At 29.3% G+C, this 72,089-nt stretch overlaps 2 protein-coding genes across 7 annotated transcripts; one reads left to right on the forward strand and one right to left on the reverse strand.

Annotated features, from left to right (window-relative positions):
- The first annotated feature begins 25,323 nt into the window (after positions 1 to 25,323).
- Positions 25,324 to 32,562, forward strand: LOC114181850 (spastin-like). Of its 2 annotated transcripts, none has more exons than XM_028068457.1 (15): positions 25,324 to 25,877; positions 27,497 to 27,618; positions 27,713 to 27,801; positions 27,886 to 27,921; positions 28,053 to 28,146; positions 28,427 to 28,546; positions 28,995 to 29,059; positions 29,217 to 29,710; positions 29,788 to 29,860; positions 29,977 to 30,072; positions 30,399 to 30,964; positions 31,145 to 31,280; positions 31,368 to 31,436; positions 31,531 to 31,659; positions 31,985 to 32,562. In XM_028068457.1, the coding sequence occupies exons 1-15, from the start codon at positions 25,669 to 25,671 to the stop codon at positions 32,096 to 32,098; spliced, it is 2,412 nt and encodes an 803-aa protein (XP_027924258.1). In that variant the 5' UTR covers positions 25,324 to 25,668; the 3' UTR covers positions 32,099 to 32,562. The 2 variants fall into 2 exon arrangements, with proteins under 2 accessions (XP_027924258.1, XP_027924257.1); XM_028068456.1 differs by having other exon boundaries at positions 25,330 to 25,877; positions 29,977 to 30,114.
- A 1,162-nt stretch (positions 32,563 to 33,724) lies between these two features.
- Positions 33,725 to 39,336, reverse strand: LOC114181568 (receptor-like protein EIX1). 5 transcript variants are annotated; one of them, XM_028068053.1, is made up of 3 exons: positions 39,236 to 39,336; positions 35,640 to 39,110; positions 33,725 to 34,052 (listed from the first exon to the last, which is right to left on the reverse strand). In XM_028068053.1, exon 2 carries the CDS (start codon positions 39,087 to 39,089, stop codon positions 35,643 to 35,645), a length of 3,447 nt encoding a protein of 1,148 aa, XP_027923854.1. In that variant the 5' UTR covers positions 39,090 to 39,110; positions 39,236 to 39,336; the 3' UTR covers positions 33,725 to 34,052; positions 35,640 to 35,642. The 5 variants fall into 5 exon arrangements, with proteins under 5 accessions (XP_027923854.1, XP_027923855.1, XP_027923853.1 ...); XM_028068054.1 differs by lacking the exon at positions 39,236 to 39,336 and having other exon boundaries at positions 35,640 to 38,590; positions 38,729 to 39,225; XM_028068055.1 differs by lacking the exon at positions 39,236 to 39,336 and having other exon boundaries at positions 33,727 to 34,052; positions 35,640 to 36,025; positions 36,302 to 39,225.
- Between the last annotated feature and the right edge of the window lie 32,753 nt (positions 39,337 to 72,089).

Below are 72,089 nucleotides of genomic sequence, written 5' to 3' on the forward strand. Positions count from 1 at the left end.
TAGCAGCTTCTAGATTGTGATATTTAGAAGCCGAAAGTGATTCCTGAATTATCCAGAAGTCCTTTTTTTCATAATATAAATTGCATAATCTGAAAGTTAAAATTGACTTTTGAATTATACAATCTGAAAATCAAATAATTTTTGTATTATATAATTTGAAAGTTAATTTTTTCTTGATCCTCTCCAAGTTTTAAAATTTAATTTTGATTTTCCAATTACATAGTTTAAAAGTCATTTCTAGCTTTTGGAGGATTGTGCAATCCATTTTTTTTTATAAAAAATAACTTCCAAATTATATAATCTAAAAAGGATAAAATGGAAAATTTCTATAAGAGATGTAGAAAGAAATATATGGAGGTGCCGGAAGAAGCTGGTTCTCTGGGTTCATACGTAGGGCCGAGCCCATAATGGGACACAAACAGTTTTTATGTGTGTGTGATTTTATTTAGTGATTATGATTTTTTTTTATATGGTACTGTATGGATAAGGTGAGTTTTCCCTAAATAATTTGGAAAAAAAAATTAACAAATAAGTTTTGACAATTTTATTTTATAATGTGATGTAATATCTTTTAAGTTGCTTTTCATTTTTTTATTTTTTTATATTCCAAAATTACTTAAAATATGTTATTTCTGATAACATGTAATTTTAGTATTTTTGTTTTAAGGAGACATTTGGTATTCTATTTTAAAAAGTCTGTAATTTTAGATTGATCTTTAACTTATTATCTATATTTATTTGTTATATTGTAATTACCTATATTAATATTTTTTTATAATACCTTAAGTTAATATAGTAGGTTTAAGGTATCTAAAACCCTAAAAGTTTATAGGTAAAGTGCAATTTAAAAGAAGTGTGTGTGCCTAAAACAATGTGAAACACCACATATGGTTTTCCATTTTTAGGTTAATATTGGAGTTTTAAGCATTGGGTATGAGTCATGTTTGTGATGTTAGAATCCATTGATCCCTAATTCTTGGTGACAAGGAAGGCACATAGATGCATAGATTCAACATTTGCAACTGAAATTTATATTTTGGGAGAAAAGAAAGATTGAGCATCATGATTTGAGCTCACACTACTTAGCATACCCTTTTCACTGTTTCTGCAACTTTTCTCACAACTGTCACACTTCATCATCACTATTCTTACATATGAAGGATGTGATATATTCAGTTACATTCCTTTTTCTTTTTCTTTCTGTACCTTTTATTCTCAAAATGAATATTATCATTAAGTTCTTTAATATTTTCTTAATAAAATCTCTATTATTCACCACAACTTAAAACTATAAAATTGTAGAAAATCATTAATTAATAATTAATTTGAAAATAAAAATTAATTAAAGTTATATACTATTTTATAAAAGTTACTGATATCTAAAATAGTCTAGAATCTAAATTGATTTCTATCATTAGTTATGATTTTAAATATTTATTATTATTAAATTCTTATTTTAGTAGTAAATAGTTAAACTTTGGTATGAATATTAAAAGTTGAGTTAGACTCTGTTTCATAATTTTTTTATTAACAGTAGAGACTATTTTAGATATTAATAATTTTTAATTTATAAAATAGTGTTTAATTTATTCAATATAATTATTTTTTTGTCTTTAAATTAGTTGTTATTTAATGATTTTTTGTTATTTTTTATAAACAAGATTGATATGCATAATTTATAGAGTTATCTAAATACTTTCTCTAAATGATATTTTTAATTTGTATATAAATAAATTTTAGTTCATGAAATCTTTTCTTTAAGGTATACTTTCTTCAAACAATAAGAGTCTAGTTTCTGAAGAAAGTGTTAATTCAGAGAATCTCAAGTCTCTTTAGGTAGAAATTCATCAATTAAGAACTTTAAATTTTAGTTGATGTGTTTGAATTTGATACCGACATAAAATTCATGAAAATTGAAGCAAAAGGACATTGAGTATCTGGCCAACAAAAAGGACATAAAAAGTTAGAAAGAAAAGAGGCTGAATATCAATAATTAATTAACTTTGTGGGATTTGGTTGTTTACTTCCATTCCAAGGTAGTTTTCTTCAGCTTTGGGCGGTTTGTCCTTATCTATTCATTCCAAAACAAAAAACTTTGGTGGAACACTTAATGTCAGAGGAAAACAAACTTGTGTTTTCCCAGGTTATGTTCTATAATTACTTCAAACTTATAAAACATGGTTGCATTTGCAAAATATAGTGTTGAAAATTCTTGACAATTCTCTAAACAATGTAATTAACTAAGCTTTGCCCACATGATGCTAATTTTTTATCCATAACTAGAAGAAAAGAAGAAAATATTAGATTCTACACCAATGGGAATTACAAAAGAGACTTTTGAAAACACAAGATTTATGTGTCCACCTAACAATTTATATTCATTATCATAAATGTAGAAATTTGTATTGATTGATTAGATTGATCAGACTATTTAGTGAAAAATTTGAAGTAATTGAGTACACAATTAAGCAATGCACATTTCTAAACTTATACATATTACAAATGAAAGAAAATAAAAGTTCTATATATTTATATATAAAAAAGTTATATATATTACTATAATGGCCTATATAAGTTTATTTTAATTTATTTATAAAAATCTTATTTTTGTAGAAGTACTTTTAAAAAAGTTTTTCAAACCATCGTAACTTAAAGGGTTGAAACTAGGGTTACTTGATTATTCTTACAATTTACAAAAGGAACGTTTTAACTTATACATGAAGTAACTTCAGTTTATATAAAAGAAAAAAAAATAATGTTTCAAAAAGTATTTTCTCATTAATCTATTCAAAGATACCCTTAATAAACAAAGAAAGTGGTTTAAAGTACAGCCATCAGAAAAGGAGAAGACATATATTAAATGTTACTTAGTCTAAATCAAAACCAGAATTTAAATTAGGGTTCTTAGATGTTCAGTTGATGCACCGTGATGGCGTCTTATGAAAAAGACAAGGCAGAAGATTACTTTTGAGTGAATTTTGTGCACCAAAGTCTTTTCCATGGCGAAAAGGAAAAACAAAATTTGATTGGAGAATGATAGGCTCATAACTTTTGCAGCATGCAATAAACTACTTTAGGCCACAAATATGTCATTGCTTTTATTATAGCCAAAGTGTGAAGATGGCACTTTCTGACCTACTCATATTCTCACTTCGACTCTAAACACTTTTGTATATTCATAACTCTTTTTCTTAATGTATATTAGTTAACTTTATGTAATATCTTATTCTAAAAGTCGTGTTTACTGTGAATATCTCATTTAATTTTTAAAAAATTGTCATTAATAAAGTTAATAATGTTTCGTATTGAATAATCACTACTAAAAAAACTCATATCCTACCAATTTTTTGTTTTTAATTTCTTTTTAGAAAATACTTACAAATTATGTTATGAAGAAAAACTTACAAGAAATTATTACCAATTTTTTTTACAAAATATTTCATATAAAACACTTTTAACAGAAAAAATTTAAAAAAATACTTGCAAATTTTATAATTTTGTAGAAAATAATTATTTAGAAAGAAATTAACTGCAAATTAAATTTTTTAGAAAAAATGATAAAAATAAGTCTTGCAATTTTTTTTAATAAATTTGCAAAAAGAGAAAAATCTCATATAATATAAAAATTATAGAAGTGAATGGGGTGAAAAAAATATATAAGGTCTTATATTTAAAAATTATAATTTTATAATAATGATTATAATTGTAAATATTTTTCTTTTTAAAAAAAATTAAGTATGACCGTGAATTATGACATTTCAATTAGATTAACACCGTCCAATTCACGTGTTATCACATAAACCACATCTTGCAAAAAGAAAAGGACAAAATTGTGAGAAATCAAACTAAACTCATGTTTAAAAAATACAAAGCAAATCCCTACAAAAATACAAAACTATCTCAATATAGTGTGAAAATATATTGAGATAAATATGTGCTTAGTATAACGTTAAATATATAATTTCTTACAAAAAAAAAATCATTTCTAGTCTCATTTATTTTTTATAGTTAACATTAAAGTTCCTAGGAAACTAAATTCTGTGTTCCATTTTCTTGGTCATTTTTAGTTCTCCCAAGAGCTCATACTGATAGAGACATAGGAAAGAAATTAAAAAATAGACAACAAAAACTATAGTGATTAAAACAATAAATCTGAATTTTACAAGGATGATTATATACATATGTCATCTAATAACTAATAACCGTATTTAAAATTTTTTAATTTCGAGTCAACTATATGCTACACAATAAATTTGTCTAAAATACGTGGCAATAAAATTTTCATTTTCTACAAAACATGTAAACATAGATGAAGTGAAAACGAAAGCAATAGTTTGAATAAGAGAGTGCATAAGTTATAATATTGTATATAGATATAGATGATTGCGACTGAAGCGTTACTAAAAACTATTCCAATAATGTCAGTTGCCACAAATGCAAGTTGCAAATGAGAAAAACAAAAAATAATTGAGATGAAAAAGTGGCACCCACTTGCATATAAAGAGACCAATCTGGCTTTATTTGTTTTTTTCTCAAATTTTTCTTACTGCCAATTAGGTATGTTAGGTTTACACTCTCTTTGTCGGTTCTACTTTTGTGTAGTTTCATGCATCATAGGAGTTGGGTAAGATTTTCAGCACAAATGTAAATATAGTTTACACACAAAAGGAAAGGAACTCATCAATCACTTGCTGTTAATACTTTCGCAAACTTAGGTCCACACAATTTTTATGTACCAACACTACTTATTATTTTATTTAATGAAATCTACTTTATGTATAATAACTTATTTATGTACTTCTTTTTGTTTAAATATGCTGATAAACAATCTCGATAGACATGCTTCAAAAGAAAATTGTTTATTTATCAAGATGGACATTTTTTTTAAAGGTATGAAATGAAAAGTGTTAGGATTACATAGGACCATCATTGTTTTATCGAAAAGAACAAACACCAATGAGACCTGAATCCAATCACATAAGATATTGACATCATTCTCAATTTTATGGGTCTTTATTTTTATATAGTGCTTTATTTTCTTATTTTTAACCAATGTGAGACTTAGACTCATACTTGGATTCCTAACAAAAAAGTTTATCGGTGTATATTAATAAAAATAAATGATACAAAAGAAATTTTAGGATAAAAGTGTTGTGAAAAGATTGAAGATGGCTTATATATAATTAACCATGGCATTCCACTAATGTAACTGTTGAAGACTGTTTAGACTCAAATTAACTAGTTTATCAACACGTAATTATATTCTTCAAAGATATGAGAAGTACAAAGTGTTAAAAAAATAGAATGTCGTTCATTGTGAAAAGTCTATAAATTAAATTTTGAATCACGTTTCAATTAACCAATTAAAGAATTTTCCAACCTAGTTTGTTTAATTTGTTATAGAGCAATAACATTTGAAATAACTTTATAAATAAATTAATACTAGTTATTATTTTTGTATTAAACTTCACCTTGATGAGATCACAAATTTGAATATATTTATTATTTTTGTGTTTTGTTATTGCTTTAGTGTAGTTATTCTTATATGTGTAGATTCAGTTATATATGATGAATTTAAAACTCAATAAGTTATCCAAGTCATTAAAATTAAACACATACTTTTAAAAAGCTTAAAAAGTGTTATTACAACATATAAGAAATAGTGAAAAATATTCTAGATAATAACGTAAAATGTACTATTATTATAAACTGTTGAGTTAATATTTAAGATGTTACGTAAAATATAGTTTTATAAATATGTTGAGTTAATACATAAGATGTTTTTCATCAGTAAGGCGCTTTATTTTTCTCACTTTTTTCTTTCTTATCTTTCTTCCTTTCTTTATTTTTATTTTGCCATTTCTTTTTTTTCTCTATTATTTTTCATTGACTTTCCTCTAAATTCTTTTCTACAATTTGATTACCTCACAGTGACCAGAGAGTTAAGAATTATTTCTAATCAATTAAATTTTCAAACGAATTAATAGTTTCTATTTATTTTAAAGATTATTATTCTCTTACATTTCTTATGATTTTGTCATCAATTTTGGTAGGTTAGTTGGAAAAATTGATAATTTCAACTTGGTTAAGTTAATACTGAATTTTATTTATGTATGCATACTTTTCTCTAAGTCTCCATATTTTGAGTTTTTCTCCTTTTTGGACTGAAACTTTTTTTTGAGATAAAATATTATGGTTAAGGGAATCTATTTATATTTTTTTATATATACAATCTTTGGATAGATGATTTGGATGTAACGGTGATGTGTTCATAATATTTTTAGTTTTATGCAATGTTTATTGTTTCAAAATATTTTAGATATTTGAGTTTGAGATGACATCACCACAAAAATTATTGATTTTATTGACATAATTTTACCAACGAAAATAAATATGTCACTACATCAAATTTATCAACGGATTTTTAAATTTTAATTATTGACAAATTTAATTTCATCAATAAAGTTTGTCGGTGTCAATAATACAAATTTTCATGAGCAACGATTTTTTTTGTCAGTTAAATTCATCAGTAATTACACATCTTAAACTTCATTGGTAATTGAAAATTCATATTACCGACGTATTTGTACGTTGGTAAATCTTTTAGTAAAAAGAGTGGAAAAATTCTCGTCCAAATATGATGAGATAGATATGATAAATTTAAGTTGGTGGTGAAACAAAGAAGAGACAAAGAAGAAGAACAAGAGAAAGAAGACATATGAGAAGCAGTAGAAAGAGTAGGAGGTAGAGGAAGAGATGTCAAAGGCACAACGACAACATGGTGGTGGCAACACAGTGGTGGTGCGGCAACACCATGGTGTTGATGCGTTGAGAGTGGAAAAGCAAAAAGAGAAAAGAGAAGAAAGAAGAAAAAATGAGAGAAGGAACTAGAGAAGAAGGAGGAGGTGAAGAATGAGTCGCTAGTGGCACTGTTGGTAGCAACGAAAAGAAACGATGGTGACAGAGGCGACACTGACAACAAAGAAAGAGGTGAAGGGGAGGAGGTATTGTAAGAAGAAGAAAAAATGAAAAGATAAAAACAACAAGGAGGGAGGAAGAAGAAAATTAACTAGATCGCAATATTTACCAACAAATTTACCGATATTCCGTTAGTAATTACCGATGAATTTTTGCATGAAGTTACCGACAAAGATAGAAAAATGCATGATATGTTTGGAAAGTTAAGGCTTTACCTTTTGCTCGGACTTTCACATGAAGAGAGTGATACAAAATAGAGTACCCATGAAAAATTTGTACAACAAGAAAATCGAGATAACATGTATATTTTGTATGATATGTGGAGTAAAAGGAAGTCCATCGATCATTTATTTTTCAATTACAGGATAATCTAGCGCATATAGAACATGTGTGTTAAGTGGTTTGGGGTCAATCAAAAGACTAATAATCACTTTAATAAGTTTAGACTCTTGATACTTAATAGGGAAGGAAATAAAGCTTTGTGTTGAACGTGGATGACCATTATATGGAAAATATGAGGCATAGGAATAAAAATATTTTTAGGAATGAAAGAGTTGATATGGAGGAGATATTCTCAGGTACACAATTAAAGGTTTGTGAATAGATGATGGATAAAGAGCCCAACTCGTACTCGGATTAGTGGCTTAACTCAATAATAACTTGTTTAACATCTAAAATGGGATAATTTTGGGATATAATTGGGAAAGATATAACAAATGATGAACAATGGATGTCATATAATGGGAGCAACAGTACCTATGTGAATTTCATGTTTTGTTTAGCTAGTCTTGTGATAACAATGTTTGTAAAAACATATTACGTACGTTGATGGTGTCGGTGGCTTTAACCTATAATGCAGGAAAATACAGTAATGTTCTTTAGGCACCCTATATTTAAAGAGATGGTGATCTAAAGAGGAACATAACTTCAGGACGTGAATTACATTCTAACTTATATGCACACTTGGTTGAAGATAAGAAGGAATGTGTTTGAAAAAAAAAAAAAAAAATCTCTATAACAAAGGTTAATATTGCAATCTCAACTTCAATGTATATGTTAGATAAAATGTGAACAGTTAATGTATTAGTCAATCCCAATCTATAGACAGTAATGTTCTCTTTTTAATTTAAATTTATTCTTTGTTGATAAAAAAAATGCATAAAAGGATACATAAAACCTACTTAAATATTCTTTATCGATAGAAAAAAAAAAACTTAAACAAGAGAATTATCTTTTGCACAAACGAATGACACATAATGATAAACTATTTGACAATTAGGACAAGCCTGAATAAAGTGGGACAATGCTCGTTCCTATTGTTGTCACAACCGTGACCTAAAGATTCAAAAGTTTCTCGTCCACTATTGTTCAAACAAATGTTGGCAAACAAACTTCTTTGCTTTGATATCACGGAACAAAACATTCTTTCCCCATTACTACTTTGTTATGATGCAGTTAATTTATTGAAGCATTTGTGCGTGCATATATAATTCTTCTCATAATTCTTTTTCTTCTTCAAACTTTTTCTTTCTTCATTTTTAAAATATTTTCTTGGATGGGTGGGTGGTGGGGGTCTATGCATGCCCTAACGCTACAATCGAGGATTCTGTTGGGTCCATATTGTAAAGGCATGCAAATGGCTCTAAAGTTGTGACTTTTGGACTTCCTCAAACATCCTACAGGTACAAGATGATGAAGAAAGTTCTTACAAATGTGAGCAGTGAGAGCTCTTATCAAGTTATCAAAAGGCCATGCAATACTTCAATTTAGATCTCTTATTTATACAATTTAGGTTTCAAACATAAAATTCACCGATGGAAGTAAACTTACTTTACAAGCAGGTTTTGCGGGGTTGAGTTAAATTTAAAGTTTACTTTTTAATATGATATCAAAGCCATAGGTTAAAGTTTATCATAGTGAAATTTGATGTTTTTTGGGTATATTGTTCCACTCATTATCATACTACCCATTAATGTCTAGTTTTACGTTCAAGATGCATTATTTCGGCACGATGGGATGTGTTGAAAGTCTCACATCGACTAAAAATAAAGTTAATTTAGAGTATATAAGTGGATGTAAATCTTACTTTACATTTTAGTTTTATAGAGTTGAGTTAAACGTAAAATCCATTTCTTAATATTTTTTATCAAACAAAATAAAATAAAATTAAAGAACATTTAAGAAGTGTTCCAACCTTATAAAAAAAGAAAATAACTTTACGTATTGATGCAGTATCTTAGCATCAAGGCTCCAAAAATCCAAAACCCAACCAAAAGAATTAGTCATCAGTCATTACTATGTTGTGATTTTCTTCTAATAACTCTCTCCTGCATCAAGGCTCCATACTAAAACAAGTTTGCACCTATTTTTCTTTGCATATTTTCATTCAGTGGTATAATAATTAAATACTAAATATAAAACTATGATCGATAGATATCGTTATCATCTTAAAATTGAAGTATAAACTTAACTCAATCTTACGATCATGTTAGACATTTTTTTTTTCTCGGTTAAACCTAAATATATTTTTGAAGATTCCTAGGGTATCCTTGCCATCTTGTTTTGTCCTTTAGTTCCTTTTTCCAACTCAGCATCACATGCTTTGGTGTCAATATTTTTTGTTAACGTTTTGATTTGTGGGTTACACGCAATGCCACTACTGTTTTTCATTGAATGCTATACACTTTCTTTACCCTGGAAAGCTCGCATCACTCCAAAAGCTTCTTTTCGAAAAGAAAAATGAAAGAAGTTGGGAAAGTAGAAACACAAAGACAACATTAGTGGTTGTAGTCAAGAGCCATGGTATATTCTAAACCCACGACACTCACCTTTTTCTAATTAGGCCCTCTTCATCGGACATTCGTCGGATTTAATTTTCATGGTGCTGTGCTTTTTAATGTCAAACATATTATCAATTTTTCATTCTGTTTCTTACTAGTTCCATCCGCTTTGCAAATTGTTTAAAATCAGTAACACAGTGGTTGTTATTCTTAATATGTATGAAACTCTTAAACTCTAAATTCTAAATTTGAGATGAAAAATTCACACCAATGAGGTATACTATAAAAAATGCTATTCATATATGAGACTTTAATTCAAAAACTTAAAACTCAATATTTTGTAAGGGGTTTTTTCTTATGTCATTAAATTTTCTTATTTCTACTCATCCTAGAACTTTCAACTCTTACTTAAATTTTAACAAAGTATCACAATTTCTATAGAAAATAACAACTTACATTATATATGTTTTTTCATATTAAATGTCACACTATATAGAAAATAATATTAAATACGATGTTGCGTGTTTTTCTTGCATCTGTGCAAATTAAAAGCTAAGAAACATTTTCCTTTTTCTTTCTCTTTCTCTGCATGACAATGAAAGTATTACTTCACTTCAAGCACAAGGAGTGCCTTGTATATATTGTACATAATTAAATAAATAAATAAAACATTGAAAGCTTCTTTGAAGATGGGTGTTTGATCACAATGTATGTTTATCGTCGTATGGAAAATATTGTTATATATATTTAATTCATATAAAAATAAGACAAATTTAAGAGGAAAATTAGAGAAAATAAAAGAAGAAAGGATGAAGATTAAATTTTCAAAAGATATATGAGAGAACATATTTATGTAAATAACATTATCATTAAGCTATACAATTGTCACATTAATCAAGATCTTGTCATAGTGACCCATATAATTGTTACACCAATGTTACTGATTTCACTTTGGAGTCACGATCGTGCTTCAGTCTTAGGTCTTGTATGAATCTATCTTTATTAGTGGGTTGTAATAGGAATTATAAAATTAATTAATGCAACTTGCAATAGCATGGAGCTTATATATACCAAGTTTCTGGGACCATTAATTATACACTAAAGGAAAAAAACAATATATATATATATATATATATATATATATATATATATATATATGACGTGGAAAGCATATCAATCTTATGACAAAAATGCAAAAAGAAGATCATACATAAATAGTCATTAACTTAATGACTACATGACACTGTAGACATGCACATAATTAAGAATATGCAGGATCTTCAAATTTTAAAAAAGTATATGTTATCTTTTAATTATCCTATGTGTATAAATGAGATTCCCGATGGAAAGTGCACATGAATGAAACTTTATATGCAAAGAGAGAGATTGGTGTAGTGATGATAGTTTCCTTTCCTTTAAGGGAAAATTGATTGTGGATGATATAGACTAAATAGGGTTTACACATAAACCGGAAGATTCAATTACTGATTATTAGATAACAAAGTCTCTGTGTAACTTATTTTTCCCTAACTTTTGTCATTTCATCTTCCTTTTGACTCATATAAATGAAAAAGCACTTTATATATATATAATCACTTTGTTTCTGTTTTACTTCACAGTCCTTTGCTGTTTCGCTAAGTAAAGCTTTGATGGTCAAAAGGGAGGGTGGAAAAGCAAAAAGGAGAAGTGGAATTGAAAAACCGATTAATAAAGATAAAAAGATTAAAGAATGTTTCAGAATTGAATGCAACAATTTTGATAGGTGAACCAATATGTGCACTTTCCATATGCTGAAAGTGATGATCTCAAAGGAGTAAATAGATACCAAATTACCAATGTTATGTAATTCTACCATTATTAGCTGCACTTTAGCCAATCATATTGAGACACATACCAAGATAAACATTAACATTTGAAAGACATAAGAATGATTTAATGAATTTAATAGTAAAAATGGAAGAAAATAAGGGTTCAATTAAAAAAAAAGTTGAAAGAGATGAAAACTCTCTCCTTAATACTCAGTAGACGCAGAAAGAAGTGTGTTTGTTTTAATTTATTTACGGAAAAAATGTAAGGATAGAAATGTGATCATGTATACTTTTTGTTCTCTTTCAATTACGTGAAGAAAGAAAAAAAAAGTCACGAAAAACTTATCAAATTATACATTTATCCTTTTAATTTACACATAATATTATAATATGATAAATTATACGATAAATAACATAACAAAATGTTATATAATATGCCGTAATTATACTAGTGATTATAAAATAATAATAGTGATAATTAAAAAAGTTCATAATAAATAATGTGTTATACAGATCTATTGTACTTTTTATACGTATTTGTTTTAGGTGTATTGAGATACTACACTAGTGCAGAATTGGATTTCTACCTCGCCTTATAGGCCTCGGTTGGCCAGGAACCGAAGCCTATAATGGCGCGGTGGCAATTTTGCAATTATTGGCAACTTTTATGCCTCGGTTCCCCTACAACCCGAAGCCAAAACCAGTGATAGGCCTCGGTTGTAAAAAACCCGAAGCCAAAAGCCCTGTTAGGCCTCGGTTAAGAAGGCCCGAAGCCAAAAAGGATGCCCAAAATTTCAAAAAAGCCATTCTCGTTTTGACTTATAGGCCTCGGTTGTAAAAAACCCGAGGCCAAAAGCCCTGTTAGGCCTCGGGTGGTGGGGACCCGAGGCAAAAGAGGGTATATGCCTCGGTTCTAAATTGAACCGAGGCCATAGTGTTTAATTAGGGCTCAAAACTGCAGCCCATTTCTTCCTCGCGCGCGCAGCTCCTCCATTTCTCTCCTCCATTTCTCTCTGCAGGAGCAAAACCAGCGGCAGCAACAACCAGAACAGCCGTCGCGGAGCTGCGCGAGGTAGACGGACCCAAACCCGCCGTCGCCGATTTTCCGCTTGGGGTCGAAGTTGTGGGTAGCAGCAGCGAGGTCGTCGTAGGAGAAGACCGGGGGCAGTAGACTGGCAGAGCGGTGGAGGCGGAGGAAGAGCGTGGTGGGGTCTTGCTGCGTGGCGGCGGAGGAGGCCTTTGATCTGGCGGAGCGGAGGATGGCGGTGGCTACTGAGGCAGGGGGAGTCTGAGTACTGAGGGGAGTGGTGGGTGGATCTGCAGTCAGGGAGAAGGTGGGAGGGAGATTTGATGAGGTGGCACTGGGAGGGGCAGTGGGAGCAGTTGGGGAGGGAAGGCGGCGAGCAGGGGCGGAGGAAGGAGAGGCGGGAGCACGTGGCGGCTGAGACACGAAAGGGGGTGGCAGAGAGGTTGATGGGGCGGGTAGGAATGAAGGAGAAGGAGGGACAGTTAGGGTGGGGCGTGAGAGAGAGAGAGGGTTTCGAATTTTTTTTAAAAAAAAAAAAAAAGCAGCTCATATGGCCTCGGGTGGCACAGAAAACCGAGGCCAAAAGGTGGGCTCTATGGCCTCGGGTTCGTCTGAACCGAGGCAGAAGGGCACTCTATGGCTTCGGGCCTTAACCGAGGCCAAAAGCTGTGCTCTTTTGGCCTCGCCCCAATATGCTTCGGTTCGCGAACCGGTGCAGAATATGATAAACAACCGCTGCCAAAGGCCCTTCCTGCACTGGTGCTACCATGTTATCAATATCGTACTGCCTTGTTTTCTGTTTAATTATTTGTTTCCTATTTTATTTTATTTTCCTTAAATATTTTCATCATATTATTAATTTCCTTGTGGTTTGATCATAAAACTTAGCTTTTCGGTAACTATTCAAACTTGTGTATATACTTATAAATGAAATAAACAATTGTGTAATGATAAAAAAGAAAATCCTTTCATCTTATTACACTATCAAAACATCATTAATATCGCGAGAAAATCAAATTTTGTATAATTTGATTAACATTTATCATAAAAATAAAATGTTCTTTTCTATATCTATCACTACTAAAAAAACTCATATTTCCTGCCAATTTTGTTTTGAATTTTTTTTTTGTAGAAAATACTTATAAATTTTGTTATGAAAAAAAAATTGTAGGAAATTGCTGGTAATTTTTTGCAAAATATTTTGTATAAAACACTTTTTGCAACAAATTTTATAGAAAATATTTGCGAATTTTATAATTTTGCATGAAATAAATACCCACGAAAGAATTACCTGTCAATTAAAATTCTTAGAAAAAATAGCAGGAAAAAGTCTTTTCTTGCAAATTTTTTTAACAAATTCGTAAGAAAATTCTCATGTAATATTAAAATTTGTAGTAGTGTATCTATCTATATCTTTATATATATATATATATATATATATATATATATATATATATATATATATATATATTTGTTAATGTTTTCTTAAGATTTTGGTTGATTACTAAAATGATTACTCACTTCTATGAAAACTTTGCTTGGAATAATTTTTGTTAACATATTAATTAGAACTATCAAGACCCTTTAGGTTATAAATGCATGGTTTATGGTTTTTGGATTTAGGGAGATAATGAAGCAGTTTTGAAAAGGATAACAAGTGAAGGGGCATGAAATTTATGCATTCTAAATAAAAAGATTAAGATACTTAAAAGAGGATGTAAAGATTTGGGATAAAGAGGTTTTGGGGAACATGAAACTTTAAAAACAAAAGTTGATTGAGAAAATAAGAGTATTGGTTGGTTGGATAAAGAAGAGTACCTGGATGGTGAGAGTGAGAGAAAGGAAGAGTGATTTTGCATAGTTGAACAAAGTAAATCTCAGACAGAAAGCCAAACAAGACCCCAAAGCGATGTGGATAACTTTCCAATTCAAAATAATTCCGTACATACATGACTTGGAGGAGGTTAAAATGGAAAAGGGGATTTCATATACAAGGAACATGGACTAAGGAAACCAACGAGGATAAACAAGGTTGTTAAAGATTTCTTTCAACCATGATTTGTAGAAATGGAGGGTAATAAATCAATGTATCAATTTTCCTTCACCAATGCAATGCTTATAACTACATTCCAAGAGAAGGGGTAAAGGAGGCAGTCTAGGACTATGAGAGTTCTAAAATCTTGGACATGATGGGTTTAATTTTAGCTTCATAAATACTTTTTGAGAAATCTTTAGAGACAATATAATGTCATCTACGAAATGCTATTTTTATTGTTATGATCATTAGTGTAGAGGAAGTAATACATCATTCATTATTTTGATTTCAAAAGTGGACAATCTTCAAGATTTGAATGAATATATAAACTCATTCTTTTTTATAGATGAATATATGCATAAATTTCTATCTAATTTATGAAACTCAAAGTGTTCCATAGGAGAAGAAATCTTTTAGATGATGTTATCAATATCGAATGAATGCTAACATAAGGTTTTCTATATGTATGTTATTTTAAACTTTTTAGATCTATTACAAGTCAGACATAATTATTGAACACATAAATTTATGTTTGTTACAAAAAAAATTCCTAATGTAAATTGAAGTTTGTTATTAAGCCAATAAATGTTAATTTTTAAATTTTTTTTCTCAAATATACACCAAATTTAGAGAGAATTGTAGCCTCTCCCATGTATGTAAAATCAGGAATGAATATACTAGTCATGTGATATGTTAATTCATTTACCTATACTCCCAAATCTCTATTTACCTTTATTGAGAGTCCAAAAAAATAATTTCACTACAACAAAATTACTTTAGACAACGGCATAAAACTGTGATCAAAATTATAAAAATTGTGGTCTAAAGATTAGACCGTAGTTTTTTAGACATGGGGTGAGTGTAGCTATAAGTAATGGACAACGGTTTTTAGTACGACAATACTTTTAAAATCGTTGCTTAAAACCCTCACAATAGACAATATTTTTTCAGCTTGATTTTATATCTCACAAATATTTTTAGACCACATTTTTACTAGTTTTGCCCACATAGTTTAAAACAAAAGTTATATAATCATGGCCTTTCATGATATTTAAACAACATTCATAAAAATGTTTTTTATTATATATTTAGATCACATTTATTTAATCGTTGTCTAATGTGGTCTAAATTACAAAATGTTGTAGTGTTCAAAAGTAACATACATTGCCTCCACTCTTAAGACAATATCATAGGAAGATTAATCCTACTAGTTGTTAATAAAATTAGTTATATTATATTATGTGTACCTATGATTGAAAGCACAACTCTCATGTTGAATGGAGAAAAGGACCATTAAAATGACATGCGGGATTATGACAACATAACCTACAAAAGTAATGTAGAGTTTTAAAATGTGTGGATAGAAATAATGGTTGTGAAAGATGTTTGGTGGGCTTACTTTCATGGAGTTCTTTTATCTTAGGGTTAAGTATATTTTTATTCCCTTAACTTTCAGTGAAAATCGGAATTAGTTCATTGTCCACTTTCGAAATTTCGGTTCAATTTAGCCCCACAACTTTATAAATATATAAATTTAGTCCTTTAACTAAATTTTATTAAGTTTATTTGACATTTCAAATGCGATTCATGATAATATTTGAGTTGTTTACATTGTTTGACGTATTTTTACTTCAATATCAGTTGATAAATTCATTTAAAATGTCAAATAACTTAACAAAATTTGGTTAAAGGACTAAATTCATACATTTCTAAAGATGAGGAACTACATTGGTTCAAAGTTACGAAGAGGGACTAATTCCATTTTTTATTGAAAGTTAAGAGACTAAAAATATAGTTAACTTGACTATTGAAACTATGAAGAAACTTAAAGTGGACACAACGGATGTTTATAGATCCAAAGGAGAAATTCAATGTAAAAAATATTCAAAAGAAAAGATGTTTCCCAATGCACCGCATATGAGAATGGCCAAAAACGCACCTTTTGGTCACCAATGAAAATCCTAAAATGCTTCAAGTGCTTTCTTTCATCGAGAGTGAAGTTTGCGTAGAGGAGAAATGCAACGCAGTTTTTCTAAACATATTTACATTTGACCTATAAGCATTAAACGTAAAAAAAGGATTTTTAAGTCTGACACTTATTGGTCAAACATAAATATTGATCATTTAATTACAAAAATGTCGCCACCCATTTTTCTTTTATGTTGCCTCCACGTCATATGTAAATTCAGTGACATTTTATTTTTGTGTTAGTGGAAGTTGTGGGAAAAAGGAGGAGTAAAGGAAAACAAATATGTATCATAATGAAGTTGAATTAAATTGTCTTCCTTAGGAAGAGGAAGCCATTGATGTGAATCTCTTAAGTTTGGAGATGATATCATATTCTTTAAGAGGCTTCATTCTAAAATATTTAAGTAGTTAAATATATTCTAGGCTTAATTAGTATTTAAGATGCTTTGAACTAGTACCTTCCTTAAAAGTTGGTCTTTTTTAAAAGTAATTTTAGAAAGATTGTTGGAAAAAAAGTGTCACTTTGACATATTTTACAATTGTACTAAATTGTATAAATGATTGTAGCAGAAAAGTAACTTTTCTAAAACTCTGGGCACAATAATAGGTTTTAGTTCTTCGTAGAACTGAAACCTATAGTTGTACAAATAATTTGAAAAATGTCATTACATTTGGAAAACTATGTTTTTTTTCTTGAAACCGAACCCTATTAGACGATTTCAAATGCATTTTATGTACTATTGAAATTTCCTTTCTAATATACTATCTAATTGATTTGAGATCTTTTAGTATTTTCTCATCTCAAAACAAGAACATCTCATTATATTATCTGAATAGTCAAATGATTCAATTGACTCAACAAATCTTGGGACATATTAGTTTAATATGTATACATATAGCTAAATATTTGTGGGATTTCTAAACATTGATCCTAGCAATTGTTTTATTTGTCGGATGTTAATATGACTAAAAATAATGATATTTTGATTAATTTTTTTTATCCACTTTTAATTTATTATTTCAATCACTCTTAAATTATTACATCATACTACTAAAAAAATTAAAATAAATAATTATAATAATTAGTTAAAAATGAATGAAAAAAATATCAAAATATCATTATGTTTGACTTATGTACGAATCCTTGGTGGTTTGATATTAGGCGATCCAATGAGTTTGCAGGACGACACGAACCGTCCTTTGGTTTGGTCTCATCAATTTGACCCTAATGATGCCAAAACAAACTTGTGTAGCCGCCGCCTTTTGATGTGTTGCTTTTGTGGTGGCACGCACTGCCGCACCTCACACTTCGCTGTATCCACCTATCCTCCTATTATTGCTTAACCTTCACATTTCACGTGTCTTTAAGTTAATAAAAACATTTACATCACAATTTCTATCCATACCTTATATTATTTTTGTTATTTGTTATTTACTATTGCATGTCACAATAATAAAATTAGATAAACATGTCTAAATTGTTCTATGACATGTTATGTACATGTATCACAATTTCTAACATTATTATCCTTTGATATATAGTGTTGGGAGAATTAATATCACTGTAGATGAATAAGTTAGTAGGAAATAATACTATTTTTGTGTCAAGTAATGTAATTATGCAGCAAGTCCATGTAAGTTTTTTTTTTTTGGTATTGATTTTATAATTTTATTAAAATGGAAGGTTAATATTTTGTAATTATTAATTTTTAAGGTATTTTGAGTGATTGATGATATAAAATATATTAATAATGTTATGAAATTAAACTCTACAATGTATTAATTTATTACTTATTATATGCAAACTACATACAGATTAAATTTGGTTTATGTTTAGGAATTTCAAATATTTTTAATCAATTATTTATCTGGTTTTTAATCAAATATGTTTCATCTTTTACTTGTAATTTAATCATAGTTATAGCATTTTATTTTACGCACTGTAATATATATTTGTTATTTTACATTAATATAAATCACAATAAGTAAAACTTTTTAATATATAATGTTTATTAAAATTAAAATTAAAACTAATAATAGATAAATTATATTATTTTGTATCTAGAATGGACAATTAAAATTCTGATATAGAATATTGTTTTAACTTGATTAGAAAAAGAGATTGAATTCAACACTTGGTTAGAGACAATAAAGTAGATTAAAAAATATAGTTAAGAAGATGCATACAAATGAAAATAAAATAAAAAAACTGTGTAATATAATAGAAAGATTTTTTTTAAGTAGATGTGAGTGTAACATGTGAAATAGAATCTTTAGAAAAAAGAAGAAAAAAGGTTTGTAACTAAAATAGTAAATAGAGTGAGATTTCCCTCTCTAAATTATATACTTTAATAATAATAATAATAATGATTTTACGCATAATTTTTAATACAAAGGTCATGATCAGGTTTTGATTTTAATAAACAAGAATTAGCATAGGAATATAAAATTGATAGCAGGAACACAAGGTTTAAAATACATAGAACGTGGAAGAAAAAAAAAAGACACTTTGTGTTTGGCCTCTTGCCATGTGCATTATAAAAGCAGCATGACCGAAAGCACTTTTATAAATCATATATTTGGGGAATTTGAGCTTCGCCTCTACTTTTTAACCATTCATTTAATTCACTATGTAGTGCATGGACCATCCTACTACCTACCAAAAGTTTGTAAATTGTAATTTAATTTATCAAATATTTTATTATTGTTTTTATAACAATTTGATATAATTATCAGAAGAAGTTGACTCAATCTAAATTATTACTACTAATATAATTATTATTATTATATAATAATAATAATAATAATAAGCATTCCACCATATAAAACCCTGTCATGGCGTAACTAACAATTGCAGCAAATATACGAGATGAGGTTGACGTGAAAAAATAAATATATTTTTAAATAAAAAATGTCGTTCTATGCGTTAACAAAAAACATTTGCTATGAAAGCGTGCGAGATACGGTGAGAGTGAAGGTTAAGTCTTTCTCAATTTAAAACAACAATTGGCATTGACTTAGGAAGATTATAAATTTGGTTGAAGTTTTTGCTTTTGAAGAATGTTACACCAACAAAGAATCCAAATAGACTACGACATTAAATATATTTGTACCTGTGTTTTTGATTTTGATTCTTATAACTTTTTCTGACTTTTAGTCTCTTAAAAATTAAATTCTTTTACTTCTAGTTCTTATCAAATATATAATTTTTATTTTAGTTTTAACAAAATAAATTTTGCTTTTCCTTCCTTAAAAAAAGGAAATCAATCATGTTGATTTATAATTTCCATTATAAATAAAATACACTTTGTAATCTTTGATGCCTTTATTTATATATATATATATATATATATATATATATATATATATATATATATATATATATATATATATATATATATATAAAAGTCCCATTTTTCAGTTTAATAAGTAATTTAGGTCTGATCTTTTCGTGGGTCCAAGGTTAGTTCATTAGGAGAACCCAATATTTTTTTCCGGTCCTTAACCTCTTTCATTCTGTCTTATTTCTAGAAATCAGCTCTCTCTCCCTCTCTTTTCTCCACCAAAGTGCTCTACTAGGATTTGAGCAAGCATTCTCTACAGGCTAAGTTACGAGTTCCTTCCAAGTAAGTTATCTCCTCAGTCTTTGTTTCACTTCGTCTTTTAGCTCATAAGCTTTGGTTTCAGCTAAGTCTTGACCTTGGTCTCATTTTTTTGTCCCTTTATACTTCTATTTTCAGCTTCCTAAGCTATTTGGTTATTGTTGCTCCTTTACTAAACATCTATTCATAGCTTTCAGCCCAAAAAGGTAAGGGAAGCTAGGGTTTCACGTTATTTTTATTTTATGTGATAAGTGTTTTGTGGAATATGAGATAAGATTGGGGAAAACATTAATTTTTGGTGTATCTCTGAGTTAGGGGTTCAAATATTTGTGAAACTGTGATATTTGACGTTATTTTTCGTATTCTGGAAGCGTCGGGTAGTCGTTGGGCGAGTGCCTTAGTCGTTGGGCGACTACATATTTTTCTGATATGCGCAGTTTTAGTAAAATTGACTTTCCCGACTCATTAACCGTTGGATTGAGCTCAAATTTGAACATTTGGTTCATAACATGCTATTTTGTGGTTTGATCGATTGAATCGTTGATTAGATGTTAGTAGCTTGATAAATGAATCACGCATTACTGCAGTGATTTTGGTTTTGTGATAATAAATTTTCTTAGGAATTTTGGTGTAAGAATTATGGTTGTGTTGTGCTTGATTGTATGGAATTACATGTACTTAACTGTTGGCACTCACTTATTTGGGATGAATACTATTTTGTGATATATGTATGTCATGGTATGCATTTATAAAGTATGAGATTAAATGAAATTTTGTTATGTTGAGTATGAAATGGAAAACATGACTTGTTTGGTTGGTGGTTGATTGGCATGAGACTTGAATGATTGAGATGGCATGTGGAAATTGTTGGTAAACTAGTTTCAAGGGGAACTCTTGGTGATGTTGGTTAGTGTATACCTTGATATAGGAGATGTCTAGATAAAGGAAGGTATCCTGAACTCTAATAATCGTTCACGCTCATATAGAGCAGAATGATTTATGTGGTGAGAGTGGCAGGAGGTCCTAGTCTTGGGACATATAGGGCCCAAGACATTAGAGGATTAACCCTGTGTGTGGTTGGGTGATAACCCCTTGCGTCTAGACTTTGCAGAGTTTAGAAACTAGCACAGGTGCATACTTCCTTTAAAATTCTATATCAAGAGTATGATCTGGATATGGAGTCTTAGAGTCTTGCTTGTTTGCTATCACATGATTAAGTGCCTACTGTGTTGCATGTTTATAATTTGTTTTAAGTATTTGCTTGCTATGACATGTTGAAAATTATTTTACACTAGCTTACCCTTTCTCTTTGTGTTTGTTCTCTTCTTTGGCTTTTCCTTTTGCGATGATCACCAAATCCTTGGTGTGAGCAAATGTGAAGACTCTTGGTGATCGTGATGTTGGCGAGGAGGTTGCGATGTAGTTAAGCTTCCTGGATCCTTTATCGCTCATTGTTGAGTCTGTCTTCTTGTGTACTGTTATTTTGTAGTTTCTTGCTTTGTGAGCAAATTTTCAGTTTAATTTAATCGGTGTTTAGATTCTATTCATGGCATTATGCTGTGTCTTTGGGTTTCCATTCCAGTATAATTTGGGATAACTGAAAAAAGTTAATTCTAATATACTTTATGTTGATGCTCTAGTTTGTACTATAATCATGTGGCGTTCTATTTATTAGAATTATTCTACTAAATTGGGACGTTACAATAAATAAATAAATAAAAATATATATATATATATATATATATATATATATATATATATATATAATATTTTAATCATTTGAACTTATATGTGATTTGGACTAATATTAAAGTTAAAATATTTCTTTTACAATATCGTGGTGAAATGAAGGTGGTGGTGGCGATAGTAGTAGTGATGATAACGATGAAAGGTTATGAAATGGAGGATAAATGTGATGAAGAAGTTTATGGTGAGTGTCATAATTTAGTAGAAGTTAGGGTAATGAAGTGGAGGATGAAATTAAATTGAACGAATTTAATTAAAATATAGATTTATTTGAACAAAACACAAATCATCATAATTAAAAAAATTCATGTAATGTGAATAATGCCAACAATACACTATATTGTTATCAATTTAAATTGTCTTATCAAAACATGACAAAATTAAACATAATTTATCAAAATAGAAATAAAATTGAACATTCAAAGATACTAAACTAAACAAATTGGACTAAAACAATAACTAAAAGAATACTTAAACATATATTTTAACTTCTATAGTATAACTTCGGATAATTTATACATTTTGACTAATATATCAAACACATATTTACCATATCATTTCAATTAAAACTAAAATTTATTTCGGTAATCCTCAGTTTTTATATCGATATTTCGTGTATAGTTTAGTGAGGTGAAATTTTAATTTTAATTAAAAATAATTTCACAGATAATTTCGTTTATTTATTAGAAAAAAAGGAAACGTGTAAAGAGCGATATTTAAATTTATATGAAATAAAATAAAAATTTTCTATGACAATTTGTGATTGATAAAATAGAAGAAAGATCCTTTCCCCTAAAAATAATATTTAAAGGAGCATTGTGAGACGTGCACTGAAGAAAATTCGCCAGTGATAATGAATGCTTTTGATTTTTTCGAAAAATCCATAGCACCCAACTCTTGATTGGTCTGATGTAAGGAAGAATTGTGCATGCATGATGATGAATAACTATAACCATAAATCTAATCTTCTACCATCGTATTTACATATGTTAATTTTTCAGAAACTAACATATAGTTGAAGCTATTATATATGTATATATATAGTTATACTATATATTTATTCTTTAAATCTTAGTTTAATGTTTAGTGTTTTGAATTATTTTTTAACTGATTCAAGACATCTGTTAGGGTTGCCGCGAAAAAAATTATGTAACTAATGTGATATTCAAACAAAAAGTAATCATGGGTGAAATTCATGTAAAGTTTCAGTTTCCTAAATAAGAGAAAAATAAGAGAAAAATATATTATATTGGATTTTTAATTTGTTGACTTTAGTATAATCACCAAAAAAAATATTTTAATAATAATTAATTTTAATGATAAAAAAATTAGTCATTAAGTAATTAATTTAGATATTAATTTATAGATTAAAAATTATTGATAATGAAAACAGTTTAAAAAAATTATAATTGTTATTAAATATCAGTACTTAAAATAATTTTTATTAAGAACTAGTCTTGAAATTGGTAAATAATATTAGTTATAAAAATTTTGATTACTAAAAAATGGTCTTTGTTTTTAATTAAAAAATTGATTTCTAAATTAATTTTTGAACATGTTTGTGATCACTAAAATTAATTTTTATTTAAAAGTTTTTTGTCCGTAAATCAATTTTTATAATGTTATGACTTGACTTCTTCTTAACTTTAACTATTCAGTATAATTTTTATGACTATTTTCATGTCTGATCTAACTTTAAATTAATCTATATTTACTATACTAAATAATAATAAATAAAGGCAATATTTATATAACCAAAATATTTTAAACAAATATATATGTGTAAATATCACATAAAATATTATCTTCACATAATTTAAATCTCAACTAAATTCAATCTTGAGATGGATCAATTAAGTTTGATAATTTATGCTCGATGAACACTAATATTATACATAACAAGAAATAAAAGAACACTATCTTAGAAGCGATCAATGCAACCAACGTCAAATCATGTACCAATATGATATGTTTTAGAGTGTATGATTCATTGCTTGTATAAATACACCATAATCACTTAATGTATAATTTTATTTTCTTTCTTCTTTGTTCTGAAAGGATTGAACATATTTGAACAATTTATAATATGTTTATTTATTTGTTGATAAAAAAGGTAATGCAAATAAAATTTATCATAGTAGTTTATATATGTAGTGAGTTCCTTTGGACATCAAAGGATACAGAAAATGGTGTAGTAAAATTGGCAAAGCCGCAAAGTTTTATTATGATATGACCTCTTGTGAGGTGCATAGGCTTTTACAAAGGCAACCACAATTGCACGTTTAGGAATGAGTTTCCTTTTTTTTTTTTCTATAAATAAAAGAAAATGAAGTTATTGAAAATTAATTTAATCCAGTAAAATTTTAGGTTGTGAATTAATTAAAATATTTTTAACTACAATTTTTGAAGTAGCTATTTTAGAAATAATTTTTTTTTGATGTATTTATATTGTCCATTACTATAAAATCAACTCACAAGGGAATGAACCATGTTATTTAATCGCATTGTAATTAAAAGAGAATGTGAACTCTTTTTACATTATATAAGTTAATATTATTTATTTTATATAAAAATAAAGTCATCCGACATCTATGATTTGATAATAGTATAAAATACTTTGACACTGTAAAAACATTTTTAAAGAAATAGTTTTAAAACACCTAATATATCAAACACAGTTATCACTATACATTAATTAATGTTAAGAGTTTGAATTCTGCACATGCAGCTAAGACGACAATTTCTTACTTCTAATAATCTTATACTATTCAAATAGAATTTACTCCGACGAAAAATGTTGAAAGAATTTTATAATAAATTATTGTGTTGTTGAAATAAAATATCTTTTGTCTTTTTTATTAGTTATAAGATTAAAATGTGAATTGATTTGAAGATCAGTGTCTAATCTCAGAAAATGTGAAAGATGAATCTGATCTAACTCTTGCAGAAATCACGATCGTTTCTCAGTAAAATATGCAGATTTAGAATGTGTACCATGAAAGGGTAGGTATACACTAATTTTTTTTCTTTTCTCCTTTCTCGAAATTTTCATGAATGGTCCTAACTTTAACATGCTTTTATAGAAAACAAATAAGCCAGCCACCAACCATACCGTTTCGTTGCCTTTACATTTATTTATGAAGAAAAAACCAAAATGACACTGCACCAAGCAAAGCAGGGGCAACAATGATAAACCACAAGAAATTATTAGGCAAAGCCATGATATATTAAAAAAAGCTTTTAAAAAAAGGTTTCCAAGTGGACAAATAATAAAAAATGAAGATAAATAAAACATGACAGTCTAATCTAAGTAAGAGAGAGAACCCAGATTTTGTGTTATCACCACTCACCACTATGCTAAAAAAGAAGGCATGGAAAAGTAAAAATCTCAACTTTCTTTTTTCCTTTTGAAAATTGGGTTCATGGCAAGCAATGTATTTTAACGTCCATTAGTTGTGGCATGCTATATATAGACATTGAGGAGGGACACACAGAGAGCAGTCATTGCCTTGTCAAAATCCTTTAGACCAACGTTGTCTTCGGAACCTCATTTTACATGGTTTGTTAACTTGTTATTTGTGTTGTCGTTGCTGTTGTTTTTTGTCATCCAGAATATCCAGGGTACCCGTTTCTCAGAATCATACTTTGCTTCACAATCTTGATACCCTTTGGTGAAAAATCGCTTCTGGGGTCTTAAAGGACCAAACTTGGATTGAGGGTCGTGATGGAACAGAAACACGTTCTGTTGTCAGCATTGAGCGTTGGGGTTGGGTTGGGTGTGGGACTTGGGTTGAGCTCAGGGCAGAAATGGGTTGGCGGGTATCGTGACTCTGATGAGCTTTCCCTGGAGCAGATTATGCAGGAGCTCAAGAAGCTGGTGGTTGAAGGAAGGGATGGAAAGCATACATTTGAGGACTTTCCATATTACTTAAGGTGATTTTGAGATTTCATTGGAATATAATAATGGCATACTATGACTCAAACTTGGTGTTATTGATTTCTGGGTTTTTGTTACTATTTTGACCCTTCAACCCTTCAGATTGATATTTAAGCATTGACAGCATTTTCTGAGGGGTACGTTTGAATTTATGATATAGTTGTGTTTTAGACTTGTTGTCAAAGGTGTTTTAGACATGGATCTCTCTCAGTTTGACTTATAAGTTTCATGGCAATCTGCTATGAATATTCTGGTAGATATGATTTTGATACTCAATATGTGGCTTCTGTGATGGGTTTGATCTCCTTATCTTTGAGATTTTTTGGTTGTTTGTTGTTGAGTTCATCTCTGCTTCTTTGTTAAACTGAAACTTCCATAGATATTCTCTTGCCATAGGTTTCTGTGATTTTTAAAAATAAATTGTTGCATTTTGAGTGTATGTTGGGTCAGAAACAGCGAAGCTGCTGATATTGTTATGTGTTTTCCCCTGATAAATGTGCGCAGTTTCACTGAAATAGATTGAAGAACGAATCTGATAGCATATTTTTAACTTCTACTTTTTGTAATCAAAGGATAGCTTATTTTAATATTGTACTTGGTCCTTATTATTTGTACTTGCATTCATTGGATTTGTTATAGGTCACTATTTTTCTGATTGAACATGTATACTTCAGATTAGAGCTTCATCCTCTTTGATTATGGGGCAATTGTCGTTTAGACTTCTCTATGTTTCTTTGTCTACTTACCTCAGAATATATAAACAGTGATCACAATAAATCTTCACACCCTAATTCAAATTATTAATACCAATTAACATCAAAAGGTCACACTTCTGTTCTCTGAAAAGCTACAGTGATTGAGACTCTAATTCAAGCTGTGGTAACAATCCCTTGATGTGAAAGAGTGACCAAGTGCACAAGACTCTGACCATTGTGTGGCTTAGGAGGGTCAGCTGTAAACAACTAAAGAGTGTGGTCTGAGAGGTTTTTCTGCCTCTACAACTACAAGTTATGATCTCCATGATGCTAAGAAACAATCTAACAATACCTTGATGTGCTAAAAATGAAAAAAAAAAAATGTTATGTAAGTTTATAGTCTTCGGAAATTTCTGATACCTAGATGCTCATACAGTCTTTACAACGGCAACTGGGATCTTCTATATTCCTTTTCTGTTTTTCTATTTTCTAGTTCATAGGTCAGTAAGTTGGTATATAACTAATATTAAGGAAAGTTTAGATATGGGAATTTCGTATTGTTTGTTGACTACTGCAAGATAGAAATTGAATTCCTTCTGTTGTTAATTATGCATCTTGGACTTAACTGCATTCATGTTCTAGCTTTTTTCCTTCTGATTTTATATTCCAACAATTACATGCTACGTTAAATGAGCCTATCATATCATGCCTCTTGTTTCTAAACGAGTTTCCCATCTAGGACTAAACGGGTTTTGTAAAAGCATTGATTCCCTAGATATTGTCTATATTTATTGTGAAGTTCATGCCCTGTTTTTGTCCCAGGTGGATTTGATCTAACAATGGAGGAATTTGATATAGTAATAATACCCTTTTTCCTTATAGCACCATATCTTACGCATGTATATAATGTGACAATGCAGTGAAAGAATTCGTGCTTTGTTGACAAGTGCTGCATATATTCATTTAAAGCATCTTCACTTTTCCAAGCACACCAGGAACCTCTCACCAGCAAGCAGGTCTATTTTGCTATCTGGTCCAGCAGGTATAGTATGGTGGAATTTAACCTTCTTCTGCGGAATTTTCTTTTCTAATTTCAGTTTGGTTTGACTAATACTATTTGTTTATAAATTTTGAAGAATCTTACCAGCAAGCCCTTGCCAGAGCTTTAGCTCATTACTTTGAATCAAAGTTGCTGTTGTTAGATATTACCGACTTCTCTTTGAAGGTAATTTTTCATTGCTTCTCATTTTATTTGCTTTAGCTGGTCATGTACATATATTCTTACCTTATATGTTTTTCCCTTGAACAGTTGCAGAACAAATTTGGATGTTCCAGAAAAATACCAGTAAGTTTACCCTGCTCAGTTCTCTGTCATTCTTGACATGATGAAATTGTAGCTTGCTAGCTTCATTTTATATTTATGTAGCTTTAGTTCATAGTGATATTTTCTTGATTTATTTGCTTCTGTTTCCATAGTCTTTGAAAAGGTCAATATCTGAGGCAACCTTGGAGCGAATGTCTGGTTTGTTTGGTTCCTTTTCGATGCTTTCTTCACAAGGAGAAACAAGAGGTACTAAAGAATAAAAGTCAATGTTTAAAGTATGAATTGTTTTATTCTATAATTACCTGTTATAGAGTTTGGTATTTGAAGTCTTGAAGATATGAAAGATTTTAACGGACAGTGATCATAGTTCAGACATTGCAAATGGTTGTGGAGACTCCATATTATCTCTTCTCATTTTCTTAGATTTTGTATTGATCGATGCCTGTATTGCCCGTATTATTTATGTTGCTAACTTAATATATATAACTATTACATCATTGACTTTGATTGGTACTTTGTTTTGAAGGAATTTTGCGTCAACAAAGCAGTGCGGCTGAAAGTTCCAATCCTCCAAAGCTTAGGAGGAATGCTTCTGCTGCATCTGATATAAGTAGCACTTCTTCCCAGAGTGGTCCAACACTTCCAGGTTATACTTTAGAACCATAGGTTACCTTTTTAAGCAAGAATGAAGATGCTAATCCAACTAAAAGATTAATGTGAACATCTACTTTGAATTCAGTTGTGTACTCTGTAAGTTTCTTTTTAACATACTGCTCTTTTTAGTAAACTAACCGGTCAATCTGTTTGTTCATCTGTGAAGATGAAGGGTGCAGATACTGTTTACAAGGATGTTTATAGAAATTTTGAATTAGTGCTAACAAGAACTAATCTGACATGCGAATATCCATGTTATGAATTCATGATTTTTCTGCAAACTCTAGCAGGAAAATAGTCTTGTCTATAAATTTCTTCTTTTAAACAATGGAAAATGTCATGCAGCTAAATGCTTGATTCATTGTATTGTTGTCACTAATGCATGAAATATCAGTTTTCTCCACCCACATTTTGCTCACTTCATTGAATTATGATTTCAGCACGTTTGAAGCGCACAAGTAGCTTGTGTTTTGATGAGAAGCTCTTTGTGCAGGCACTCTACAAGGTGATTTAATTACTGAAAGTTCATTTTAAAACTGTGTAATGGCAACCTTTGTAGGCAACATTAACATAAGACGAGTATCATATATCATGACTTTGTCACATGCTCATTATCACATGGAGTTTTCACTCTAATAACAGGATCGTTTTCATTTTCTCAGCTTTTGGTTTCTATCACAGAAACTAGTTCCATCATTTTATACATAAGGGATGTTGAGAAGCTCGTTCTCCAATCAAGATTATATAATTTACTACAAAAAATGATAAAGAAACTATCAGGCTCAGTGTTGATACTTGGGTCCCAGATATTAGATTCAGAAGACGATTGCAAAGAAGTTGATGAAAGGCTCTCTGCGCTATTCCCCTACAACATTGAAATCAGAGCTCCTGAAGATGAAACTCAATCTGGCAATTGGAAAGGATCACTGGAAGAGGATATGAAAGCTATTCAGTTCCAAGATAACAGAAACCACATTGCTGCAGTACTAGCAGCAAATGACATTGAATGTGATGACTTGAACGCAGTCTGCCATTCAGATACTATCGTACTCAGCAATTATATTGAAGAAATTGTAGTATCTGCAATATCTTACCATTTGATGAATACCAAGGATCCAGAATATCGAAACGGAAAGCTAGTTATATCAGCCAACAGGTGAATATCTTGTCCAATGATTGTAAGCAATTGATTGCATGAAATTTTTTTGCAGTAACTTATCTTGGATGTGGCAGTTTGTCCCATGGATTGAGTCTTTTCCAGGAAGGCAAGAGTAGTGGGAATCTGAAGACTAATGAATCTAACAAGGTATGGTTGTTTGTTTACAGTTATTAGGAAAATCTAAGGAAAAAGTAATGATAGATAGTGAGTACCATTGTATATATTCAGTTTTTATTTATTGCTGTATTTCTCTGTAACATTAGGAAAATGCTGGGGAAAATGTCGCTGGTGCAAAGAATGAAGTTAAGAGTGACAATCAAGCACCTGAAAACAAGAATGAGACAGAGAAATCCATCCCGGTAACAAAGAAAGAGGGCGAAAATCCTCCACCTGCAAAAGTAGTAAGATAAATTTCTAAGCACATTAAGTGGAAAAAGAACTTCTCACCTTATCAAATCCTACCCATGTGATAGAAAAAAAGAACAAGAATGAATAGGACCCTTATACATTCCCTATTTATTTGATGGTTTCAACATGGACAATTGATACACTATAATCAACAATTTACTAGTTGTCTAGATGATTGCTGGATATCTAACTTCTAAAAATAGTATCTTCTTCAAGTCTATTTTCTTGTACTCCCTATCCCATTTTGTGTTCTTATATACCAATTGCTTGTTTGCAGGAAATTCCTGACAACGAGTTTGAGAAGCGCATAAGACCTGAGGTTATCCCAGCAAATGAAATAGGGGTTACATTTGCAGATATTGGTGCATTGGATGAGATCAAAGAATCACTTCAAGAGCTGGTAATGCTTCCCCTTAGAAGGCCTGATCTCTTCAAAGGGGGGCTGCTAAAGCCGTGTAGAGGTATATTGCTTTTTGGGCCTCCTGGTACTGGGAAAACAATGCTAGCAAAAGCCATTGCAAATGAAGCTGGTGCAAGTTTCATTAATGTCTCAATGTCCACTATTACATCAAAATGGTTTGGAGAAGATGAAAAGAATGTCCGAGCTCTATTCACACTGGCAGCTAAGGTTGCTCCAACAATCATCTTTGTTGATGAAGTTGACAGCATGCTTGGACAGAGGACTAGAGTAGGAGAGCATGAGGCGATGAGGAAGATAAAAAATGAGTTCATGACACATTGGGATGGGCTATTAACAGGACCTAATGAGCAGATTTTGGTTCTTGCTGCAACCAACAGACCATTTGACCTTGATGAAGCTATCATAAGACGGTTTGAGCGCAGGTAGGACACCCCTTTTGCCTTATTGTTTGCATGATCATCCCTTATGGCTATAAAGGAGACAATAAAATCCAGTGTTGTTTTCAACTGTGCAATGTCAATGTTCTTTGCTTTTCAGTTCAACTAGTGTTGGCATTGTAATTTTTGAATGCAATATCATTATACCGTTTTGTCATTGAGCAGGGTCCTGGTTGGTCTTCCATCTGCTGATAACAGGGAGAAGATCTTGAAGACTCTTCTGGCCAAAGAAAAACATGAAAACTTAGACTTCAAAGAGTTGGCAACCATGACAGAAGGATATACTGGAAGTGATCTTAAGGTGAGTTTTGCTAGTGATTACTGGTTTGGTTTATTTTTTTTTTTTTTTTTGGTTATAAAATCTGTTGATGTTAATGTCTGTGAACAGAATTTGTGCATCACTGCTGCTTATCGACCTGTTAGAGAGCTAATACAGCGGGAGAGAGTAAAAGAAATGGTAGTTATTAAGCAACTTTTACTATTTTAAGATTAACGTCTCTATCCAATTCAAGGCGAAGATTTAACTAAATATCAACTGCATCATATTTTAGGAAAAGAAGAAAAGAGAGACTGAAGGCCAAAACTCTGAAGATGTTTCAAACAACAATGATAATAAGGAAGACCAAGAAATTACCCTCAGGCCTTTAAATATGGAAGACATGAAGCAGGCTAAGAGTCAGGTAGGGTGAACTCAGTTTTTTTTCACTCAAATGACTTGAGTACTAGATTTGGGAATCTATACAATGCTACGTGCAGTATTTAAAATTGCATTTGTCAAAATCTAGGAATTCAAAACAGTGTTTCAATTGACTGTGCTGTGATTATAGATATCTCCCACAACATAGTCATGTAATCTATTTTTAAGACTTAAAATGGTAACTTGTACATGTAACTAGGGATAGAATACTAACAATGTCACAGAAGTGGAAGAAGAAAACTGTGCTATATCATGTAGAATAGTTTTGTTCAATGTACATGAGCTGACAATTATTTGACTAAACACAGGTTGCTGCAAGTTTTGCATCAGAAGGATCCGTAATGAATGAGTTGAAGCAGTGGAATGATTTATATGGAGAAGGAGGTTCAAGGAAGAAGCAACAACTCACTTACTTCCTTTAGATTGGAGAATGCTACTTATATTTTGCATTTGTTGCCATTCATCTTCAATGATACATTTCAACAAAGGAAGGAGTCCTTCACAAGAGATGTTGAAATCAAAATGAAGCATGGCCAAATTTCTGACTATACCCCAAATGTCACACATCTTATGATTTCCAGAAAAGCATTGTCTAAAGAATGTGTTGATGAAAGGATTCTCAGTTTTCGTTTGGATTTTTCTACAAACAAATGAAGAGCTGTTTTAGGGGATATATGTTTTGTCATGCACGGTTTTGGAAGATGCAATGGCTTTGTAGGAATAGGAACATTTTACACCAAACCTTTTAGGTATGCTGTATTATATATGATCAGAATTTTAAGACATTAGAATTTTGTAAATTGCTTGTGTAACTGTATCGCTCATACAGTTTGGTTCAATTATTTATGTGAATTGTATCTTAGTGAATGTTTCACATTTACGTGAATTGTCTCACGCTGTGCTCGGATGAAGTCACAAAAATAATAGAAACTTATAATACAAATGATTGTCCTTTCTCCCTAAGGCTTTGAATGTATAAAGATAAAATTCATAAGTTATTTTTGTTGTAAATCTCACATTCACTGATAAGTCGAATTTTTATTATATAAATGATCATGAATCTCATCTTTTATCTTATACGTTAATTTTACAAGATTAAATTATATTTAAAATTATTTTTTAAGATGATGTTAGAGTCGTTTAACTAATGATAAAATAAATTCAAGGGGTGCTTTTATAAATTTTTCAACTAATAATCTAACTTTCACTTTCATGTAATCCAAATCACTTTACTCTATTTGAGGTAAAATTTTACTGAAATAATTCAAATTAAATTAATTAACATATGAACCCTCTTAATTACAAACAAGAGATCAAGGTAGAAAGGAACAAATCCATGTTAAACTGTTAAGAACATGACTCAAAAATCAATAAGTAATTATCAAACATGCAATTTTTTCAATGTTCTCAAGATTCACCAAATCATTTTGTGACTAACAACATTAGACGAGACATTAAGTTTACATTTAAAGGCTAACCTATGAACAAAATGCTTAGAAAAAGAAAAAATAACATTACACTCACAATTGGCTCCCTCAAGTCCAAAGGACTTTATCAATCCATTACAAAATAATAAGAAAAATATTATTTAGTGAAGAGTAAATTTGACACCATACGCAAATTGTATTTAAATTATAAATGATTTTATGAAATTAAAATTTCTATTTAACTTTACAACTAAAATAAATTATCAATAAATTTAACTCTTGATATAAATTATTTTACAAATGATAAAAGAAATTCAAGTTGTGCTTTTATAACTTTTTTAACTTACCATCTAAGTTTTAATTTCTCGCAATTCGAACCACCAAATTCTCTTCAATGTAAACTTTTACTAAATTAATTCACATTAAATTAATTAACTTATGAATCCACTTAATCACATGCAAGAGATCAAACTAGAATGTAACAAACAAATATCAAGTGTTATTTTTACATAATCAAAGAACATAACTCAAAAGTCAACAATTAATTACCAAACATGTCATTTCCAACGTTACGAAGATTCATCAAATCAGTGTATCATTAACAACTTCACGAAACAATAAGCTTAGATTTAAAGGCTATGCTATGAACAGAGTACTCAGAAAAAAAAAAAAATGAACAACATTACAATCATAATGGCTCCCTCGAGCTTAAAGGAATTCAACAAGTCATTACAAAATAAAAATAGACAAGAAAATAAAGTTTTAAAGAAAATAAAAACGCAGAAACCTTCCTCAATTATTTTTCTCCAAACCTTGGTGCCTTCTCATCTCAAGAAGTCGTTCTTTGCTCTGTTCTTTGATGTCCTTTCAACACAACCCTTTCATTCTTCAACAACAATTCCATTTTTCCACATACACTATTTAGCACCTATAATCCATTCAGATTCCTCTGCCAAAAGTTAAACAAATGCTTAAAAAGAATTATGAGAAAAAAAAAATCTAAATGAAACTGCGAATATTAAGAGCAAGACGAGTAGAAAATGTGATAAAAAAGAATACGTCAAACTTTATTGAAGAAGCAAAAACTTACAAGGAGAGAAAAGATATATCAAATAAGGAGATAAAAGAAAAGTCAACTATACTTTGTTATTATTTTGCGATCCGAAATAAGGTAAAACATTTTAAATTTATCATGACAACAATTTTGAGACATGAGCGGGAATGAGAAACGGTAAAACATAAGAGACTAAAAAGATGAGTCATACTAAAGATTTTTATTGTTTTACTGTGTTTGTAGGCATTAATTGTTATCTTTAAGTAATATTCTTGTTTACTAAAATTGAAATCCCTATTAAAATGTGGAGTAATTTTCAATTACTTTCTAACCTTTTCAATATATTTCTTTTTTGTCGATTAAAATTGAATGAATTTATGTGTAATTGTTACTCTCTGAAGAGATGTGATAATAAGTAGTGAACAACGTATTAGAATTTGGTATTATTTATTCATTCATTTTAATTAAATAATAGCTTGATAATCAGTAAGGATCATTGTAATATAATAATATTAAAAAATAGGGTTAAATATGTTTTTGGTCCCTCAAGTTTCAGTGAATTTTGGAATTAATCCCTCGTCAAATTTTTATACCAATTTAATCCTTCATCTTTCAAAATGCGTGAATTTAGTCCTTTTAACCAAATTTTGTTAAGTTTATCTAACGTTTCAAGCACATTTCATGATAGTATTTAAGTTAACATTGAAACAAAAATGTATCAAACAGTGTAAATAATTTAAATACTATCATGAAATGAAATGTGCTTGAAACGTCAGATAAACTTAACAAAATTTGGTTAAAAGGACTAAATTCATGCATTTTGAAAGATGAAGGACTAAATTGGTTAAAAGTTTTGATGATGGACTAATTCCAAATTTCGCTGAAAATTGAAGGACAAAAACATATTTAACACTAAAAAATACTTGCATATGCAATCCATGTTCTTTTTACCTTAAATACGTTCTGATTTTATATGACCTCTACTAAAAGATTACTTTAGTTTTCTATATTTTTTTGATTTACTTTTTTTAATAAGTTGTTTCTCAAATATATATGGATTTTTCCTTAAAGTATTAAAAATTTTATTTTTTGTTCATGAAATTTTTTAGATCACATAGAACATGTTTTCTATGTCAAAGTCAACAAAGAAAATCCAACAACCAAGGTGAACAACACAATAACAAATTTAGAAATATAAGATAAGGAAAAAGTATTAATGATTAAAAGAAAACTTTGAATAAAAAACAGAATTAAATCTAAAATCTTTTAGTAAGTCGTGATTTTTGAAATTCTATTTGCAATGATAATTTAATTGATAAATTTGTCTACATTAAAATTGTTTAACGAATAAAAATTTATATCATAACAATGTTTTCAATATTCATTTACTATATACGAGGAAAACTATTCTTTATTTATTAATTATTATTATTTTATAAGAAAAAAATCAGGTATATACCAAATGATTTAAAATATCATTACCAGCTATGTCCTGCGCCACCACTTGAATATTTTTACTGTTGTCATGATATAAAGAGTGTCTGCTATGTTACTCAAGAACTTGAAATACACATGTCGCAAAGAACGTATCACTAAGATTGAACCAAATACTCCTCCAAAGTTTATAACAAATCCAATTGCCATACTCACATAAAATTCATGATTGAAAACCAAATTGTTATCTTCATGTGGTTTTTGGTTGAGAACTCCATCGGGACACAATTTCTCTAATGGTGGGCCACAAAGATCAACATTACCTTCATATTTTGAAGCATCGAAACTTTGTAATTGCGTGTCTATTGGAATTTTTCCAGATAAATAATTATGTGGCAAATCTAACATTGTGAGTCGATCAATTTGAGCAAGACCTGAAGGAATTGAACCAATAAGTTCGTTTCTTGACAAATCAATAAATTCAAGTGATTTTAACTTTCCAATATCTGAAGGAATTTTTCCCATCAAATTATTTCTTGATAAATTCAATGAAATCAAATCAAATAAATCTCCAATTTCTTTTGGAATTTCTCCTGAAAATTGATTGTTTGAGAGATCAATGCTTTTTAGAAGAGATAATCCATTATTTGTGAACATTTGTTTTGAACCTTTCCACGTCAATAATGCATTCAAATTGTATGAAGTGTTACCTTGGACATAGGTGGTGTTGACCGAATATTGATGAACCTTATGATCTCTCAAAGAAGCTTTTTGCGTCATTGAAGAGAAATTTTTTATGCATTTAGGAATTTGTCCAAATAGGTTGTTTTGGGAGAGATCCAATATACGAATGCTTCTTAGATAACAAATTTGCAATGGTAAACTTCCATTGAAGTGATTGTTTCCCAAGCTTAAAATTTGTAACTTTAGCAATTTGCTCCCAATCCAATGTGGAATAGATCCTGATAATCTATTTTCTGCCATATCTAACATCACTAACTTTGTGCAATTTCCCAATGAGGAAGAGATGTCACCTGTTAAGCTATTGTTTCTCAATAACAATACTTGAAGTTCAAGGAGTGATCCCATTGAAGTAGGAATATTTCCAGAAAATTTATTTTGACTCATATTTAAATAAATCAATGACTTGAAATGGGTACAACAGTATGGAATTTTTCCAAAAAACTTATTATTTGAAAGATCTAATTGGTATGAAGTTTCAACTACACCACTAGAACATAAAAATAAACGAGAATCTGTGAATTTATTATTAGATAAATCAAGAAACATTGAGCCTCTTAAAAATGATGGAACTTGACCTTCAAATTGATTTGATGCAAGACTAATAAATTCATAAGGATTCCCTAGTGGCAAATTTGGAATTACACCTTGTAGATTATTAAATGAAATATTAACTGTGATCCATTCTTGTAGTGCTAATTTAGTCCAAAACCATTCTGGAACAATATCTGATATTCCACTATTTGAAATGTCAATGCCGTTAAGCATGTTTTGTGTTTCTAACCATTTGGGAAATAATGGACCTAGCTTGCAAGATCTCAAATCAATAACATCCAATTGAAAAGATGGATTGAAAATTTGACTAAAATCTACTGTCAATAGGTTATCTGATAACAACAATGCCACTAACTTTGACATATTAGAAAAATGAGAGTCAGTAATCACACCTTTCAAAGAGTTTGACCTCAAATTGAGAACTTCAAGTTCAGCCGAAAATAGAAGATCTTCAGAAATTGTCCCATTTAGCTTGTTACTCTCAAGGTATAACCTTTTTAAGGATGAAAACATTGAGAGAATGTTGGGCAAAGTGCCACTGATTTGATTCATGCTCAAATCTAAAAGTTGCAACGAGTATCTACTATATTGAGATAAGTGGTAGATTATTGTTGGAAGATTTCCGTTCAGAAGATTATTAGATAGGCGCAATGAACGCAAAACAGTACCATTGTGGTGGGGTGATTTCAAAATTCCATCCTTTAAGTGATTCCCCGATAGATCTAGCATTTCCAACTTCGAAAACATTGAAAAATCAGGCAATGTGCCATTGAGTTTATTTTGAGATAAATATATTTCTCGCAATGAGAATCTAGAACATCCAGACAAATGATCAAATATGATTGTAGGATCTTCACTTAATTTATTACGAGACAAATCCAATAATTCCAAAGTACATGTATTACCAAAAGATTTTGGAACACCACCTTCTAAAGAGTTAGATCCAATTGACAACTGTTCCAACTGAGATGGCAATTTTATTTCTTCAGATGTCTTCCCACTCAATTGATTCTCAAAAAGATCCAATCTTTTTAAAGATGAGAATATTGATAGATCAACTAGAGAGCGTGTGATGTGATTGAATTTAAAGTTCAACTCTTGCAATGAGTACCTAGCACAACCACTAGACAGATGATGAATAATTGATAGAAAGTCTTCAGTCATATTGTTTCCAGACATGTCTAAATAACATAGGGTGCATATATTCATAAAAGATTTCAAATCCTGACCCTTGAAGACATTATAAGAGAGGTCAAGGCGCTCAAGCGAATTCATGAACAAGCCAAAACCATTTGATGTGGAACCCTCCAAGAGGTTCGAACTAAGATAAAGCTCAACAAGGCTAGAAGTGGTGTTTGACACCCACTGAAATATCATTGATTGCGTGAAGGAGTTTTGAGAAAGATCAAGGACGGTAAGGGAAGCAGAAAAATTGAAGTTGGAAGGGTTGAATGAAAGGACAGAATGATCTGAAAGGCCGCATCCAACTAAACTCAATTCTCTTAGTTTTGGTAGCTTGGCAGCCATTTGAAACCAACTAGGAGAACGGTCAAAATTAGATATGGATTGGAAGGAAAGATGAGTTAAAGAAATAAGATTAGAAAGCCAGTGATCAGTTGTGACAATATTGAGAGCACCATCATATCCTCCGAGATAAAGCTTATGCAAATTTGAAAGGTTTCCAAGTTGCGATGGTATGTATCCTACAAGATAACTATGGCCTCTGAGATCAAGATATTGCAACCGAGAAAGATTTCCAAGCTCACGGGGAATTGAACCCTCCAAATAATAATTCCAAGCAAGGTTTAAGTATTTCAAATGAAAAAGAGAACCTAACTCACTTGGAATTTTTCCGCCAAATTGAGATGACGACAAATCTAGGTATTTCAAGTTTATGAGAGAACCGAGAAACTCTGGGATTCCTTTAAATCGAAAATAATTAGAGCTGAGGTTCAAATATTCTAATTGTTGCAACTCCATCAACGACGTGTGGATCTCTCCGCTCATATAATCACGAGAGATGTCAGCATTAAACTGTCCAGGAAGGTGGAGGCGTAGAACGTGGCCGGTGAGGTTGCTGCAGCGAATCCCCTCCCACCGGCAACAGTCGGGAGTGGTCCAAGAGGAGAGCATGCCGTAACGATCGACGATGGCAGCCTTGAATTGAAGGAGTGCTTCCCTCTCCTTTGGAATGCATCTCATATGGTGTTCTCCGTACGCAACCTGCAACACCACACACACCACAAACGTCAACGCTTCAATATTCTTCATTATCATCACACAGATAGAGTGAACACTAGAACAGAGTAAAAGGAGTGGTGAATTTAGCAGTCCCAATATCCACTCACATTTATAGACACACCAGCTCCTTATCTATTCTTTTCACCCACTGCTGCCCCTTATTCTGGTCGTCGTCGTCGTTTTACCTTTTTTCTATTTTATATTTAAAATGACCACACATACAAAAAGTTGTAAATAAAGTAAATGAAGGCAATAAATATAAAGTAAAAAACATTCACATTAAATGCACTGCATGGTTACTTTTCAAATTCAGTTTAACCTTCTTTTTTTTTTATTTTCTCTTCAAATAATAAAAAATTAGTGACCATTTCATTTCAATTTTATATTTATTATGCATTTCAATAATGCATGCAAAGTTTGTAGATTAGATTAAATTTTTTTAATCACAACATTTTATTCAATCAATTTACATAAAGTGAAGAAACTCAATTTATCTGATCCGTAAAATAAACTATAATTACATAGCATCCACAATAAAATTGCTACCAAATGAAATGTTGTTGGCTTTATAATATATGAACACAAATTTTGTAGTTGTGGAATGAATCAATCTACAAAATCTTTTATCAGCCAATTATTCTATACCAGTCAAATCAATTGACTTCAAAGACTCGTCAGTTTTCATTTTAAACCATAATTTTATGTGAAAAAAATCAAATATAATAATATTTATTTTTACATCTTCAATTCAAGCAACTCATACGAGTTACTTCATACATTGGAAGATATAATAATTTGTAGTGCGTATTGTATCACATCATCAATAAGCAACTTATACTACTACTTCTGCTTACACGAAAGAAATTAATAAAAAAAATCAAATAACATATAACCAAATAACACGTAACGAGAGAAATGATATAAGAGTTGGCTTATAACAAATAAAAATAAATAAAGAAAGATTTGAAAGTTAATATTTGAAAGATAAAAAATTAAGAAAGTGCTCTGAAAATGTATTTCACATTGAACTATGTACTATTTTATTTTTTTTAATAGCAGTGTGATTAAATTTTTTAGCAAAAATAAGTGTTTATTAATACAATTTAATAGTTTACATAATTACAAAATATTTTTTTAAGAATAAATTATTATATTAAAATAAATATTATTATAAATTTTTTATATTTTGTGTGATTTTTTAGGTTTTTTATATAAATTCGATGTTAATAATTGGCCTCCTTCGTCTAGTCAATGACATGCGTAGACCATGGATTATAGGAGACGGTTCTAGACGGGTCTGCATGCTAAAATATCTGGCCTTTTGCACTTTTTTTATGCTAAATATTAAAAATATTATATAAAGTCTTAAATATTTTTGTAGAAATCCGATAAACATTCGTTTAAGTCTGCATTCTAATCTTAAAATTTTGTGGGAACTTAATTGAGATGTGAACCTGTAAAATTTTAAAGGTCATATTATAATATAAAATATTAAGGGTCATAATTAGAAAATAAAATACTATAGGGGTTAAAAATGGATAGAGATCATGAAAGTATGAGTAGGGATGTCAACGGGGGCAGGTAGGGTACGGGTAGTGACTCCCCGTACCCTACCCGCTGGATAATATTTACCTCGTATCCGTATCCATATTAGTCGGGTATCCGTTATGCGGGTACTCGTTTAGTTTTTTTCATATCCGTGGGTATCCGCAGGTATTTACAAAATTATTTAAAAAATAAATATTCAATCATAAATTCAAATAAAATAAAATACATCACTGTCATAAATTTTAAATAAAGTTCAAACAAACTCAAGTCCATACAAGTCCAAATAATTAAAAAATAAATATAAAATGACGTTCAACACAACAGCGGAAATTCTTTAATTAGTGTTTTGATCAACAAACTCACTTTCTCCGATTGATTCCGAAAAAATAATTAAATAATAAACCTCAATTGCCACGTGCAAAGTATTCTTATTTTGATTCCATCATTTCACAACAAGCATACCATAAACGTCATTGTCTATATATATGCCCAATTTCAAAGAAGGAAAAGAGAAGAATGTCAAGGGGTGTACTTGGAAGAAAACAGCGTACCAATACTTGATGCTTGAAGAATGAAGACAGAAGACAAAATGTGCAGCTTAGAAAAAATTAGGTCAGAATGTTTTTACTATATATCTAATATCTAATACTATATACAATTCTGAACTAACAAACGGCAACTTCTTCAATATTATAATATATCTGAACCACTTCCATTCAAAATTTACTTTCTACAACAGGAAAATATGTTTACGTGTCAATCTCTCTGAATTTTAAACATTACAAATTAAATCAAAAACCAATCAGTCTCTCACTATTTTTTTCTAACCCTCCGTCTCCCACACACAAATCCTCTTTCTCATCCTCTCTCAAACCTTTTCAGCTTCTTCTCTCCTTCTTCTCTCTCTTTCCCACTCACACATTCAAACCTCTTCAGCTTCTTTTCTCTCTCTTTCTCACTCACACAACACCATGGCCTCCGACTATTCTTCTGATTATTCTCTCTCTTTCTCAGTTGCACAGAACACCATGGCCTGCAGATAATCTTCAGCATTCATCTTTTACTCTTAAATTTTTACTCTCAGATTCATGACCACCGTTACCAACAACAAAAAGGTAACAACTTTTCTGCGTTCTTTCTTTGTTCTTGATGATTTTTGAGTATTATTTTTCTTTGAGATCTACTTATTTTGGTTGGATGAATGTTTTCAGATCTACTTTTCTTTGTTGACCAAATGTGTTGGATCGAAGTTTTTGTCTCAGATCGACTGTTGTATGGATTTGTTCTTCTCAGATCTACTTTTGTTTTGGTTGATTTTTTCCTCTGACATTCTTAAGCACCTTCACGAGACTTCAAAAAAGGTAACCACTTTTCATTTTTGTTGTTCTTCTACCATCTTCTCAGATATTTTTTCTTTCTATTAATTTTTTGTTTGATGCATATTTTTCTCTGATATCTACATTTTTTTTTCAGATCTACTTTTCTTTTGGTACGAGATTTGTTGGATTCAGGTTTTTCTCTCAGATTTATTCCTCTTTTGAATGGTTTCTTTGCTCTCAGATTTTTTTTTTCGATGTATATTGTTCGATTTATTTTTTCTTCTTAGATCTACCTTTCTTTTAGTTGATGTTTTGCTTTGAGAACCTTCAACAACTTGACGAATACAAAAAAGGTAACAAGAATTCTATTTTTTTCGTTCTTCTACCATCTTCTCAGATCTACTTTGTTTTCTATTATTTTTGTTTTTCACGGTAATTCTTCTTTAACATCTACTTATTTTTGTTCGGTGTATTTTTTCAGATCTACTGTTGGATGAGTTTGTTCTTTTCAGATATACTTTTCTTTGGGTTGATGTTTTTCTCTGAGATTCTTGAGGACCTTCACCCTACTAAAAAAATGTAACAACTTCAGATTTTTTTCGTTCTTCTACCATCTACTCAGATCTAATATTTTTTCTATTATTTTTCTTTTTTATGGATATTTTTCTCTGAGATCTACTTTTTTTTGTTCTATTTTTTGTTGGATAAATGTTTTGTTTTCAGATCTACTTTACTTTGTTGCATTTATCTATTTGATTGGTGTTTTTTCTCAGATTTATTTTGTTGTTTGTATTTTCCTTCTTCTACATATGTAACTGCTTATTTTGGTTTTATTTCTCTTTTGGATGTTTAATCTTGCTCTCAGATTTGCTTTTTGTTGTATATTGTTCGATTGATTTCTCATGGTTGATTGATTGTATAATGTTCAATCGATTGATTGCATATTGTTCTGTTATTTTTTCGTTCTTCTACCATGTTCTCAGATATTTTTTTGTATTATTTTTGTGTTTGATGGTTTTCTTTCTCTCAGATTTTCTTTGTTGAAATTCTCTGTTGTGTTGATGTTAGAAAGGTAACAACTTATTTTGTTCTTTTTCAATTTTGTTCTTATTTTACTCTATTTTGTTTACTTATCAAAAAGGTAAACTCTTCTTTTGTTATATTTATATCTATCTGTTGGATGATGATATTTTGCTCTCATATAAGTATTCATTATAATATTAAATGAAATTATTGATTTTCCAATGACATGCATTAACTTTGAACTATCATGAGAAACAGTTCTGACGGTTGGAACCTCCTTTTAAAAAATATATAAACTCACTCGAAGAAGAATGTTTCTCACTCGAAGAAGAATGTTTACCAACTATTGAATAGTTTGCTCACTCAAGGATTTTTAGGTATATTTTTTTGATTCTTTTTTCAAGTCTCAAGTTCTTTTGTGATTATTCTTTAATTTTGTGAAACAAAGTTCACTTTTTTTTTTCTTATCCTGATTAGACCATGACTGCAAGATGAATTTCTGATGCATAACTCTTTATTGAGGAGGTTATTTTATAATTTTCTTGCCATGCCACTCAGTCATTTTGAGGATACATTATGTTGTAAGTGCTCGACCTTTGCTATGTTGGAAAGGGTATTTTTATGTTCTTGATTTTAGAATTGTAAATTCTTTCTTTAAATTTAGGGGTTTCAGACATTTTTCACTATATTGTCTCTATCTCTTTTTATGGTTTGTATATTTTATCTTTGTTTGGAGGAAGGTTATTTGATGAAGTGGTCATATGAAAAAGCAAAGCTAGAACAAACAAATGATGTAAACGACCAAACAAGGGGAGAAATATTTAAACAAGCTGCAGAAGAAAACATCTATCCTCCTAATACCATATCAGCATGTCATAGAATCAGAGATGAAAAAAAAATTCCATAAAGAAGATAACTTTATTGATTAGAAAAGTACAATATTTTGAGTTACTTACAATTTTAAATTTGAGTTTAAATATTTGTAAGTTAAACTTTAAGAATTTGTGATTTACCAAAGGTCACATTTGTTGACCTCAATTTTCAATATTCCTTTAATTTATAAATGTAGAGAGCTTTTATGTGTAAAGTCTCTTGGTTTCTTAATAGTTAATTTGTAAAATATTTTATTTTCTTAATATATCAAGAATTGAAGTTTTGAAAATTTTTTCAATCTTTAATTTCTAACAATAGTTAATTCATACATATTTTTTTCTTAGATTTTGACGTAGCTTCTTAAAATAAGCTTTCAAAAATCAACACTTACATCTTACAATATAAATGTCCATAATATACAAAAATAAATGAAAAAAATTTGGTCACATTACCAATGAAAGCAATTCATTATTTTTCTATTTCAATACATTGTCAACATACAATAAAGCAAATCTACAAAAATGAAGAAAATGTAGATGATATATAATACACCGTGAAGAAAATCCATAAGATATGAATCTAATATATAATACATTTCAAATTTTAATTTTGTGGTTAAAGTTGACATTTTATTATTTTTATATAACATTTATGAATACAAATAAAACCGAAATGATAATTTAGGAATATTGTATTTAAAACATTTTTTTTCGATTAATATTCTTGAAAATAAAAGGTTTCAACATTAATTTCCTTTCAATGTGTATTCCTTTAAATGTCAAAGAAGATCTAATTTATTATTTTCATATATATCCTTATATTATTCATATTAATATATAATCTATATTTATATTTATATTAAGTTATATATATATATATATATATATATATATATATATATATATATATATATATATATATCATAGGAGATGACGTTTAAGATATCTGCATAAGTATTTCTAAAAACCAAATTAATATATAATTAAGATTTAAGACATTTACCAACTTCAAACATATATAAAATATACAAATTACATGTCATGAGGTTATATATTATTAATTATTAATAAGATTCAATGAAACTAAAAGAACAGTTTAAAAATATTGCATTGAAAATCAAAATCTTTTTTTATTAATGTCTTTGAAGACTGATTAATATAATATTAATTATTATGATTATATTCTTAAATTTATATCAATTACAATTAAATTTAAATATCAATTTAAATTTATGTAGAATTAATGTAATACTATAATTTTATATTTTTTATATAATATTACATTATTTTGAATTTACATTGAAAATTTTCTTTTTTCATTTAATGTATTTGGAAGACAATTTTTTCATCTCACGACATTTTTTCAAACATCAGACAATAGACAATATTAGATAATATATTCATTTCTGTACAATAGATTTCAAAATTAATTCAATGGGAATTAAAATGGTATATGTGGTTTTAAATTGTGAAAAAAATCTCATAATATATATATATATATATATATATATATAATAATAATAATAATAAATTGGATTTAAATTTGAAATCTTAGAAGACAGTAAAAAATGTAAGAAAAAAAATTACATACAGCATTTAAAACAAAATAAATATACAAAAATTTATTTTTTTAAATAAATATTTTTAGTGTTTCTGATAAAAAATATATAAATTCAAAAGTTTTGGTGATTCTTAATAATATAATAATATGCTATAACACATAATAATAACAATAATATTTAATAATAATATAATAACATTAACACTAATATAGTAATAATAATTAAAATATAATGTTAAACAACAAATAAATAATTAAATAATAACACTGTAAACAAATTAAAAATAAACTAAATGTTAAAAATCATATCCTTTATTATATATTTCAAAGCAACTTTTATAAATAAGAGTTTTAAATATAAATTTGTGCCAAAAACATAAAACTCTATTATATGAGTCCATTTGACGAGTATATATATATATATATATATTTATCATTTTATATTTTCAAAGAAAATGATAATATTAACATTAATATTGAATGTTTATTAACTTCTCTCACAAATTTTAATAATAATATTAATTTTAAAATTTTATTATTATAAATTCAAATTTTTGATGATTTATAACTATATAATAATATATTATAAAATATAATACTATTTAATAACAATGTAAATATAAAATATCATGGTAATATTAATATAATAATAATAATAATAATAATAATTAAAATATATGGTAAAAAATAAAAATTATAAATTTTTTAAACTTTTAAAGATAGGAAAACAATTAACCATTTCAATTTCAATCTTATTCCAAAATTAAGATTCATATATTGTCAAAACTGAAATTCAAAACATATGTATATATTAAAAATGTTTTTTAAATTCAAAATTTCAAAAAACTATAAAAAGATCCTAATTAAGTTTGAATTTGAAATTTAAAATAAAAAAATTATAAAAAAAGTTAAGGCTTTTTAATGGATTCTTTTAGTAGCTATAAACTAACTTTAAGATATTTTTAACCTACCAGAAGAGTTTGTATTTAAGATGTGGACAAAACTTGATAAATTAAAAAAATTTATTGAAAATATGTTAATAATTACAATTAAAAATAAAAAAAATATATGATATAAAAAAATTAATAAAAAATATAATATTTAGGTACAAAATCTTGAAAGTAAAAAATTTAAAAGTTTCTGTGGTTCTTAATAATATAATAATATGCTGTAATAAATAATAATAATAATATCTAATAATGGTATAATAACATTAAAACTAATATAGCAATAATAATTAAAATATGGTGTAAAATAATAAATAAGTAATTAAATAATGATACCGTAAAGAAACTAAAAATAAATTAAATGTTAAAAAACTTATCATTTTTCAATTGTATTTTCTATCAAATTAATTATTAAGTTAATTATAATATTTATAATTATATATTTCAAAAGAATTTTCATAAATAAGAGTTTTAAATATGAATTTGTGTCAAAATACTATATGCAATAATGATGTTAGTAAAAGTTTAGTTGATGTTGCCAACTTTCAAAATAAAAAATAAGTTGCAGATATGTTACTCAGTTCTCCTTAAAGTCAAGTAATAGAAATCTACTTTGCATCTTCAAAAAAGCTTTAAAAATAATTCTTGCAAAATTTCAACTATCTTTTTCAATAGTAAAGACCTATTTTATATCTTTCTAAAAAAGTTAATTCAGCATGTCAACACCACTATTACAAAGTTTTTCGGTTTTCCAAGACTACCGTCACTAACTTTTCACCTTCCTTTTCCAACACTTATCTTCTCACTCATCAAAATCAATTTTTTGCCTTCCAACACTTAACTTTTCATCTTTTTCTTCAAACAAAGCAATTAGTATTTTGGGTTTTGGTGTCTTAATGCACTGCAAGCACACATCTTCCAATTATGTCAACATCAATTATCAATGTGAGCAATTATGCTTAGTGGGACTCAATGCATTGCCAAATTCTGATACTGTGCCAAGTTTGAAGTTTTAATTGAATTTGTCTTTTTAATTTTTGGTGACTTCCTCAATAAATTTTGTAAAGTTGTCATAATTACTTACTACTTCAAATCACCATTACTTTATTTTATCTTTATATGTAACATCATTACTTTATTTTATTTTTATTCTTAATTTAATTTTCTTATTCAAATATTTAGTTACTTTCTTCAAAAAGTTTTGGTAAAGTTTTTAAAGTGACCTTGGCATTCTTACTTTTAATCTTCTACAAATATGTTTTTTTCATTATTTCATTGGACAAAAACAATGGAATTTCATCTCACTATTTTACTAGAATAAGGTATGAAATTCATCTATGAACAAAATATACATTGATACAAATGTTTACTTTTCTTTGACAAATAAATTTCCCTTTTGGTTGTACTATTTATGTTCAACAAAAGTACTCCTTTTGCATGGTAACCAAATTGTTTTTTAAATTAAGAGCATTTTCAAGAGAAGTAGGTTTTACAATCATGTCAAATAGTTTATGTACTCTTATTATTTTATTAAAAAGATTTTTAAATTAAGAGCATTCCCAAGAGAATTAGGTTGTACGATCATGTCAAATAGTTGATGGACTATTATTATTATTTTATTATTATATAATGTGTATATATAATAAAAGTTTTGGAATAGTTTTGTTTAATTAATTTCAATTCAAAAAAATTTCCTTTTTGATTGTTAACAATGAGGTATCCTTAATGGTAAGCGAAAGAAATTCTAGAGGAGAATTTACAATCATTTTTGTTTCCTATTTTATTATAATTTTGTTTCATTTCATTAATTTTTATAAAAAATAACTTTTCTCTACTTTTTTTGTTATATATTCACATATATGGGTTTCAAAACTAAATCATAAAGAAATCGACAAAGAAATGAATAATTATGATTTTATGCCAACAAATATTGTGTGGTCAGATTTTGGGAAAAATTTTGTGTTTATGTGAAATGTGGACTTAACAAAATCTAAGGTAGCTCTCGAAAATTTTGAACAAAAAATTAAATTTATATTAAGTTAAGATTTAAAAAATACATTGATAGTTATTTTTTTATGACTTCAAATATAATTTTTTGACATAAAATAAATTTGTAGAAAAATTAGAATTTCTATCTTATTTTTTTTTCTTTCCTTAAAAACTTATTTTTATTGTATTAGGTTCCTAAAAATATATATTCAAATATGTTTTCTTTACGTAAAGAAATCTTTAAGTTAATTATTGTTTTAAAAATGGTATTATTTATGATATTCTTTTAGGAAATCAATATATGCTTCTACATTAATTTATGATGTCTTTAATATTTTATTATATATATTTATTTGTATTCATGTTTTATTTTTTTTATAATCAAATCTTATTGTTACGTTACTATGAGTTCGTAATTTTTATATTATTTTTCGTAAACAAAAGATATTATAAATATATTTTTTTTATAAAAGATTATTCAATTGCATATTTTAAATATATTGTATTTGTGAGAACCCTCTGCCACCACTTCACAAAACACAAAACCCACTCCCTCTCCCTAACAGCCCTTCTTCCCTTACTCTTTCTCTGCCTCCTCTCCACCAAATTCTCCCTAAATTTTGCTGCATAGGCTTAATCCTCTTCCCCGTTGCAGAATTTGGGGCTGAAGCAAGATCAGAGTCACTTCCCCAAGCTGAGTCTCCCTTTCCTACGCGTAAGTTAACTTGTATCTCACCCTCACATTCTGATTTTCGAATTCTAAGAAATTCCAGCATTCTGTATGGTAGTAGAATATGTTCTCACCATTTGCAATTAAAATTCAGTGCCTTAGGTTGGAGTTGAGGTATTCTCTTTGGTTGAGGAGTCAATCCTAGTTGAAATTCCAAAGGTAAAGGGAGTCAACGAACTTTTACCCAATTCAGTTAGATTATGTCTTGATCAGCCTGAATTGCATGTATAATTAGTCAATTGATGATTTAGTTGTGCGATTATTGTTTGTTGATGAATTGGGGATGAATCCATACTCCTGCATGTAAGAACAGGCTTGAAAACTGATATTCTCGCCTGGGCGAGTGACTCTCGCCTAAGCGAGACTATTAAGGAAATCACCCCTGTTCTTGCACGAAATCTCGCCTAGGCGAGCTGGAGTCGCCTAAGCGAGAGTTGCCCTCGTTTAAGCGAACCAGCCTAGCCTGAGCGAGAGTTCGCCCAGGTTTTTAAATTTTGCCACTGTTAGAGTCTCGCCTAGGCGAGGTGGACTCGCCTGAGCGAGACAGTCTCTCGCCTAGGCCGGATTTTCTAGCTTGGGCGAGGGTCCCTACATTGGATGGCTTGGGATTCTGTTTTAATGAGTGAATTGATATGAAGTGTTATAATTATGTGTAGATGCTATCCTGTATGCTTGAAATGTGTTATAAACTTAGTGAAAATTTATGATTTTTGAAAGATGAGAAGTTGGGTTATAATGGAGTTTCAAGGGAAATTCATAAGAGTTGTTAGTGTGTGTAAGAACATGAGGAATCCATATTGGTTGGTATCCTGAAACTCCAATAATCATTCACGCTCACGTACAGTAGAATGGATTATGTCGTGAGGAGTAGCAGGAGGTCCTAGTCTTTGGACTCGATAGAGCCTTAGACGCGAAGGGGATTTACCCTGTGAGAGGTTGGGTGATAACCCCTTGTGTCCAAACTCTACAGAGTTTGGAAACCTTCACAGGTGCAAGCCACCAAGAGCTCCAATGTCGCTTACACAATCCAGATATCGAGTCTAGAATTTTATGTATAATTGCGATACGTTTGTGATTGATGTTTGAAATATGAATTGTATGTTTTTCCCTCAAATATCAGTTGCTCACCCTTATTGTTCATGTTTGCTTCCTTTATGTTTCTCCTTGCTATGATCACCCACTGTTGGTGTGAGCAAGGCCGAGTCCAGTTGATGATGTCTTTCCCTCTAGCAGGAGCTGAGTGATCGATGAGTAGTTCCGTGGTAGGGCGCATGGAGTAGACGCCATGTGGTTTTGGGGTGTTTTAGTTTGTATTTAAATACTTATGTCCTTCATCACACCTTCACAGGATATGTTTTTGGATGACTGTATCAGCTGTGTATTCCTTAAATGTTGCTTTCTTTACTATCTGTTGTGATTAATCATAATATAATGTTTTATTTGATAGTGTGAAAAACTATTAAATGGGATGTTACATTTTTGGTATCAGAGCAGTAGTTCCTAGGGGTCTCTAGGTGTGAGCTTGCTTGGTTTCTGCTGTGTGTTTCTCGAAGCGTTTTGGGTATAGTTGTAGTATCGGCTGGCTAACCTGTTGGTTCATCTCTTTGTGTGGTCAGAGTTATGGCGCCCAGACCTCCTCCTCCTCCTATTCCCAACCCAGAAAAATCTCACTTGGTGGGAACCATCGAGGCGATGATAGCAGCCATGCAACAACATAATGCTAACATGGTGAATCAGCATAACTTGGCATTGCAGCAGATGGAGTCTGCAAGGTTAGCAGCGGAGGTGACTCAGCAGAGGCATTTGGAAGCCCTGCATCAGATGGGAGAAAATCGTCCCGCAGTTGGACCTTCCCAAGCTCCACCACCACGAGTACAAGAGTGGAGTTTGGAGGACTTTCTCCAACACCATCCATCCCGCTTTGATGGCAAGACTAGTCCGGATGGAGCAGACCAGTGGATGAGAGACATGGAGCGGATTTACGACGCCAAGAGGTGTCCTACAGAGAATAGACTGGCGTATACATAGTACCTGCTTGCTGGAGAGGCTGTCCACTGGTGGTCGAGTATGAAGATGATGCTAGAGGATAGTAGGGAGACTATCACCTGGGAGCTGTTTAAGAAAAAGTTTTATGCTGAGTACTTCCCAGATAGTGTGAGGTACGCCAAGGAGGTCGAGTTCTTACAGTTGATGCAAGGGGAGATGTCAGTGTCTGAATATGCAGAAAAATTTAAGCACTTGGGAAGATTTCATACCTTGAGGATGGCGGAAGACTGGCAGTGTAGGAAATTTGAGAATGGGTTGAGGGGTGACCTCAAACTCATGGTGGCCCCTCTCTCTATTCAGGAATTCCCTGCTTTAGTGGAGAAGGCAAGGGTAATGGAGAAGCTGAAAGCTGAAGTTGAGGCTCAACAACGATCCCAGCAGAAGGTGGGAGGACCATCTGGGTCCGTGAACAGACGGGATGATAGGAGGAGACCATACTCCAGGCTTCACCCTCAGGAGCCTAGGAGATTCTCGCATCAGTCGCAGCAGTCTCAGTCTTCCAGGCCGCAGTGTTATCTTTGTGGAGGGCCCCACATGAAGAATGCCTACCCTCAATTGGTGGGCAAGAGGACTTGTCACAGGTGTGGTCAGGAGGATCACTTTATCCGAGAGTGCCCCACCGGTAGGGGTGCAGTTTCTAGGCCTTCGGCGCAGTCTCAGTCACAGCAGGTTAGAGGAGGTGCAAGACCTCAAGCAGCTGGTCGAGTGTACGCCATGATGGGTACAGAGGCAGTCAGATCAGGTAACCTCATCACTGGATCTTGTGTGATTGCTGGTAGAGGTTTGTGTGTTTTATATGATTCGGGAGCGACACATTCATTTGTATCGGAGTCAGTGGTGGAAAAGTTGGGTCTTCTGGTGAGGGAACTTCAATATGATCTAGTAGTGTCCATGCCTACTTCTGGGATGGTCAGGACCTCAACTTTGTGTGCTAGGTGTTGGATCGAGGTTGAGGGACGTAGGTACAGGGTAAACCTTATCTGTTTACCTCTGGAAGGGCTGGATGTAATCTTGGGAATGGATTGGCTATCTACTAATCACATTCTCATTGATTGCAATGAGAAGAAAGTGTTATTCCCTAGCTCAGAGGAGGGAGATGTATTGATGTCCTCACAACAGGTGGATCAAGCCATCAGGGAGGGATCTCAGTGTTTTCTAATTTTGACCCAACTATCCGTTGAGAATGGGGACAGACATCTTGAGACGCCTGTGGTGAGAGAGTTTTCAGATGTCTTTCCTAAGGATGTGCCTGGCTTACCCCCTTCTAGGGAGGTAGAGTTCTCCATTGATTTGGTGCTTGGAGCAGGACCAGTATCAATGGCACCTTACAGAATGGCTCCTGCTGAATTGGTAGAGTTAAAACAACAGATTGAAGAGTTGCTTGAGAAACAGTTTATCAGACCAAGCGTGTCACCCTGGAGAGCGCCGGTGTTGTTGGTTAAGAAGAAAGATGGCAGCTCCAGGCTTTGCGTGGACTATAGGCAACTTAACAAGTTAACCATCAAGAACAAATATCCTCTGCCTCGGATAGATGATTTGATGGATCAATTGCATGGTGCTGCAGTGTTTTCGAAGATCGACCTGAGATCGGGGTACCATCAGATTAGAGTTAAGTCTGATGATGTACAGAATACCGCTTTTAGATCCAGGTATGGACACTACGAGTACGTCGTGATACCATTCGGCGTGACTAACGCCCCTGCCTTGTTCATGGACTATATGAACAGAATATTCAGGCCGTTCCTAGACAAGTTTGTAGTGGTTTTCATCGACGACATCCTGATATACTCCAGAACTTGGGAAGAACACGCGAGACATCTGAGGACAGTTCTAAGCATCTTGAGGGAGAAACAACTGTATGCAAAATTGCCCAAGTGCGAGTTTTGGATGACCACAGTCCAATTCTTGGGACATATGATCTCAGCCCAGGGTATATCTGTGGATCCATCCAAGGTGGAAGCTGTGTTGAAATGGGAGCGCCCGAAATCAGTAACTGAGATTAGGAGTTTTGTGGGGCTGGCAGGCTACTACAGGAGGTTCATTGAAGGATTCTCTAAGATCGTGGCTCCCTTAACCCAGCTGACTCGCAAAGATCAGCAGTTTGCTTGGACTGACCATTGTGAAGTTAGTTTCCAAGAGTTGAAGCAAAAGCTGACTAGTGCGCCCGTGTTAGTTATTCCTGACACCAGTAGGCCTTTTGAGGTTTATTGCGATGCCTCACACCAGGGGTTAGGGTATGTTCTGATGCAGGAACGAAAAGTGGTTGCTTACGCCTCGAGACAGTTGAAGGATCATGAAAAGAACTACCCCACACACGACTTAGAGCTAGCCGCTGTAGTGTTTGCTCTAAAAATCTGGAGGCATTATCTTTATGGAGCACAATTCCAAGTTTTCAGTGACCACAAGAGCCTGAAGTATCTGTTTGACCAGAAAGAATTGAACATGAGGCAGAGACGATGGATGAAGTTCTTAAAGGACTTTGACTTCGAGTTGTTATACCATCCAGGGAAAGCAAATGTGGTTGTTGATGCCCTAAGCCGAAAAACAGTCCACGCATCCTTTATGATGGCTAGAGAGTTAGAATTGGTGGAACAGTTCCGGGACATGTGATTGCAGGTGACTTTGGGAGAGAACGTCATTAGGTGCAATCATCTCACAGCATCTAGTGATTTCCTAGTCCTGATAAAGGAAAGGCAGTTATCTGATCCTAAGCTACGGAGAACAGTGGAGTTGCTTGGCACTGAAAAAGCTAACGACTTCGCACTAGGAAGTGATGGGGTGTTGAGGTTCAGAGGTAGAGTCTGCATACCAGAAGACCTGGAAGTGAAGGGTATGATCCTTGAAGAGGGGCACAAAAGTCGTTTTAGCATGCACCCAGGCATGACTAAAATGTATCATGATCTAAAGGAATCATTCTGGTGGTCAGGGATGAAGTCAGATATTGCTCAGTACATGTCATCCTGCTTGACGTGCCAAAAGGAAAAGGCAGAACATCAGAGACCTGGAGGAATGCTGCAACAGTTAGAGATCCCGGAGTGGAAATGGGATAGCATTGCCATGGACTTCGTGACCCATTTGCCTCGGACAGTAAAGAACCACGATGCCATATGGGTTATAGTAGACCGTCTGACTAAGAGTGCACACTTTCTAGCAGTGAATTTGAGGATGTCCATGACGAAGCTGGCACAATTGTATATCAGTGAGATCGTGAGATTACATGGAGTACCGTCGAGCATAGTATCGGATAGGGATCCACGATTCACCTCTCGTTTCTGGCAGACTTTACAAAGTGCCTTGGGCAGCAGGTTGACTATGAGCTCAGCTTATCACCCCCAGACGGATGGCCAATCAGAGCGGACCATTCAGACCCTTGAAGACCTCTTGCGAACGTGCGTACTTGATCATCTAGGCGCTTGGGATGAGGTCCTGCCCTTGGTAGAATTTACTTATAATAACAGTTTCCATGCGAGTATCGGCATGGCACCCTATGAGGCCCTCTATGGTAGGAGATGCAGCACTCCGTTGTGCTGGTACCAAGATGGAGAGGCAGTGATAGTGGGACCAGAGTTGTTGAGGCAGACTACAGAGAAGATCAAGTTAATAAAAGAGAGGATGAAGACGTCCCAAAGTAGACAAAAATCTTATGCGGATCAGAGGAGAAGACCGTTAGAGTTTACAGCCGGAGACCATGTGTTCTTGAAGATTACCCCGACCACTGGTGTGGGAAGGGCTATTCGCTCGAGAAAGTTATCCCCCAAATTCATTGGCCCATATCAAATTCTGCAGAGGATTGGACCAGTTGCTTATGAAATCACCCTACCTCCTCAGTTGGCCAACCTCCACTCGGTGTTTCACGTCTCTCAGCTTCGGAAGTATGTATCTGACCCCTCTCACGTTTTGGAAGCGGAGGATTTGCAGATCAGGAATGATCTCTCGGTTGCAGTTCAGCCTGTTGGCCTAGGGGACAGCCAGATAAGACAACACAGGGGAGAAACCATCAGCCTAGTTCAGGTCATCTGGGACAAGAAAACTGGCGATTCCACTTGGGAACTTGAGAAGGACGTGAAGGAATCATATCCACATCTATTCTCTGGTAAGTCTCAATTTTCGGGTCGAAAATTTTTGTTGGTGGGGAGAATGTGAGAACCCTCTGCCACCACTTCACAAAACACAGAACCCACTCCCTCTCCCTAACAGCCCTTCTTCCCTTACTCTTTCTCTGCCTCCTCTCCACCAAATTCTCCCTAAATTTTGCTGCATAGGCTTAATCCTCTTCCCCGTTGCAGAATTTGGGGCTGAAGCAAGATCAGAGTCACTTCCCCAAGCTGAGTCTCCCTTTCCTACGCGTAAGTTAACTTGTATCTCCCCCTCACATTCTGATTTTTGAATTCTAAGAAATTCCAACATTCTGTATGGTAGTAGAATCTGTTCTCACCATTTGCAATTAAAATTCAGTGCCTTAGGTTGGAGTTGAGGTATTCTCTTTGGTTGAGGAGTCAATCCTAGTTGAAATTCCAAAGGTAAGGGGAGTCAACGAACTTTTACCCAATTCAGTTAGATTATGTCTTGATCAGCCTGAATTGCATGTATAATTAGTCAATTGATGATTTAGTTGTGCGATTATTGTTTGTTGATGAATTGGGGATGAATCCATACTCCTGCATGTAAGAATAGGCTTGAAAACTGATATTCTCGCCTGGGCAAGTGACTCTCGCCTGAGCGAGACTATTAAGGAAATCACCCCTGTTCTTGTGCGAAGTCTCGCCTAGGTGAGCTGGAGTCGCCTAAGCAAGAGTTTCCCTCGTCTAAGCGAACCAGCCTAGCCTGAGCGAGAGTTCGCCCAGGTTTTTAAATTTTGCCACTGTTAGAGTCTCGCCTAGGCGAGGTGGACTCGCCTGAGCGAGACAGTCTCTCTCCTAGGCCGGATTTTCTAGCTTGGGCGAGGGTCCCTACATTGGATGGCTTGGGATTCTGTTTTAATGAGTGAATTGATATGAAGTGTTATAATTATGTGTAGATGCTATCTTGTATGCTTGAAATGTGTTATAAACTTAGTGAAAATTTATGATTTGTGAAAGATGAGAAGTTGGGTTATAATGGAGTTTCAAGGGAAATTCATAAGAGTTGTTAGTGTGTGTAAGAACATGAGGAATCCGTATTGGTTGGTATCCTGAAACTCCAATAATCATTCACGCTCACGTACAGTAGAATGGATTATGTCGTGAGGAGTAGCAGGAGGTCCTAGTCTTTGGACTCGATAGAGCCTTAGACGCGAAGGGGATTTACCCTGTGAGAGGTTGGGTGATAACCCCTTGTGTCCAAACTCTGCAGAGTTTGGAAACCTTCACAGGTGCAAGCCACCAAGAGCTCCAATGTCACTTACACAATCCGGCTATCGAGTCTAGAATTTTATGTATAATTGCGATACGTTTGTGATTGATGTTTGAAATATGAATTGTATGTTTTTCCCTCAAATATCAGTTGCTCACCCTTATTGTTCATGTTTGCTTCCTTTATGTTTCTCCTTGCTATGATCACCCACTGTTGGTATGAGCAGGGCCGAGTCCAGTTGATGATGTCCTTCCCTCTAGCAGGAGCTGAGTGATCGATGAGTAGTTCCGTGGTAGGGCGCATGGAGTAGACGCCATGTGGTTTTGGGGTGTTTTAGTTTGTATTTAAATACTTATGTCCTTCATCACACCTTCACAGGATATGTTTTTGGATGACTGTATCAGCTGTGTATTCCTTAAATGTTGCTTTCTTTACTATCTGCTGTGATTAATCATAATATAATGTTTTATTTGATAGTGTGAAAAATTATTAAATGGGATGTTACAATATTTACATATATTATATAAATATAAGATTTCCTCATTTTATATATTTTAAAAAAATACATCTATTTATATCTATGTGATTCTTTTTCTAGCTAAAATTATTTGTTATTTATAAAATTATATATTAAATAAAATATTTTTTATTATTATTATTATTTTAATCTATATTAATTAACTTATATATTTTTTACGATATCATTTTTAAATAGATAAATAAATTTATGAAAGCAAAAGTAAAATTTAGTTTAGTTTACCAAACAAATACATTAGTTCCGCACATATATAAAAATTATTTTTATAAGAACATTTAATTGTTAAATATTGTAGTGAGTAAACGTTAAACTAATTTTTATGCGATTAATATATTTTAATTACTTATAAAATATAAATATTAACATCAAAGAATATTGGTTTTAAATATAATATAAATAAATATTAAATTTAATATTTAGGTATAAATATTTATATTAGTATCTCATTTATAATGCTTATTAATAACTTTAAATATTTGAAAAAAGTCATATTTTTACTGAAATTATAAATTAAAACATATAGATATTTAAAAAATCAAATATATAGTCCTATTTAATCTTTTAATATACACTATTTTCCTCTAATATATCAATTTTTTTTTTACTTAATGGTTACACATGTAATCCTAATACTAAATGTAAAATTTTAATTAAATACTACTAAAATGTTACATGTTAAGAGGAATTTTTTAATACATATTCTTAATTTTTGGAGTGTTTTAATACAAATGCATATGACATTCTAAAATTGTCAATATCATTATAAGTAGCAATAGTGGTTATTTACCAAAAATAGATTAATTTTTTTTTTAATATCATTTTATAAGTTTCAAATACAACACCATATTTCTCTATACATGATTGTTTTTATAGTGAAAAATGATATCATTTTTATTAGATTAATTATTTTTTTATTTAGGTCGTAACCAAAGTCATTTTGTTATTTTTTTTCAAAGTATTTCATCGAAATACCTATTTTAAATTACTTTAATTGGTTGTAAATAGTGTCATGAATCCAAATTCATGTTTAAATGACATAATTATAAACTATAATTGATGAAATGTCTTATTCTATAAAGACTACAAATTCTTATGCACCTTACATTTTGAAAAAAAAAATTGTTCATTTAGGGAGATTCAAATATATTTTTCTTCATGGTGTACATGGACCAATCAAATTTAAAATCTTAATTGAAAATTCTCCAACAAAAAGTACCAATATTGGAGATGGGTGAAGAACTTATGTATTTCTAATTAGCGGAAGAAAGTTGTTTAAGTACTATCTTATTGCAAAAAAATTTCTAATTTTTAGTATTACTATTGTTTATAATAACAAAAAATTTCTTTTAAAAACTTCTGGGTACAAAACTATCATGATTTAAGTAATTTGCATTCAAATTTTTACTTTTATTTTTTGTAAACACGAGAACTTTATATTGAAAACATGTTTTATGTATTGAGTTCTTCTAAGAAGACCGTATTAATTATTTCATCGTACCCTATATATAACGACTTCTCAATACTCAAATCAAATACATACTTGAACATGTAAAACAATCCATCTAAACATTATTAAATTCAAAAAAATTAGATTTACAAACATTCTTACTATTCTGTCAACAATCATTCTATTTATAATAAGACTAATCCTTCTACCACTATCAACATTCATGAAATAAATCAAGAGATCTAAAATCGATTAAAAAAATAATTATAAAATAAAAAATAAATAAAAACTGCAAATGGATTACTAGAAACTCAATTTATCAAACCATGGAACCTAGATAAAAATCGACTTATCTTATCCGTATTAGTAAGAAGACAAAATTTTGAATTTTTTTAAACTAACACGTGGATGAAAACTTCATCTCAAAGAAATCAAAACACAAAACTAATAAATTTTATAAAAAAAAACTTCTAGAAGAAAAAAAAGGTACAAACAATTTTTTTTTCCAAATATAGTAATAATTATATTAAATGTAACTTTAAACGATTTCAATATAATTTATGTTTAATTATTTAATTTTTTCATATTATTAAACTTTTTATTAAATATTATATTTATAATACATTTCAAATTTTAATTTTGTTTTCCTTTAACCGTTTTAAAGTTGACATTTTATTATTTTTATATAACATTTATGAATACAAATAAAACCGAAATGATAATTTAGGAATATTGTATTTAAAACATTTTTTTTTCGATTAATATTCTTGAAAATAAAAGGTTTCAACATTAATTTCCTTTCAATGTGTATTCCTTTAAATGTCAAAGAAATCTAATTTATTATTTTCATATATATCCTTATATTATTCATATTAATATATTAATATATAATCTATATTTATATTTATATTAAGTTATATATATATATATATATATATATATATATATATATATATATATATATATATATATATATATATATATATATATATATATATATATATATATATATATATATATATATATATATATATATATATATATATATATCATAGGAGATGACGTTTAAGATATCTGCATAAGTATTCCTAAAAACCAAATTAATATATAATTAAGATTTAAGACATTCAAAAAATATCATTTACCAACTTCAAACATATATAAAATATACAAATTACATGTCATGAGGTTATATATTATTAATTATTAATAAGATTCAACGAAACTAAAAGAACAGTTTAAAAATATTGCATTGAAAATCAAAATCTTCTTTCATTAATGTCTTTGAAAACTGATTAATGTAATATTAATTATTATGATTATATTCTTAAATTTATATCAATTACAATTAAATTTAAATATCAATTTAAATTTATGTAGAATTAATGTAATACTATAATTTTATATTTTTTATATAATATTACACTATTTTGATTTTACATTGAAAATTTTCTTTTTTCATTTAATGTATGTGGAAGACAATTTTTTCATCTCACGACACTTTTTCAAACATCAGACAATAGACAATATTAGATAATATATTCATTTCTGTACAATAGATTTCAAAATTAATTCAATGGGAATTAAAATGGTATATGTGGTTTTAAATTGTGAAAAAAATCTCATAATATACACACATATATATATATATATATATATATATATATATATATATATATATATATATATAAAATAATAAATTGGATTTAAATTTGAAATCTTAGAAGACAGTAAAAAATGTAAGAAAAAAAATTACATACAGCATTTAAAACAAAATAAATATACAAAAATTCATTTTTTTAAATAAATATTTTTAGTGTTTCTGATAAAAAATATATAAATTCAAAAGTTTTGGTAATTCTTAATAATATAATAATATGCTATAACATTTTGGTGATTCTTAATAATATTTTGGTGATTCAAATATAGTAATAATTATATTAAATGTAACTTTAAACGATTTCAATATAATTTATGTTTAATTATTTAATTTTTTCATATTATTAAACTTTTTATTAAATATTATATTTATAGCTATACATAATTACATATTTAAATAAAATTATATAAAGAAATTAATTATATTAAAATAATAATAATTATTTGTATTATTATCAGTATTTTATTAAAATTAGTAGTTATTAATTAACTTATATATTTTCTACGGTATTTTTTTAAATCGATAAATGAATTTACGAAAGTAAAAAGCAAAATTTAGATTTAGTTTAACAAACAAAATACATCACTTAAACACAAATATCATAATTATTTTCATAAAAACATTTAATTGTTAAATATTTTTATGAGTTAAAGTTACACGAATGTTTATACAATTAATATATTTTAATTATAAAAAGGATCAATATTAACATTAATTATAAAATATTAGTTAAAAATTTAATATAATTAAGTGTTTATTAAATTTAATTTTTGGATACAAACATTTACATTGCTATCTCATTTATAATTTTTATTTTAAAAACTTTAGATATTTGAAAAAGAAATCATCATTTTTATATAATTAAATTATGTTTTCTTTACTAAAAATATAAATTGAAAGGTATAAATTTTTAAAAAATTAAATTATATAGTATTATTTAATTCTTTTAATATACATACTGGTTACACATGTAATAATATTAAATATAATTAAAATCTTAAAATTCTAATTTTTAGTATTTTTATTTTATCATTTATTTAAATTTTATATTTATAATAAAAAAATACATTTTGAAATGCCCGTGCTTAGTATTTTTATTTTATCATTTATTTAAATTTTAGATTTATAATAAAAAAATACAATTTGAAATGTCCGTGCTTAGTATTTTTATTTTATCATTTATTTAAATTTTATATTTTTTATATCTTACATATCTTACATATTTTTATATCTTACATATATCTCATATTTTTTATATTTTCAAAAGTGCTAAAAATATTTCAACAAAAATTATTTCGTAAACATATATTAAAGTTTATTAATATTTTGACCGAATCATGCTATTTTTTTATTTTATTTTGTTTTGTTCTTTACTTCTTTTCCTCTTAAATCTTTATTGTTGTTTTTAAGTTAATTGAAGTACTCTTTTATTTTTTTGTGTTGGTATGACATTTCTCTTATCCGTGAACTTGACTTAAATCCCAAATAAAATTATTAGTTATTAATGAAATGAAATGTTCTTTAACTTTGCTACGAAGGCTTGAAAGATAAAAAGATGTGACGTTTTCCTAACTCTGATGGAAAAATCGCCCCACTAATGGCAATTATTTTCAAACCAACTATAAATAGTATTCCATAGTTTCAAATTTAGTCGTCCATGCATGTATAGACTTGAATAAATGATAGATGAAAAATTATTTTCAATCAAAATAAATTTACAAATAACTTCTTTAATAATTATTTTATGTTCTTATTATATTTATTATGCATTTCAATTAATGCATGCAGAATTGTAGATTTAATTTTTTTAATCACAATATTTATTCAATTTACATAAAGTAATAACTTTATTTATCTGATGCATAAAATAAATTATAAACTATATAGCACTCACAATGAAATTGCTATCGAATGAAATGATGTTGGTTTTATACAATGAAAACAAATTTGGTAGTTGTGGAATAAATCAATCGTGAGAAAATTGTTAGGACAATAATTCTATTCCAATCAATTGACTTACCCGAAGACTTCTGAAAAGAAAGGTAACTAACAAGAACTTGAAATATTTAGATTAAATGACAATCTATTACATCTATTATATATTTAAAAAAAAAATACTATATTATCCTTTTTTTTTATTGAAGAGTGTTATAAAAATTATTTTTTTCGTTATTTTAAAATTCTAGTATAAAAGAATCTGAGTTCAAATTCTACAAAAATAAATTTGTTTTATTTTTTCATTTATTTATAATTTTAACTATAGTATTAATTATAAATAATATTATTATTTATAAGATTTTTATAAGTATTATTATTTGTAATTATTAATATTAATATTGTTATTATTATTATTATAAATATTATTGTTATTAATATGTAATACATTATTAGTAATATTAGTTTGTAATACATTAATTTTATTGTTATATATTATTGATATGAGAAAATAAGTACTAGAAAAAATATTATTATTATTATTATTATTATGAATAATAATTATTAATATTATTATCATTATTAAAAATTATAATCAAGAATTACAATTATTATATTATTATTATAACTAATATTATATATAATTTAAAAAGTTAGAATATTGAAAATATTGTATTATTAATCACCATAATAATAATAATAATTATTATTTTTATTATTTTTATTATCCATAATAATAAGAATAATAATTATAATTATAATTATAATAATATATTACTATTATATATTATTACAACTAGTATTATTAATATTATTGATAATAAAGTTATTACTGTAGTTAGTAATATTAATATGTAATATATTAATTTTATTATTATAAATCATTGATATAAGAAAAAAAGTAGTAAAATAATTATTATTATATTTATTGTTGTTATTATTAGTATTATTATTATTATTAATAATAAAAATAATTATTATTATTATTATCATTATTAAGAATTATAATTATTATATCATTATTATAATTAGTATTATATATAATTTAAAAAATTGATATTTTAAAAATATTATATTATTAATCACCTTAATGATTATTATTAATAATAATATTCTATTATCCATAATTATTATTATATTATTATCATTATTGTAATAATATATTACTATTAATATTATTGGTAATAAAGTTATTACTGTTGTTAGTAATATTAATATGTAATATATTAATTTTATTATTATAAATCATTGAAATGGGAAAAACAGTACTAAAATTATTATTGTTATATTTATTGTTATTATTAATAATAATAATAAAATAATAATAATAATAATAATTATTATTATTATTATTATCATTATTAATAATTATAATTAAGAATTATAATTATTATATTATTATTATAATTAGTGTTATATATAATTTAAAAAGTTGATATTCTAAAAATATTATATTATTAACCACCTGAATTATTATTATTAATAATATTATTTTATTATCCATAATTATTATTATATTATCGTTATTATAAATATAATTATTATCATTATGATTATTTTATGTTTATATCATTATTATTATAAATTATAACTATAATTATTATTATTATCAACTTTAGCTATAATTATAATAATTATTATTATTAATTATAATTATAATTATTATCGTTATTATTATAAATTATAATATTATGATACTTTTGCTATCAACTAGTTATTTTTATTATTAACTATAATTATTTATATTATTATTATTAATATTATTATTATTATTTGAATTATTAAAAAATTAATATATAATATATTAGTATTATTATAGTCGTTGTTATTACGTACTTTTACTGATTATTGTTAGAATTATTAGAAAAATTTATTAATGTTGTTATTGTTATTATTAAATTTATTTATATTATTAAAAGTTGTAAAATTATTATTATTAGTATTAGCAAATATTAATATATAATGTATTAATGTTATTATTAAATTCATAATATTATTAGTAATATTATTATTCTTAGTGTTATTTGTAATATTAATGTATAATATATTAATTAGTAAAAATATTATTATTAATTATAATATATGAAAATCAATACGTAGATTAATAGTGAAATTATTAGTATGTATTATTATTTATAATTATTAGTATTTATATTTAAGTATTATTATTATATGTATTATTAGTGGTAAAATTATTAATATTATTATTAGTATTATTATTATTATTATTATTATTTATTACTATAATATATATATATATATATATATATATATATATATTATTGTTATTATTAATATATTAATATTATTAGTAAAAAACTTATGAGTATTTTTATCATTGTTAGAATTATTAACAAATATTAATATATAATATATTAGTTTTATTATGACTAGCGAAAAGTGTTTGCTTTTTTTATGTATCTATATGTATAATTAAAAATAATCAATGATAATTTATGATGGGTATACGTAGATTAGTTGAAAAAGAAATCAGTAAATTACTAATTGGTAAGATTGTGTATCAACTAATAATTAATACATTTGATCAAGAGTTGGGGTTAATGAGCTATATGTGATGGATAATTGTCTATAAATATACAAACTATTTTAGTAGGTGTCTATAAATATACATTCATTAAAAAACTGAAATATATATTTACTACATACATGATGTAGGAAAAAATTAGTAAATGAAAGTATTATAGATTTACATCCTTAAACATTTCTTTAATTGAGAGGCCAAATAAAGATTAATGTCTAGGATGTGTTTTAGCTTTCCTGCATTTAAAAAAAAAAGTAAATACTTTTGTTAATATATATATATATATATATATATATATATATATATATATATATATATATATATATATATATATATATATGTATGCAAATAACAGAAATATTATGTAGCAATTGAATTATGTATAAATAATAAAAAAATCTTTATTTACCTTTGAAGCAGTCTTCTTAACTCTTTGTAGAAGACATGGTCCATAAGTTGTTGAGTTTTAAAGAACTAAATATATCATTAAATAATGTTATTTACTTATGAGACATTAAATGTATATGTAATGGTTTACAAATATTGAAGAAATAGTAATAACCTCATTGATGCATATATTTTGATAAACACAAAGATTGTTGTTGTAGCGAGTATGGATTGGTAATGATTTTTGTTGTTTCCTGGTATTGGAAAGAAGTTAAAAAAAAAGAATAAAGATTTTCTGTGGTATGATAGAAGAATAATGGAAGAAATAAATAATTTTAAATGTGCATAATACCTGCATATCTTTTGAGAGAGTCATTCTCGTTTGATTAAATTTGAAAGTTGTGTTTTATCAGTTATCACATTGGATCCCCAACCAATAGAATAAATTTCCAAATGATGAATCTACAATTGAAGAACAATATATGTAAACATGATGTAAAATATAGTTGTATACTGATATATGTAAACATGACATATTATAGTTGAAATGAATTAATTTGATTACCTTGTTGTTTATTGGCCTAACCAATGAGAGTGAATATTCGTCCTTCCAAGTGTTCCATTGGTTTAAAAATTCTGTATTCTACGAAGAAAATGTCAACTATGGCAAGATTGGGAACTAAATTTTTAAAACTACAATTATTGGATATCACCTCTTGTGGTATAAAATTGTGGAAATGACTTACATGTATTTCTTCATTGAGGTGTAAGTTGTCCTTAGTTATTATCGTACCTGTAAGGTATAAAATAAATATGGTGAATTTTACTATCATAATTGTAAATAGAAGTATAATTAAGTAGAATATGAAGATATAGTCATTTTAATGACACAAATGAAGTAAAAAACGAATAATACCTAGTTTTGAGATAACAAAATTTCCTTATAAACAACATTCTTGGTAAAAATTCCTTCTTGATCAAACAACTTTATATGAATGATGAGGAAAAATGTGATGTTACCTGCATTAGTTGTTGACCGAGCCATTTGTCGAATAGATGTCATTCTCAATCGGGGAGCTCTGTTTGGCATTTGGACAATGTTGGTTGTGTTTTCAGGATTATTTTTCCTTCTTTTAGATTGTTCAATAAGTCTTTTCAGCATTTATTCTCCATCTTTGTATTTGTTGTTCTGATGTTGATTTGTTAGAAGGAATATTTTCCATTTAGGTATGTTGTCTATTTAAACAAAAAAAAAATCCAAAATTAATATAAATTTAAAAATGTATTACTTGGAAGAAAGTAATGAATGAAAAGAAGGACAATGAAAGTAATACATAATATGTACAACAAATAAACTAAAAGAAGATAATGATATAGGAAGAAGTACCTAAATGTGTGAGTAGAAAGACTACAAAATTTGATTTGATGTAACAATGAAGAGAAACAAATGCAGATGATGACAGACTGGTTAGCAAGTTAAGGAAGAAAAAAAAAAAGATTTGTAATTAAAAATAATAATTTGTCAGTTTTAAAATAATATAGCATGTTAAAAAATTGCTAAGTTCTAAAAAAACATTGAATAAAAAAATTTTATGTTCTAAAAAAACACTGAATTGTAATGATAAAATAAAGTGGTGTTGTGTATAAATGTTGTAAACTTGTAAAATGATTAAAAATTAAAAACATTGTTGTGTAATTAAAAATAAAAAATATTAATCTTGTAAACTTATAAAGTGTTTAAAAATTAAAAATAGGTATAATGAAAAATATTTATGAAAAAAATTGATGTAAACTTATAAATTAAGAAAAAAATTAAAAGTATTTTGAACGAAAAATATTCATGTTATAAACTTTGAAACTTCTAATGAAAAATATCTTTATTGTAAAGTTATTAAATAATTTAGAGTCGTAAACAGTTACAATGAAAATTATTTATGTTGTAAACCTATAAATTAATTAGAAATTAGAAATATTTATCAGGTAAACTTATAAAATGATTAAAAATTAAAAATATTGATGTATAATTAAAAATTAAAAATATTAATGTTGTAAATTTATAAAGTGTTTAAAAATTACCAATACTTATAATGAAAAATATTATACTGTAAACTTAAAAAATAAAGTGAAATTTAAAAAACTTATAATAAAAAATATTTATGTAATAAACTTATAAAATTATTAAAAAAATAGAAATATTTATCAAGTAAACTTATAAAATGATTAAAAATTAAAAACATTAATGTATAATTAAAAATTATAAATATTAATCTTGTAAACTTATAAAGTGATTAAAAATTAAAAATACTTATGATGAAAAATATTAATGTTGTAAACTTAAAAAATAATGAAAAATTTGAAACACTTATAATAAAAAATATTTATGTTGTAAACTTGTAAAATTATTAAAGATTTGAAATACTTATAAGGTAAACCTATAAAATGATTTAAAATTATAAACATTGATGTATAATTAAAAATTATAAAGTGATTAAAAATTAAAAATATTTATAATAAAAAATATTTATTTTGTAAACTTACAAAAGAATAAAAAATTAAAAAAACTTATAATGAAACTTCTTCACGTCGCCTGTTGCTGGAGCGGATTTTCTGGCTGCCTTCGTGGCCAGTTGCTTCCTAGGAGCCTTGCCTCCAGTGGATTTGCATGCAGTTTGCTTGGTTCGTGCCATTGGTGAGATAAATTCATAAAAAAGAAAAAGCAAACCCGAACAATAAAAAAAATCTCATGGCACAATTCTTCGCCTCCTAAATGAAATCTATTACATATCTAAACTATATAAAAACAAACACCTTTGAAAAAGACTCTTATACCTATATTTAAATTATTAACACATGTCCAATTTTTGATTTTTTTGTCATTCTCCTCTTTTAATCTTTTTAACTCTTCCCGCACCAGATTGGGATTCATCTTTTAGGCTTCTTGACTCAGTTTGAAATTCCCTTTGTCTTTTCCTTTTCCTTCCTTTACATACTCTGCTCCTCCATTATTTAGTTAAAAAAAATGATTCTTGAGCTCTCAACGATCCCACCTTCCGGCACTAGAGAAACAACTGAAATCTAACATGTGAAGATCCTTCCCGATTGAGCAACCATGATAGGTTTTTTTCTTCTGAGCTTTATTTGATTTCTAGGTTTTATTTTCTTATTTGATTTTATTTCATGGTTCTTTAGTTTTTTTTTGGAAAAGTTATACCTATCAAGGAGAGTTATGATATCTAACTAGGACCACGACAGAGACGGGCATTGGCTTTGATGATGGTGGTGTTCGAGATCATGTTACCGTTTTTGTTTGTGAGGGTGCGACACGGGTATGTTTTTTTGGTTAGTACCCGTGTTCTAGGGTTTTCTAAAGTTTTTCATTTTTCTTTTCCTATGTTCTTTCACATTTTCTTCTTTTATTGAAGATAATATCGAAAATTTTTGAAGATCTAAAACAAAGTTCTCAAGTAGAAGGATGAAAAATCATTATTAAGAAGTTTTATTTTTAAAAGGTTTGATTTTTATTATTTTCCCATTTTTTGAGTTTGATTTTAATCTTTTTTTATGTGGGTCAACCTGTCCTCCTGGTGGTGTTCCAATGGTGTTCCTCACATGGGGTCTACGAGGTTAAACCTTGCAAGCTATATTGTTGGGTTTTCTGTTCATGGAAGTTGTATTTTTTCGTTTTTAATGGTTTGATTTTTTTTTTTTATGTTTTTAGGTTGAAGCTCTTTTCCTGATGATATTTTCAGGTATGTAATATATGCCTAAATAATTTCTTTGTTTTTTGTGAGTATGTTATTCATGGAAGTTTTTTTTTTTTGTTGATATGGATTTTGTGTACATATAATTTGTTTGGTTTATATGACAATGTTATTGTTCAATAGATACTATACTTAGGATGTAGATGAGGTTCTGAAACAAGTTCTTGAACCTGAATACTTTGGACTTTTTGACAATTTTTTCGTCTTCACAGGACAAACAAGATGATTGACTCGCTTAGGTAAGTTTATTCAACACCAGATGGTAAAGTTCCTTCCATGAAACCTCTAGATGTTTCGGTCACTTCAAATTATTGGCACGGGAAACATAAATTGTTATTCAAGACAATTTAATGCAATAATTTACTCTTTCTGTTAGGATTATAGAGGAGGGGGTTTCACTGGGGAGAACAACACCAATGAGATCTGAGCCTAACCACATAAGACAGTGACACCACTCTCAACCCAAAACCTTAAGGCAATGGTACACTCCCCCTCCAGCGGAAGCATTCCCAACCACACGAGTACCCCTTCTCGTACCGCCGTTCATCTTAACGAGACACGCTTACCCGGAACTCTTGTCAGGAAGACTTTCGATACAGGGACCATACTGTACTCGGCTGAGCCGGTTTCAACCATCGGCTCTGATACCACTTGTTAGGTTTATAAAGGAGGGGTATCACTGGGGAGATACAACACACCAATGAGACCTGAGCCTAACCACATAAGATACTGACACCACTCTCAACCCAAAACCTTAAGGCAATGGGTTTATGGGCCTTGATCCTTATATGGTGCTCTACTTTCTCAATTCTGGTCAATGTGGGACTTAGACTCACACTTGGATTCCTAACAATCTCTCCCTCAAGGGTGAGTCCCTTCAACCACATTGGTACACTCCCCCTCCAGCGGAAGCATTCCCAACCACACGAGTACCCCTTCTCGTACCGCTGTTCATCTTAACGGGACACGCTTACCTGGAACCCTTTGCCAAGAAGACTTTCGATACAGGGACCTTACTGCACTCGTCTGAACCGATTTTAACCATCAGCTCTGATACCACTTGTTAGGATTATAAGGAGGGGGTTTCACTAGGGAGAACAAACACCAATGAGACTTGAGCCTAACCACATAAGATATTGACACCACTCTCAACCCAAAACCTTAAGGCAATGGGTTTATGGGCCTTGATCCTTATATGGTGCTCTACTTTCTCAATTCTGGTCAATGTGGAACTTATACTCACACTTGGATTCCTAACACTTTCAAATGAGAAAATAGAAGAATAAATATCACAAATGAATCTGAACCATCTTTTGAATAAGAAAATTAAAGATATTTTCAATAAAAATTAAGATTAAAGATATTTACTAGGGTTGCATTTTTTTTATATTTTGTGAAATTTTGTTTGCATTTTGCAGTATATAGTTGTGTTCATCAAAGACATACAATCATAACCTGATAGTGAAAAAGGTAAGTTTTTAGAGTTTGAGGTTTTATTTGCTTAATTTATTTTATGGTTTTAATTATTATTATCACTTTAACTGGTATGTTGTTGATAAGTACAAAATAGTTGGTGCTCACCAATATTGTTTCACCCGATAACTGAAATTTGATTTAGCTTTCACAAAAAGTGTTTGTGCAGATAGTCTCCATTATTTATTTTCCTATATTTTTTATGTATGAGAAAAGCAAAATTAGTTGTGCATATAGCTTCTAATATTGGATATAGCCTCCAGTATTCTTTTGTGCAGATAAAAGATGGATCCTAATGTTACTTTATTATCGGTAAGATCCTAGATTTTCAATAATTTTATTAATATAATATATTTTATTTATAGAAAGTAGATTTTTAAAATAATCAATGGTGAGATCACATCACTTGACCATCTCAAAGTTTTCTTTTTTAACTAGAAATACAACTTTGGAAATGGCATGAATTTTGGAGTCAGTTTTATGGAGGTGGGTTACTGTTATGTTTGAAAATAAGTTTTGATTTTAGAACTTACTAGATGTTGTATGATAAACTGATTGCTGGATGGTATAAAATTGTTTGAGAAAATGGTTTTTAGAACTAGAAAGTGGTGAAAGAACCAAATAAGATCCTTATTTTCTTATAGAAAGTGTTTTTTGCTACAAGTTTTATCAAGAATCAATTTGAAATTATATGGGAACAGGTCTTGGCTGTTACTCAGATATCTGGAGAAGCAGGGAAGAAATGGTTCCAAGAAACAATTGATGTTATTAGGTAATTTATTCGGGTTTTTGAGGTAAAAACATATGATGTTGTTTATTTCTTAAAAATACTATTTTGATATATGGAGTAGTGAATGTGGTTCTGCATGATCTTGCAGGATGCTAAGAACATGAATGTGGAACATATATTGATAGTTTTTGGGGATCATCTTTACCGAATGGACTATATGGACTTTGTACATGTATAAATGGTATAAGTTTTCATCTAACATTACAACTTATAACATTTATAGTTTTTTGAAACTAATATTGATTTTGATGGGGACTATGATTGTAGAGACACGTTGACACAAATGTTGATATCAGAGTTTCATGTGTTCCCATGGATGACAAATATCTCTATGTGAAAATCTACAACATTTTATTTCTCACAATAAAAGAACTCCACCTTATTCACAAGATCTAAACATTCACTGAAAATGATATTGTTTTTTGTTTTATCTTAAATTGAGTTTGGATTTAATTGTGTTAATTGTCTTGTAGCCGAGTATCAGATTATGGACTGATGAAAATTGACAAAACCAAACGAATTGTACAGTTTGCAGAAAAACCTAAGGGATCATATCTAAAGGCTATGGTATATTGATAGTATCTTGATTCTGAAGCCTGAAACACATACCTTTTACTTGAATAAAGTATGGTGATAGATTTATTTGCATTGCATTGTATTTAATTGTTATGCAGGAAGACCTTGCAGTACAATCAGAAACAAAATTAAAAAGGATTTTTCTTCTATATAATTGACTTCATGGAAGGTATGGCAATGAAAACATTCCTCTTCTATTTAGTTAATGGGTTTGGAAGACAATTTTTTGAATTGCATGATAGCTATGATAGATATGCATTACATTGTAAATTACAAAAGGTTCCTTTTGAGTGATATGAAATCAATGAAATTATATTTTACTCTTAGAAGCATGTTCTGTTTTGACTTTATAAGGTCATAAGAGAGGGTATGTTTAAAGTGGAGACAACACTATTGATTCTGCCATCAACTATCATAATTTTGTAATTTGCAAGACCTACTAACTTAGCTAAAGTAAATGCAACCAAGTATAATATATTGTTGTAA

This window comes from Vigna unguiculata, chromosome 4 (assembly GCF_004118075.2).
Source record: "Vigna unguiculata cultivar IT97K-499-35 chromosome 4, ASM411807v1, whole genome shotgun sequence".
Classification (NCBI taxonomy): Eukaryota; Viridiplantae; Streptophyta; class Magnoliopsida; order Fabales; family Fabaceae; genus Vigna; species Vigna unguiculata.

Excerpts from the sequence above, each read along its gene's own strand:
- LOC114181850 (XM_028068456.1), top strand. The coding sequence starts at position 25,669 with ATGGAACAGAAACACGTTCTGTTGTCAGCATTGAGCGTTGGGGTTGGG. Across the intron at positions 28,147-28,426 it reads TTCACAAGGAGAAACAAGAG|GAATTTTGCGTCAACAAAGC; the intron begins GTACTAAAGAAT and ends TTTGTTTTGAAG. Across the intron at positions 30,115-30,398 it reads ATCCTCCACCTGCAAAAGTA|GAAATTCCTGACAACGAGTT; the intron begins GTAAGATAAATT and ends GCTTGTTTGCAG.
- LOC114181568 (XM_028068052.1), bottom strand. The coding sequence starts at position 39,164 with ATGATAATGAAGAATATTGAAGCGTTGACGTTTGTGGTGTGTGTGGTG.